Source organism: Paramormyrops kingsleyae, chromosome 10 (genome assembly GCF_048594095.1).
Source record: "Paramormyrops kingsleyae isolate MSU_618 chromosome 10, PKINGS_0.4, whole genome shotgun sequence".
Taxonomy (NCBI): domain Eukaryota; kingdom Metazoa; phylum Chordata; class Actinopteri; order Osteoglossiformes; family Mormyridae; genus Paramormyrops; species Paramormyrops kingsleyae.
Window position 1 is genome coordinate 4,672,541 of NC_132806.1, and position 72,089 is coordinate 4,744,629.

The following is a 72,089-nucleotide window of genomic DNA, read 5'->3' on the forward strand; positions in this document are numbered from 1 at the left end:
GGTTCTCCCTCTGGAGTCCTCCAATTGGCTCGAACCTGGTCCCAGGCTGCACCCATCGCTTGGCGCAAACCTGTAAGATAAGCCAGCAAATCCCCATCCACAGTCTCCAGTGTAACATATCGCGAGGGAGACAAAACACGCATTGGCCTCCCAGTCAACACTTCAAATGGAGCCAACCCTGTTTGGCGGTGTGTCCTGACTCGCATGAATAACAAAGCCAGGGGCAGGGCATCAACCCAGGGCAGGGCAGGCTCTCCACCATGCCCCCACAGATGGCAAGAGATGCAGGTCAACACCCAGGAATGTTTGACTGGTGGTATAAAATGTGGGGCAGTTGCTCTGTTACTAATTTTTTGTTGTGTAGTCTTTTTTGTTGCTCTCTCCCTAGTGGGGAGAGCACTGTCCCGGCAGGTGACTATAGCTGCAATATCTAGGGTGGTGGGAGGACCGTTTGGAGCAGCATCCTCCTGGACCAACACGGGAACGGATGGTGACACAGACACCTTGGATGCGGTCCTGCCCAGAGCTGAAGTTCGGCCGTACTGCCCATGAATACTCCAAAGGGGAGACCTGCAGCATGCCTGCCCCCACGACATCTGGGATTCTTCTGCTCACGACGGAATCTCTGTTATAGTAGTGTGCCATGTTATTAGTTAATCTTTGTTATACTAGTCTGCAATGTCATTAGTTAATCTTTTAGTTATTGTTGTAGTACATATATCTGTTTTCATATTGAGTTTGTAGTACATTTTGTAGTCCTGCTGTACCCCCTGAGCTGCTGTTGGTTGATTCTCAGTGTTAGTAGTTTGTGAGCCATGCCAGCCATGGACCCCGAAGGGGGGCCAAGCCTGTGGCAGGCTGGGAGTGGAATTTCCCTGAAGCTCAGGGTTTTTGCCCTGCTTCCAAGGCAGGATGGACAGAATTGTGTGTGGAACTCTTTGGAGTCCTAAAGGGGGGAGTGTGCGCTATGTTCAGGGAAGTATGCTGAACTTGCATTCCTAATAACACAGCACCAGACGGCTCAGTGACCTGGGCACTCGAGGGTCTCCGGACCCTCTCCAAAACAATGCATGCGCACTCCGGGATCAATAACATCTGGGATGCTTGGCTGACCTCTGTGTTCGGACAGTAATAAAAGGTTAGGTGGCAGTTTGGCCGGAGCTTAAAGCTCTCCCCCATCTGTGACGTCATAAGCGGATGTGGGCGTGTCCTTTGATCTGATTGGGAGGGGGGAGGGGGTTTTGGCCAAATGGTATCATGCTTATGCCACGTGTTGTCGATAGGGGGCCATATGGTTTGGGGAGATAAGGGTTGTCGTTAAACTTTAATAGAATAAAAATACATTACATGTTCTTTTTAATTAGGTTTTTAAGGAATAATAAAACATATAGCAGGATGAACATAAGCTAGGGCAAAACTTTAGTGTTACATTTAAAAGAAAGAAAAGCAGGCGGAATTTAAACAAGTACAAACATGCCCGAGCGAAACACCGTATTTTAAACAAACGACACAAGTCCCAAACTTTAACTTTTTAAAAGAAAGAAAAGCCAGAGCAGACGGAATTTAAGCAAGTAGAGACATGCCCGAGCAAAACACAGTCAAGATAAAACACCGTATTTTAAGCACAAACGACACAAGTCCCAAACTGTAACTTTTAGCCTAAAGACATACCCGAGCGAAACAAGCACAAAAGAGCAAATGCGAAACAAGCACTAACATTTTAGCACAAGTTTTTAAAAACGAGAAAAGCCGTAATCAGTTTAACAGTTTATTTCAATGTAAAAGAGAAAAAGCATTTTCACCAAACGCGAAGATCCATCGATAGCGGCTCAGGCTTCCGTCAGTGTAGCAAGGCGGCCATTATCCGTAATTTCAATTGGAAAAGAATCATTCTTTTTCACAATGTTAATCTGGCGTGGAACTACTTTCATCATAACTTCAGTTACTTTATAAACAAACATGCCCCTCTCCGTAAATTTAGAATTAAAGGGCGCGAGAACCCTTGGTTTTCTATTGACCTAGCAGATCTATTGCGTAAACGTAATGCCTCCTGGGCCAAGGCTCGTGAGTCAAATTTAGAGACTGATTGGCTTAAATTTAGACAACTCAGAAATAAATTTACCCTTTTGCTTAGAAAAACTAAAGCCGACTATTACCTGTCCTCCACCCTCGGAAATCTCAATAACCCAAAGAAATTTTGGAAAACTATCAAATCATTGTCCACTAACAATGACACAACTAATCTCCCTCCCAATATACTTGTCGATGACACCAGAATAACTGATAAGACAGCAATATTAAATCACTTTAACAGACATTTTATTTCATCTGGCAACTTGGTTCAGTATAATAACTTATCCACAGAATCACCGGTCTCATACTGTACAAATGATAACATGCAAGTCTTTAATCTTATTCCTTTTACCTCAGCAGATGTAGAAAGGGCTCTAAAAGAATTAAATCCCAGAAAATGGGGACCGGATAACCTAGAACCCGTCTTTTTAAAATTAGCAGCTGAAATTATAGCTGAACCACTATGTAATATCTTTAACCTATCATTAACTAACGAAATCCCCAATGACTGGAAATCAGCCTTTGTCTTCCCCCTACTAAAAGGGGGTGGCCCAACAAATCTAAATAATTATAGGCCTATCTCAAAACTCTCTGTTGTCGCAAAAGTGCTTGAATCCTTGATCAATATGCAATTAAAAGATTATTTATATAAAAACTCTGTCCTCTCACCCTATCAATCAGGTTTTCGTAAAAATCATAGCACTACCACTGCAGTGATGAAGGTCACAAACGACATCATAAAAGCCCTTGATGACAAACAATGTTGCCTATCTTTGTTTTTAGATTTATCCAAAGCCTTTGACACTGTTGATCATAAAATTTTGATTAATCGCCTTATAGATATCGGTTTCTCTAAACAAACAGTTGAATGGTTTGCAAACTACCTCACAGGAAGAACCCAGGCAATTCAAGCAGAAGGCTATACCTCAGAGTTACTCCATACCCATAAAGGGGTCCCACAAGGTTCAATTCTAGCCCCATTATTGTTCAGCATATATATAAATAACCTGGGTCGGAATATTCCAAATTCAACTTTTCACCTTTACGCTGATGATACCGTGATCTACTGCTCTGCACCTACTCCTGCAAAGGCTTTTGAATACCTTCAAGTTGCTTTTGACAAAGTACAAGAACAACTTTGTCACTTACAACTCAGTTTAAATGCGGACAAAACAAAACTTATTTTCTTCACCACCTCAAAAATACACAGACTAACATTATCTGGAAAAATTTTAACAAGGGATGGTCACCAAATACAATTGGTGTCAAATTTCAAATACCTAGGACTTCTAATTGACGACCATCTGTCTTACAAGGAACATATAAAATTTTTAACAAAAAAGCTGAAATCCCTTTTAGGATTCTATTTCAGAAACAAATCATGCTTTTCTTCCCATGTAAAACTAAAACTAGTTCAATCAACATTTTTACAAGGGATGGTCACCAAATACAATTGGTGTCAAATTTCAAATACCTAGGACTTCTAATTGTATGGAGCTAATATTATGACAATGTTATGTCGGGCATTGCTACGACAATGCCGTGTTCAGATCCTTTTTATGTTTTACGGAAGTGACGGAAAAGTTCGTGGTTTTTTGGAGATTAAACGGATTCACTCCGACAACCGTCTCGTCTAGTTTTGTCCGCTGCCAGAACATAACATTGGCGACGAGGATGGCTGACTGTTCGCTGCCCCCACCCTTCCCCTTTCTTGCTTTACCTGGTGAACCGCCTGTGCCGTGGAATCGCTGGATATCCTCGTTTGAAACGTACCTCCTTGCTGCCGGCTTGGACGGCGTGTCAGACGGGAGGAAGCGCGCACTGCTGCTGCACTGCCTCGGGGCAGAGGGACAGCGCGTGTTCGGAACTTTTGCTACAACTACCAGGTATGACGAGGCGGTGACACTACTGGGGGACCATTTCGCTGCCCCGCAGAGCGCTCTTCTCCGTCGTGTTTTATTCAGGCGCCGACGCCAACGAGCGGGGGAGTCGGTTTCTCAATACGTGGCCGATTTACGAGGCTTAGCGAGCGTATGCAAATTCGGAGCGCTACAAGATGAAATGGTTCGGGACCAACTCATTTTACACACGAACTGTGATCAGATTAGGGACAAGCTGTTGCTTGAAAATGACAACCTGACACTAGCTCAGGCTCTCAGGATAGCGCTGCAGGTCGAGTCTGCATTGGAATGCGCAGCCAATCTGTCTTCTCCCACATCGCTGTTGCCGAGTGATCAGCCACCGGATGCAACCCAGTCTCATTCAGTGACTTCCCCCGCCAGTGCTGTTAGCAGCTCAGATAGTGTCCAAGTAGCCTCACAACCTTATAATCGCTTACAGCAACCATGTGGGAACTGTGGCTCTCCCACACACAATTCACGAGCACAACTCTGTCCTGCCCGTGGGAAACTTTGCTCAAACTGTGGGAAGCTTAACCACTTCCGTAAAGTCTGTAGGTCTGCCCCAGCCAGAGCCCGGCAACATCCAGCTGCACCTACTCCTGCAACGGTAATTCATAATGTCCACTCAGGACGAGCGTCACTCAAAACATGTTCATTAACAGTAGACGACATCACCTTACCCCTCCTCCTCGACACAGGAGCAACGGTTTCACTGCTGAATTTTGCAACTTGGAAACGCTTCTTCTCCCACAGGCCATTGCAACCAGCCTCCACGACCCTGCGCGGCTATGGTAATGCTGAAATTGATATTCTGGGCTCTCTTCAGCTGCCTGTGAGGTATGGAGACAAAACCCTGCCGACATTCACATTCCACGTGTCACGCCATGGGGCCAATCTCCTTGGCCTTGACCTCTTCAACGGTCTAGGTTTCACCCTGTTAGACATGACGGGTTCAGAGATCCATGCGGTCACTAACCCCCGGCTGCAACAGTGGCCTTCTCTATTCAGTGGGCTGGGCTGCCTTACCGCCTTCACCCACCAACCCCTGGTGGACCCAACAGTAACGCCTATTATGCAGCCTCTCCGTCGCTCTCCTCTGGCCCTGCGTGACGACATCTCTGCTGAGTTACAGCGTATGCTTGACGATGGCATAATTGAGCAGGTGAACGCTTCCCCTTGGATTTCCAACTTGGTTATGGCTAGGAAGAAGACTGGGGGGTTACGCATCTGCGTAGACCTCAGAGCAGTCAACAAAGCCATAATACCGGACAGATACCCATTGCCAACCACAGAGGAGCTCACCGCCCAGTTTCATGGGTCCACCGTTTTTTCTAAACTGGACCTCCGCCAGGGCTACCTCCAGGTGCCCCTACACCCTGACAGCCGCAACCTCACCGCCTTCGTTTCCCATAAAGGGGTCTTCCGCTACAAGCGCATGGCTTTTGGCTTGAGTTCGGCTCCAAGTTGTTTCCAGAAGATTATGGGCTCCATCTTGGCTGGGATCCGACATTGTTGTCCATGGCGCCACCACCTCAATTCATGACAAACGCCTCGACAGCGTCTTTGCCGCATTAGCTGAGCATCACCTCACGCTAAATGGGGAAAAGTGTGTTTTTGGGGCCTCAGCCATTGAGTATGTGGGGTTCCACCTCTCTGCTGAAGGCATACGCCCACTCCACTCCAACACGGAAGCCATCCTTCGGGTCCCAGAGCCCACTTCGCCTGCCCAGGTTGCCTCCTTCTTGGGCATGACGGCATATTACCTCAGATTCCTACCGCAGTATTCTGACACCACAGCGCCGCTGCGCAAACTGTTGAGAACTAATGAGCCCTGGATCTGGACGCCCGCCTGCTCTGACGCAGTGCACCGTCTGAAGTCGCAGCTCACCTCGCCACCTGTCTTGGCTCACTTTGACTCAGCCAGCCCTACCTTCGTCACCTGTGACGCCTCCATCTTTGCCGTCGGTGCCGTGATGTCCCAGCTCCAGGGGGGAGTGGAAAGACCAATTGCTTTTGCTTCCCGAGCGCTAAGTCCAACGGAACAGAAGTATTCTGTAGGGGAGCGAGAGGCCTTGGGATGCCTCTGGGCCTGTGAACGCTGGCACATATACCTCTATGGACGTAAATTTACGTTGAGGACGGACCACCAAGCACTCACCACCCTCCTGGGTGCATCAGGCACTGGCCATAAACCACTCCGCCTTCATCGCTGGGCCAACCGCTTACAACAGTACAACTATCACCTGCAATTTACACCAGGCCGGGACAACGTAGTGGCTGACCTGCTATCTCGTTCACTTCCCAAGCCACCCTCACCTCAGGTCTCAGCCCCTGCGCATGACCAAGAAGAGCATGACCTCGTCCAACTTCTCCACACTCCCCTTCAGGAGACAGTGTCACTGACGGAGCTCCGGGATGCCTCCGCAGCTGACCCTGTCCTCTCCTCTGTTTCACTGTTCGTCAAACAAGGCTGGCCCACGAAGGTGTCAGATGAGCTGTTCCCCTACTTCAGGATCCGTGAGGAGCTGGCATGCTGGAACGGCACGTGTGTCGCCAGAGGGCTCTGCACTGTGATCCCGAGTGTTCTCCGTGAGCGTGTCCTCACTATGGCACACGAGGGCCACTTGGGCATAGTCAGGCTCAAACAACGATGCCGGGACCTTGTGTGGTGGCCAGGGATCGACAGGGACATCGAAACCCTGGTCAAGGATTGCACTGCCTGTCTTCTCAGTGGGAAGACCCGGACTCCAGCCTCGCCCCCGCCCATGCAGCCCCTGGACTGGCCGTCTAGACCCTGGGAGCACCTCCAACTCGACATCTGCGGCGAGCTGCATGGGGTACCACACCACCAGCGGTTTCTTGTCGTGGTCTACGACCTCCACTCTAAGTGGCCGGAGGTGACACCTGTGGGCTCTGTCACAGCCAAGGTGTTAATTGATATTTTAGACTCCCTGTTCTCACGATGGGGGCTGCCTGCGAAAATCACTACCGATAATGGGCCTCAAATGGTCTCGCACGAATTGTCCTCCTACCTGGGGGGGAAAGGGATCCGCCATATCCGCACAGCTTTTTACAACCCAGCTGCCAATGGGGGGGTCGAACGACTGAACCAGTTTCTAAAGAATGGAATCAGGGCACACCTCGCTCAAGGGTGCACATTCAATACCAGCCTCCTCCAGACGCTGCTACACTATCGTGCCACTCCACACACCACCACCGGAGTCTCCCCAGCATCCCTGATGTTGGGACGGGAGCTTCAGCTACCTTTGGATAGGCTTCGCCCTGCCCTGGCTCATGCTCCAGCTCACCCAGTTCACGCCACAGTCACTGCGCGCCAGAGCCAGATGAAGGACCGGTTCGACCGAACACGACGAGCTAGGCCCCCTGCTGTTGCCGCTTATGACTGGGTCAGGGTCCGACGGCCCCACCGTGACAATAAACTACAGTCGTTCTGGTCAGATCCTGTCCAGGTCAGCCGACAGCTCGGTCCAGCCACGTTCAAGCTCATGGATGGCACGCGCTGGCACGCTAGCCGCCTGCACAAGGTACGGGCCCCCCCTGGGCCAGGGCTGTGTGCAGCCCAACCGGCCTCACGGGCTGACACCTCAGCCTCCTCAGCTCCTCGGCAGCTTGACACCCCGGTCCCTCCGGTCCAGTTGGGAAACAGGGAGCCAGACCTGGAGGCTAGCCCTGCATCTGTGCCCCGCCCAGTCCGTTCCCATCGCCGACCTGTACGCCTACATGACTTTGTGACTGAGTATCACACTTAGGCTTGTGTGTGGGGGGGGGGGAAATGTTATGTCGGGCATTGCTACGACAATGCCGTGTTCAGATCCTTTTTATGTTTTACGGAAGTGACGGAAAAGTTCGTGGTTTTTTGGAGATTAAACGGATTCACTCCGACAACCGTCTCGTCTAGTTTTGTCCGCTGCCAGAACATAACAGACAAAACTATTTGAATGTGAATTGTGTAAATTTGAATTATTTACAAGTGTTATTTATCAAAACTGAATATTATATGGGATTTAAAATAGCTTTGAATTTGGTTTTGATTTTATTGTGGATTTGAATTTGAAATTATTTTACTTGAATATTAAACATTTGAAAATTAACACAACTGATTTTTTTTAAGGCAGAGTTTTATAGACATGTATTTTCAAACAAGGAATGTTTTGTTCTGACTGTAGATATCCAGTTTTTTTTTTAAATACAACTTAAAGTTTTCAAGATGAAGAAGAAATTCGGAACATCAAATTCAATTTTCTAAAATTCAAACACAGAAATTCAGATCGTACAGAAAGTAGGTCAGAGGTCATCCACAGGGAGGCGTAGATGATCTCCGAAAAGTCGAACGAAGCATTTTGGCTGAGGGGGTTCAGTCTTGAAAAGGCAGCTGGCAGGAGGAAGTGACGTCACAGGCACCCGCCAAGGCAGGTAGTGGCAGCTGCCACTTCTTAGCGGAAGCTGCCACTAAGGAGCTTGGCAGCTGCCAGTTCTTAGTGGCAGCTGCCAGTTCTTAGCGGAAGCTGCCACTAAGGAGCTTGGCAGCTGCCAGTTCTTAGTGGCAGCTGCCACTTCTGTCCGTCGCTAGTGGCGCTTAACAGTGGCAGGTCCCGTTCGAATACAGTGCCTGCCGGGGTACAGAGACAGCCACCGCCGCTCGTGGAAGTAAACCCGAGATGCTGTGCACGGCTACGATAAACTGGAATACGGAAATAAATTGAGGACTTGTTTAATCTTTGTATGACTACGAATTATATTATTGTTGCTGACTGTACATCTCTTTAAGATAGTATTTGAGAAAACAATGATTGTACTGTCGCTAGTGGCGCTAAACAGTGACAGGAGCCATTCGGGAACAGTGCCTGCCGGTAGTGGCAGCTCTAGTGGCAGGTGCCGTTCAGATACAGTAGAGAGGCACCTACCCGCCACTCCTGGAAGTAAACCAGAGATTCTGTGAATCGGCTAGGATAAACTGGGATAGAGATGTATGACCATGATAACATCAAAGCAACATCTTTGTGTTTTTATTTAATTTTTTTATTTGTTTTATTGTTAAACAAATATATTATACCATGATGAGACTGTAGAGTTGTGTAGTGATTTTGGTGGAACTACAGTGTATAGTACGAACGTTATTGAATTTTATTGGCAATAAAAATTGTTTGAAAATAGACACAGGTACATTTCCCCAAACTAAGTCTTGTAGTATGACCAGAATGATACTGTAGATATGTGTAGTGATTTTGGTGGTAGTACAGTTGATAGGAGCAAAGATATTGAATGTTATTCCTAATATAAATCCTTTAGAAATAGACTTAGGTACATTTCACCAATCTAAGGGGTGTAGTATGACCATGATAACATTCCAAAAGCCTTTAGTGATTTTGGTGGCTCTTCACTCTTTGGAAGCGAAGTTATTGACATTATCCGTTGTCGATTTGTACTTTGTAGACGGTCCCTAAGCTCTCCTCAGACAGCGGACTGCTCATAGGGAGCAATGTTATCCGTATTTCTGTAAATACATATTGTTTGGACGAAAATCCGGTTGTAGCTCATTGTCTACCTTACCACTGTTAAATAGACCCGTATATTGTGTTGTAAGAACGTTTTGTTCAAATCTGCCAATATCTTTCCAACTTTACCGAACTATTGCAGTTGATCATTTAGCCGATGTACAGAATCTCTGGTTTAGGCTACTTCCAGGAGTGGCGGGTAGGTGCCTCTCTACTGTATCTGAACGGCAGCTGCCACTAGACCTGCCACTACCGGCAGGCACTGTTCCCGAACGGCTCCTGTCACTGTTTAGCGCCACTAGCGACAGTACAATCATTGTTTTCTCAAATATTATCTTAAAGAGATGTACAGTCAGCAACAATAATGTAATTCGTAGTCATACAAAGATTAAACAAGTCCTCAATTTATTTCCGTATTCCAGTTTATCGTAGCCGTGCACAGCATCTCGGGTTTACTTCCACGAGCGGCGGTGGCTGTCTCTGTACCCCGGCAGGCACTGTATTCGAACGGGACCTGCCACTGTTAAGCGCCACTAGCGACGGACAGAAGTGGCAGCTGCCAAGCTCCTTAGTGGCAGCTTCCGCTAAGAAGTGGCAGCTGCCACCATAGATATATATATATAGAATGACTAGATGTATTATGACGAGGTCTAGAGCGTCCGCACAGGTCGGCCATCTTACCACAGGCTGGCTTTCTGGTGGGATCATTCGAACCCGAGGTAAACGGAGGTAAGGTAAGTGACCTGCACAAACGTTAATACTCTTATCTCGCTGAAATCTTGATGGATTTACAAACTGTGTGTTTTCTTACAAACAGTATTAACGTGGTTATAGTTCTGGATGCTTGAACATGTTGAAATCGCAGCTTTTCTCCTCGAAAAAAAAAACTGACTTAATCGTGCAGTTTAGTTGTGTATCACGCCTAGCTAGGCTACTAGCTATCCAGTAATTTGGGGCGAGGCAGAATTACGCTTTCTTTTCAATATAATACACACATTATAAACATGATTTAACTGAATTTACACATGATTTACTGTCTGGTTGGTTTGTTAAAACGTCTTACATTATGATTTCTACAGGAAATTGCTGACAAGATGCCAGACTTTTGTGCCGCCTATGGCTGCTGTAACCGCCGTTGTCTCGAAACGAGAACCCGAGGGATCACCTTTCACCTGTAGGATGTTACAATATTATGAATTATTTTTAGGATAATCGTTAGTTACTTAGTGGAAGTATGTACATATTACATAATAGTATTGCTAGATTGTTGTTGACACAAGGTTTAGAATATTTTGTTTAACGTACACCCATTTTAAAATCACATTCCCTCTCTCTGTCTCTCTCTCTCTCACTTTCTCACAAACACACATACAGACACGGGGAGAGAATGTTAACTTTTATCTATTATTTTGTCCGAATGCACCAGAATGCTCCGTTTGTACGTGAAAATGACACATTCACCAGCCGCCACTGATCATGAGTTATAGTAATGCTAACCCACTCTTATCAGGCCCAGCTGGATGAAGACCAAAACCAGCACCACTGGGACACCTTTGTTACTTCGCTAAATTTTTAATGAAAATGTAAAAAAAAAATAAAATAAAATCCATCAAATGTCTCTAACACCTCTGTCTAAACATTGATTTTAATAAATCTTCAAAAATCTTTGAAAAGTGCCTTTAATGTCTAAACAAACTGTTTACTACCATTTTATGTGTAAAAATATTTTTATTAACAATTTGGAAATATGGACTTTAGTTCTTTGTGCTGTGTTATAGTCATCACTGTACAGGGTGGGGATTTTAACATGCAGCTTTTCTTGATGTATATTTGTTAAGGGAAATCTTGTAAGCTTAGTCTACCTATTCTAGAACATTATTCTATTTTTTAGAACATAAGAATTATTCAAAAGTATTCAGTGTCATAACTACATATTTGACGTTTATAATAAATCAAACCGTTTGAAAATCGGTTAAAAATTGAGCAGGTTATGGCTATTTAAAAATTACATGTTTTACTATCAACACAATATTTTGGGTGAGCGAGCAGCCTGTGGTAAGATGGCCGCCATATGCGGACGTTCGACTCCGTTGGCCAGCAACGCAGACGAGACATCTAGTCATTCTATAGATATCTATGGCTGCCACTACCTGCCTTGGCGGGTGCCTGTGACGTCACTTCCTCCTGCCAGCTACCTTTTCAAGACTGAACCCCCTCAGCCAAAATGCTTCGTTCGACTTTTCGGAGATCATCTACGCCTCCCTGTGGATGACCTCTGACCTACTTTCTGTACGATCTGAATTTCTGTGTTTGAATTTTAGAAAATTGAATTTGATGTTCCGAATTTCTTCTTCATCTTGAAAACTTTAAGTTGTATTTAAAAAAAAAAACTGGATATCTACAGTCTTAGAATTCAGAACAAAACATTCCTTGTTTGAAAATACATGTCTATAAAACTCTGACTTAAAAAAAATCAGTTGTGTTAATTTTCAAATGTTTAATGTTCAAGTAAAATAATTTCAAATTCAAATCCAAAATAAAATCAAAACCAAATTCAAAGCTATTTTAAATCCCATATAATATTCAGTTTTGATAAATAACACTTGTAAATAATTCAAATTTACACAATTCACATTCAAATAGTTTTGTCATAATATTAGCTCCATATTATGGACGACCATCTGTCTTACAAGGAACATATTAAATTTTTAACAAAAAAGCTGAAATCCCTTTTAGGATTCTATTTCAGAAACAAATCATGCTTTTCTTCCCATGTAAAACTAAAACTAGTTCAATCAACATTTTTACCTATCATCGATTACGGTGATGTAATATACATGCATGCATCTGCTCATTGTCTTCACATGTTAGATAGCGTTTATCATGGAGCACTGAGGTTTATTTCAAACAGCGGTTCTCTAACTCATAAGAACATAAGAACTATACAAACGAGAGGAGGCCATTCGGCCCATCGAGCTCGCTCGGGGAGAACTTAACTAATAGCTCAGAGTTGTTAACATCACTGTGTGCTTTATGCCAAAGTAAATTGGTCTTCTTTACAAGCTCGTCGCCTCACTCACTGGCACATGTTCATCTATAAAACCATCAGGGGTAAATTTCCTTCTTACTTATCCTCACTCCTATCCTGGAAGCAAGGACGTCATAACCTTCGCTCGATGGACTTCTTAAATCTGGTTGTTCCTAAAGTAAGAACTGAACTAGGAAAGAAAGCCTTCAGGTTCTCAGCACCTTATTCATGGAACAGACTTCAAGTTGAACTCCGTTTGCACAATTTAATACCCCTCAAGGAATTTAAAACTCTTCTAAAGACTCTGGAATCTAGGTTATCTATATGTAATTGTAAATTCTAACTATGTTTTTCTTTTCTTTCTTGGATTACTTTGTAAGACTCTGCATTGTAAGTGCCTGTAATCACAAGGTCGCCGGTTCAAGCCCAGCCTCAGCACGTCTGCGGGTCCTTGAGCAAGACCCTCAACCCCCAGCTCCCTGGGCGCCGCTACAGGTGGCTGCCCTTCGCGGACAATTTGCTCTACAAAAAGAGCAAGTTGAGGGAGGCGTAAAAACAATTTCCCCACGGGGATTAATAAAGTGTTCATTATTATTATTAACTGTGTTGCTGCCACCTTGGCCAGGTCTCCCTTGCAAAAGAGATCTGTGATCTCAATGGGATAAACCTGGTTAATTAAAGGTTAAATAAAATATAATAAAATCCCGCAACGAAGCGAAGCCGGTATGCGGCCGGCCTGCTCAAAACTTGCGTGTCGAATGGTTGCCCCGTGCGGGCAGCACGCGTGACGCAGGCGCACTCACGCAGACACAAGTTCAATTGGCGACCTAGATGCATTTACTTGTATTTTGTATATTATTTATTTTAAACAAGATGCCCCGATTTTATTTAAATACATTTATTAGCTGTAGGAACTAGTGAGCGGTATTTAGCAACATACCATGTTAGAATAATGCCATGGGAATATTATTTTTAAGGGCTAAAAACATCAAACGTGTTTGTCAAGCATAGCACAGCGCCAATGCACGGAAGCTCGCACCTGCCGTAGGAAACATGGGGGTAGAATCAAACAGGCCACTGTCTTTGAGCTAGACTGATCATCCGTTCACAAGTTATTAAACAAGGGGTAGAATCATCAGCTCCCAGGCCACTTTGGACATATGGTGTAGTCATAAACCGTCGCGGATGTTTACACGAAACCATGCATCAAACAAAGAATAATGATTCGTAAGACAACCATTTTTCAAAATGGTCGTAACAAACGTGACCCCGTGGGGGGCAGCACGCATGGCGCCGTTTGGTTAATTATTTTATACTATTTACAAATAAGTCAGATTAACAAATAGAGTTAATGCGCATTCTGTCAGGATTGCGGCGTACTTTCACAATTAAGGGCCATGTCTAGCCTCAGGCGGACAATTTCCACCGATCGCCTAAATTCCGTCTGCTCTGGCTTTTCTTTCTTGTGTCTGTTGGCGATCGGCGGAAATTGTTCATTAGAAATGTGGCAGTGTTCGTTCGCGAAAGCGAAAAAGCAAACGGTAATGCAAATTTTTTAAATGCATTTGAATTATTTCACACTTTATGCGTCCACATATGGAAAACGCAATTGCAAATGCAATTTGCAATTCCTTTTGAAAAATGTCCGGGATTTCCCTCCATATAATACAACGGCTGCATGAGGAAAAACACAAACTTGAAACAAGTTTGAAAAAAAAAACCTTACAGTACCACACACGGCCAAACTGCTGCTGCAGAGGGCGTCAGCTTTCACAGACACAGGCAGACCCGAAACTGCTGCTAAGCGTTTATTGGAGGACGATAGCGTCACCCATTTTCCCAAACCCACCTCCTCTCATTCTTAGTTCCAACTTTCTCATTCTCCCAGAGTTTCTTTCAGTCTCGCGCAGCACAGCTCACAGCTCTCCAGAAGGGACGTGCACAGACATTTTGAGGGGCAGGGGCTCAAGTGAAATAAAGGGCACTCTCATAATTACGTATTTTTTTTCTTTTTTTAAACAAAAAAGTATATATATTAACGCAACACTGACTTCCTTTTAAAAAAAATAATTTAAAAAGTTAATTTTATCTTCCTCAAACTCATGCAATTGTTTAATTTTCAAAAGATGTCTACAAAATAATCAGTTCACACAGAAACCATGGTCTCCTTAGTATTCACTAGGTTTATAGAGCAGCAAAGGAAACCATTCCACAATGTGCATGTTTTGAAAACATTTTCTATGCTACTAGTTTCAAGTATATATTTAGATTAGAATAACCAAAATAACTGCATCAAGCAGAGGGGTGTGTTTTACTAATAATTTGTTTATTTTTTGCACAAGGCACTACATCATTTTAATTATTTTGGTGTTATCAGAACACATAACACTTTTAAATCAACACAAATATTCACGCTAAACTACTCAGTTTTATTGATTAATGTACCAGATGCAGTTACTCAGATTTACTACATTTTTTAGAGTGTATCTATCCTCCATCTGTTTGCATCTGTAGATTTCTTCTAAATTCACCAATTTATGCTATGATATATGCTTATTAGTAACTTTATTAAGCTTATTTAGTAAGCTTATTACTAACTTATTTTATTACATGATGGCTTGGTTGAATTCCAATGTAGAATGCGGTCTGTTATTTCTTGATAAAAGACCGCTGTGCGGAGTATAACAGAACATGAAAAACAGAGCGTTGCTATGGACTCACAGGATTCTAACCGTAGAGACGGAGTGTACTATTTTCTTTAGCGGAAGCAATACAATCGGGCTTAAATCAATAAACTCCCTTTTAACCCTTACACATTAGCTAGTCTAGTAGCTCATGAGGCATGCATGCTAGCAAAACACAGGTTAACTATAGTATATATTTGTCTTTGGCTAATCAGCAGTACATTCGAGCCTTATTCGAGGCACTGGTAGTTTAATCTTTTGTTCATCACCAGCTCCACTCACCTCAGCACAAGCCAAGAAAAACACTGCTGGGAGGGGCTGCTGCTGCCTGCAGGTGTGTGTGTATATGATGTGCGCCGATGTGCGCCGATGTGCGGGGGTGGGGGGGGGGGGGATGTTCGCTTCAGAACTCCTGACCTGATATTTAGATATACTATTCTTCAATAAATATATTTGTTTGACAGGGAAGCTGTGCGCAAACAGGAATATATATTATTTTTCAAAAAAAAAAAAAAAGCACGCCAGAAAAAAGGGCACTTTCTCTCCAGGAATAAAAAGGGCAGGTGCTCAAGCCCCCTTTGATCTCTATGTGTGCACGTGCCTGCTCTCCGTCATCGCTCTATCCGATTCCTTTGCGCTATGCCCAAGTACACGCTCTGCCGGACCGACCGGGACCAACTTTGGCTGAGTCAGACCCTGCCTCTCACAGCTTGCTGCCATTTCCTACATCAATGCCTTCATCTACAGCTTTTTCTCATGGGCATCAGCTCCAGGTCCCTCAACAAACTTCAACTGGTCCTGGACTCACTTTCTCATAAGCAGCCAAACCCTCCATCACATTCCTTCTGTTCTCCATGGCTTACATTGGCTAACTGTGAAATGCTGGATCCGTTTCAAGATTCTACACCTCACTTATAATCAGACTGTCAGGGTCAGCCCCCCACTGTGGTCCTTCCGTGCCCCTTCCCCGTTTGACCAGCAGGTGGTGCTGGTCATTCCGTCCTTCACGTCAGTCCTTGTTCTCCCCTGTCTCCTGTCTGGTCTCGTGGCTCAATGTATTTAGCATGTGCTGTCTGTTTGCCCCTCGGTCCTGAGTTCCCTCTTGTCTTATGTTTGAATCCTGCCTCCTGTTTTTGTATTTTGCTCCCTAGTGTTTCAGTTGAGTTTGTCTAGTTATTGTATTTGGTGATTTTGTATATGGTTCTTGGTTTTGTTCCTTGTGCCCTCTGCTTGTGTCTTTACCTGTTTAGATTCCCCAGTGTTAGTTTCTGTTTCCTTGGTTAGTTATTAGTTTCCCTGTTTTCAGTTCCTTTTGAGTTCATTGGTTTCACCTGTGCCCTGTTTCCTTGGTTTTGTTAATTAGCCTCACCTGTCCTGTGTTAGTCTCGTTACCCATTAGTATTTTAGTTCCTGCCTGTGTTCAGTTCCCCAGTGGTTCATTGTCTATGTCTAGGTTGTTCGTGATGGTGTGTTAGTTCATTTGTATTGCTTGTGTTTCATGGTTTGTTTCTGCGATTCCCCGTATTAGTTGTGTAGTTAGGTTTTGTTATTTAATTTTGCTAATTAATCCCTTTTTGGTTTTTGACCCCTCGTGGTCCTTTTGGTTTCTTTGTGTTTGTGTTTTGTTGTCTTTGTTTAATAAACCCTGTTTTGTTTTCCTGGAGCCGCAAGTGGGTCGTCCGCCCTTTTTTCGTGCACCATGCCTCGTTCCCGTTCCCGTGCCGCCCGCAAACCTGACACAGACACGTAGCCACACATCAACAGCCTTGCTCTCCCACTATCTGTCTGATTTACATTTCCGCTACCAGCCCCTTATACATTCTTCCTTCGGTCTCCTCACTATCCCTCCGTTTAAACTTCCAGGTTTGGTTACTGAACTGTTCTCTAGAGTAACTCCCCATCTCTGCAATCCCCTTCCCCCAGATGTCTGTAACTCCCAGTCTGCAAATATCCCCTGAAATCTTGTTTGTCCAAAACTTTCAGGCTCCCCTCACTCTACATTGTTCCCTTTGATTGATGCCCTCTGTGTTGTTAGATCAGATCGCCTGTCCTCCTCGCTGTTTTCATCATTCCGTGGGGGAACCAGTGTATTGGGGAGGCGTATGTGTAGAGTGGTGGAGGAATGTTTAAACTAGGGACTGGGGGGGGCAGGGAGGTTAGTTAAGAATATAGGTGAGGGGAGACGGAAAGCCCCAAATAATATTAAAAATTATCTGGGATACAGTGGGACACAGTCTGTGGCTCTTCTGTAAACGAACTTGAGATGGTGGAATTGGTACAGGATTGTTTTTTTACTCAGCTTGTTAATACACCTACCAGGGGAGAAGCCCTTCTTGATCTTGTTTTCTCTAATAACCAGGATAGGATTGGAAAACTAGCGGTTTTAGAACCACTGGACAGTAGTGATCATAACATGGTTAAATTTTAGGTTAATTTTAGTGTCCAAAGAGCAAAGTCCAAAACAAAAATATACAATGTTAGGAAGGCTAAATTTAATGGTATGAAACTGAAACTAGAAACTGTAAACTGGACGGAGTTAAGTAGCAAAACCGTTGAAGAGGCATGGGAAAAGCACATTGTTGCAAGTGCAAGAGGATTTCATACTTGTTTCCAGTAAAACTATATCCAGGAAACTGCAACCAAGGTAGTTTACCACGGAAATTAAGAATAAAGTCAGGAGGAAAAGGGCTCTGTTCCACAAATTAAAAATAACTAATGATTTCAAAATAAAGCAGGAGAATCTAAGTCTACAGGTTGAGTTAAAAAATAACATTAGACTCACTAAGAGGAATGTAGAAAGGAAGATTACATTGGATAAGATGGCATTGTTGCATAAGCAACAATTTAAGTTCTCAACTTCACAGTGAAACAAGGAAACACATTCATAACAATCTGAGAAGTGGGACTGGAGAAATTGGTGGCCCCAAGAGACTTAAAGCTTTTTGGACAATGAATGGTCCAGTACTCAGGGTGGGTGGAAAGAAGTGATAAAATGTACAGGAAAACATCCTCTCCACATGGAATGAATTAGGTGAAGGCTCTCCTCAACTTGAAAATGAAACTGAAACACTTATCAATAACAAACCCGAGAAATGGCACTTTCTGGAAAGAAATCCCGAGACACTTAAAGCATTGTTTGGCAATAAATTGTCTTGTAATCATGATACAAGTCCACAGCAGCTGTTGCTGTAAAATTTTTCGCTGACTCCACCCACTCCATTCTAGGGGCAGGAAGAGGGAAGGTCCTCTTGGTGCTTAAATATCAGTTTGGTGTCCTGTTGCTATTAGTAGAGAGAGACTAAGTTCTTCCAACAAGAATGTCAAAGAACAAAACAGAACCCAAGATGGCATTGCTTAATAGTAAAGGTATTTGATTATTTAAAATTTTTCAGAAATTGTATTTTCATTTTTATTTTGAATGTGACTGAAAGTGTCCTGTCTTCACAGTTGATTTCTCAGCAGATGGAGTTCTAGACATGATCAATTACTATGACAGAGAAGGGGCTGCCTCTGCTGAGGGTACCTACACTGAGGCATTGACATACGAGACCCCTGGATTTATCGACAAAGCAGGCGAGCGTCTTCCCAAGGCTGGAGCGTATGCAGCTGCTGGAGTGGGGCGTGCCAAGGCTGAGTACAGTGTGTTTGAGGCTGAAGCGAAGGGGCCAAATGCCTCTGCTGGGGCTTCAGCCTCTCTAGCAGGAGTTTCAGCAATGGCAAGTGCAGAGATCGCAAGTGCCTCAGCTTCTGCTGGTCCTATCAAGGCAAAGATAGGACTGGGTGTTGATACTGGAGTGAAAATAGGAGTAGAGGGAGTGGGGGTGAAGGTACTGGGAACTGGGATTAAATTAGGACAAAAACCTTCAGTCGCTTTATTTGGAAGTGAGGTGGAATGCTCTGTTATGTGACAACCAGAGTCCACCATTTTTGCATCAAAGTCTTGTCTTTAACAAATGCATGGTAACCACTGTTGAAGCTTAAAGTGTGTCCTTCAGCTACTGTTTACTATTGGAGTTGCTCCAACAGTAAAAGATTGTACACCGTTGTCAAAATGTAACATTAAATTCAATCATTAAACATTTTTTACAAACATGAGATCAGTATTTCACTTGTGTTATTCATTACTTTTCCATCCGTAGTTCCTTAGTAGTCCCCGATGCCAACATGACAATCATGGGGGGATCAATTGTATGGTCAAGATTATATGGTAATTCAGTCCTGTTGGGTACCTCTGACATAGTGTATGTATAAAACAATGTGTCTAAAAATTTAATTGGATATCTGGTATACTGGGTATTTCCCGTTTCTGCTCCACATATTGAATGCAGGCATGCATACACACACACACACACAAGCAGGCATGCATACACACACACACACACAAGCAGGCATGCATACACACACACACACACACAAGCAGGCATGCATACACACACACAGGCAGGCATGCATACACACACACAGGCAGGCATGCATACACACGCACACACACAAGCAGGCATGCATACACACACACAGGCAGGCATGCATACACACGCACACACACAAGCAGGCATGCATACACACACACACACAAACAGGCATGCATACAGACACCTAAGCTACGTACACAAGCGCATGCACACACACATACACACAGGTTTGTAATTATATCTTTGTGGGGACTCTCCATTAATTTCTATGAGGAAAGCTCTAATGCAAACATGACAACTATAACCCCTACCCAGCCCTAACCTGGTCCCCACAATGTTATATAAACCTAATCCACACACACAAAACCATGCATGCATACAAGCACATGTTCGCACAACCACATTCATACACATCACATCCACACACTGGCCCACACATAGGCTACAAAGTGTTAGGATAGATGTCAGAAAACGACAGGGTGTAAATGACTGGAAGTTTGGAACCCCATGGAATACTTAGCTGTCATAGGACTGTCTTCTGAATATATTTGCCCCCACCCCAAAAAAAAAAAAAGTCTTCCTGTTCCACCTCATTACTGAGAACTGGAGCCAGGGTTGATTTTGACACATATCTGTTACTGCTATTTTAGCCGCAGTTTGAAAAAATCCACTGACACCCAAAGCAACAAGTAATGATCTGTAATCTGTCATGAAAACATGGTTCCTGCTTCTGACTGCAAAGGCAGCAAAAAATGGCCAGAAAAAAACCGACCCCTAAGTTCTCTATTGTTCACTCTCAAAAATCTACCCAAATAAATTCAGATTCAGTTTTGTAATGCGGATAACTGCAGATTCAAATATACAAAATTCATATTCAGTTTCTAGTGGAACAAATATCAGCCCATAGGATGACTGCAATACCCTAATTATTGCGCTAGTGTGGCAGTTTAGAGATGAGGAAGCATCTGGCAGACCAGCGACAGGGCACCGGTGAAAGTCTGGGGGCGTTCGCAACTGAGCTGGAGGCCCGGCAGAGCTGCCCTCACTTCCCCGGGCAGCGCAGGATGAGCTGGCCCTCCATGCTTTCCTCTGGGCGCTCTCCCTAGAACGACTGCACCAGCTGTTGAGCTGGCAGAGGAGGCAGAAGAAGTTCTGGGCACAGTGCCCCGCCCACCTCGGTTTTGATACCCACCAACAGACAGATCCCTGTAATTGCAGAGACCTCTGTGTGAGGAATGTTAGATACGCACAGCCCTGGGACAATTAGCCAGCCTCAGGAAAGGCTCTCAGGCAGTGTTAATGAAAGAATGCGATTGTTATCATGTCTGCAGTAACATTTAAATCCTTCACTGTTCTAGTTCAGTGCTGGGAAAGTGAAATGCAGGGAGGATTGCTGAATTGGTTGGCATACTGTACGATTTGCTCTGGACTTTTGACTATTGTCGCGCGCATGTGTACCCGGTCTGATCCTCGTGTTTATTTAACGTGTGTAAATCTTCCACTGTGTGTGCATCTTGCAGTTCGGCATCTGACAACCTTGTGTTTCCCGTCTGTGTATTTGGGTTCGGTGCTCGTTGGTTGCCTGCTGTGGTCCTTTTATTTACAATCGCACTCAGGGCATGCTGGGACATGCACCCTGCAGGTGCTACACTGGTATAAAAATAGGAATCTAATCAAGGAATCTGTTCGTCGACCAAATTTTGTATGCAAACCAATGCATTTTTTTCCACAAAATTTTGCTCGCAAACCAAATTCTTTGTAGACCACAACGTGAACTGCAGGTACCACTGTATTTAAACCTCAGAACTGTTTTCTTGTACTTAGTTTTAAATTTCATACATGATTTCAGATTATTGATTTTATTCCAGTTTTGTGATATTGATGACATATTAAATGCTGTGAATGTCACTGACAGATTGTCACGTCAGCCTCCAGTTGTCTCTTGTCACTCAGGATGTGGATTGATATGGAAGATTATAAGCACAAAAATTCAAATGGCAATTCATTTTGCAATTGGCAATTCAATATTCAATCAGAGCATGCATTTGTCATTTCAATATTTAATCTGAGCATGTAATTTGAAAATATATCTTGCAATCGGCAATTCAATATGCAAAGTGCTTATGCAATCCTTAATTCATTTCAAAATATTTTGAATAATAAATAGAATAACAATTCACTGAATTGCATTTCGTATTGCCATGGGTTTTTTGCCAATTTATTCAAATGGCAATTCATTTTGCAATTGGCAATTCAATATTCAATCAGAGCATGCATTTGTCATTTCAATATTTAATCTGAACGTGTAATTTTTAAATACATTTTGCAATCGGCAATTCAATGTGCAAAGTGCTTATGCAATCCTTAATTAATTTCAAAATATTTTGAATAATAAATAGAATAACAAGGCACTGAATTGCATTGCGTATTGCCATGGCTTTTTTGCCACTTTATTCAAATGCAATGGCGTCCCCAGCAATTGCATTGCATGTTGGGGAAGAAAACTCAATTTGCAATTCCCAACTGTCAGACCGCTCATCAAGGCGGACCTTCATTAACGACGTCACTTCCTTGTTTAGGGCCTCACCAGCATTCAATGGACTTGTTCGTTTAGACTTTAGAGAGTAATAGCGACAGAAGAGCCTGTAGCAAGTATTTGTGCCTTAGCAGATGACATGGAAAACAATCGGGTATCAGCAATAGATGTGTTTGATAGGTTGCTTTTGCTCTCACAGAGGGTAGAGGAACTTTCCATCTTAACTGGACTTGACACGGGAAGGATGCAAACTAATCTACGAGTGGGGAGACCCGCCATCGAGATACCTGTGGTGGCCATTGAGGGCTACCTCTATGGGCTGATATTTGTGCTACTAGAAACTGAATATGAATTGTGTATACTTGAATATGCAGTTGTCGCATTAAAAAAACTCAATCTGAGTTTATTAGTTTAATCTGAATTCAGTTCGCAAATTCAATTTCAACTTATTGAGGAAAAGTAATCGACCACAGGTTCACAACGCAACTCATTTCCACGTTTAGGACAGTTCTGCAGGTCGGGGTAAAGTGGAGGCGTGTGCCGGGATGTCGCAAGAGCAAATACGGGATCGTATACGCATCATCATATACGTAATGAGAATTAAGCGGTACCCGCACCAGGGGCGCCGCTAGCAATTTTGGGCCCTATGACAAAATATGAGGTTGGGCCCCCCTACGGTAACTTATTATTAATAAAGCAGATCTCTGGGGGGCCCTAAAGGGCGTGGGCCCTTAGAATTGTCCCAACTTTCCCCCCCTTAGCGGCGCCCCTGACCCGCACTGCTATATTTTAATCTTTATCGTACCACCACGTACTTCTCACAAGTTGCCAAGACTCTGCTACTCAGAGACAAGCGTCACACGCGAGTGGCGGGGCACCGCGCGCAGTACCGACAGTGTTGTTGAGGCGCTTCTGTTGTTCCCAACACCCCCGCCGCCGTTCTCACGGTCAATACAGTAGCGACACTTTTATTTCTTCACTTAGAGCACTGCCTATACAGATCACCATATTAAACGCCAGTTCGACTGATGCTTAAGGTTATTAGCACAATATACAGAGAGCGCTGTAGACATGCGGCAGACCAGACGCATAACACCTTTATAACTTTACATTTAGATCAATACAGGGGTACGTATATCGATGCACTCGTGTTGTGTTTTTTCTTCCCCGCCAATCAGGAGCCGCTTGTGTAGATCCAGCCTTTATTGCCACAGTGAGGTTACAGCCAAGGCTGGACACCCTGCAGGAGTATGTCCAATACAGTTTTACACTCATTTTATACGTTTTCTTATCGTGTAACAATATCACGTCACTTAAGCATCATCATTTCTTCAACCATGTTCATCATCGTTGTTTTCTCCCTTGATCCACACCCCTAGGTGATAAGTTTGTCAATCGTCTGTTTTACTGTTTGGTCCCTCGGCTGAAAATAATGGTGGCGCGACCATCTCCACTTGGTTTTTTAAAATACCCATCAGTGAACTTTTGATGAACTCAGGCGAATCCCTTCCTTCAGTAGCAAACCTTGGCAGCTTCAGATTGTTCCACATTGTCTGGTTAGAGGGTTAATAATATATTTGTCCTTCAACATAGCGATAAGCTGCAGCACTAATAAAATACATATTCATCCATCAAAGGCTAACAAAATGGCTAACAGATGCAGAAACTTAGCCAACACAAGGTTCATACTTGTTTTCCATCACATTGTGCACATCAGTAACTGGTCTGCATTCTCTGAAGGTTACAAAGTCACTCGCTACAGTTTACATCAGCTTCTTATAGAGTCCTAATCATTACATTCCCTATGCATTATGAAGGGCTAAATAATATTCCATAGTCGCATATTAGAAATTAATACTGACTTCCGCCTCATATCGGCGAGATGAATATTTTATAAGATATTTAGCATAAACACTGCTAGAAAGCCAGATGAGATGAACAGGTAACCCATAATTTAAACTAAACTAGAAGTAAAATTCATATCCCTAGCTAGTTTTGCGTTAGTCTACTAATATTAACATAAACTAGCAGTGCCAGAAATCGTTCATTTAACCACATATACTACCATACTAACCAAACCTACGGTTAATGTTTATGCTGTCGCTTGTGTATATAAAGCTTATTCTCATATATATCATAAGATATATCATCCCGGCACACGCCTCCACTTTACCCCGACCTGCAGAACTGTCCTAAACGTGGAAATGAGTTGCTTTGTGAACCTGTGGTCGATTACTTTTCCTCAATAAGTTGAAATTGAATTTGCGAACTGAATTCAGATTAAACTAATAAACTCAGATTGAGTTTTTTTAATGCGACAACTGCATATTCAAGTATACACAATTCATATTCAGTTTCTAGTAGCACAAATATCAGCCCATAGAGGTAGCCCTCAATGGCCACCACAGGTATCTCGATGGCGGGTCTCCCCACTCGTAGATTAGTTTGCATCCTTCCCGTGTCAAGTCCAGTTAAGATGGAAAGTTCCTCTACCCTCTGTGAGAGCAAAAGCAACCTATCAAACACATCTATTGCTGATACCCGATTGTTTTCCATGTCATCTGCTAAGGCACAAATACTTGCTACAGGCTCTTCTGTCGCTATTACTCTCTAAAGTCTAAACGAACAAGTCCATTGAATGCTGGTGAGGCCCTAAACAAGGAAGTGACGTCGTTAATGAAGGTCCGCCTTGATGAGCGGTCTGACAGTTGGGAATTGCAAATTGAGTTTTCTTCCCCAACATGCAATGCAATTGCCGGGGACGCCATTGCATTTGAATAAAGTGGCAAAAAAGCCATGGCAATACGCAATGCAATTCAGTGCCTTGTTATTCTATTTATTATTCAAAATATTTTGAAATTAATTAAGGATTGCATAAGCACTTTGCACATTGAATTGCCGATTGCAAAATGTATTTAAAAATTACACGTTCAGATTAAATATTGAAATGACAAATGCATGCTCTGATTGAATATTGAATTGCCAATTGCAAAATGAATTGCCATTTGAATAAATTGGCAAAAAACCCATGGCAATACGAAATGCAATTCAGTGAATTGTTATTCTATTTATTATTCAAAATATTTTGAAATGAATTAAGGATTGCATAAGCACTTTGCATATTGAATTGCCGATTGCAAGATATATTTTCAAATTACATGCTCAGATTAAATATTGAAATGACAAATGCATGCTCTGATTGAATATTGAATTGCCAATTGCAAAATGAATTGCCATTTGAATTTTTGTGCTTATAATCTTCCATAGATTGAGAGTTTGGTATATTTCTAACTGACCCCCCACCCGAATCTGCCAGGGTACTCATGCCCCTACTGTGCCCCTGCAGAGACATACAGTAAATGAAAAAGTGAGGAGAGTATATTGGGAGTATATGTTTCTAAATGTATGGATCAAACTGTAATCTGATTGGAAATGCAGTAGCAGTTAGGGATATTTACACAGTTAAATTGATATGTTCTGCGATCATCTGACATCATTTATAATAAGGTGAATAACATAGTGAAAACAGAGACAGATGCATTAAAAGCAGTTGTGGTCACACTTTGGACTGGTAGTGTAAGTGCAAAGGAAAGTGAATCCATTATGTTCTGTCCTGTAATGTTTCATTAAACAACACATGACACATACACAAGTCCTGTTTTAGCTTTCAGGGCTGAAGGTCTGCAGCCTGGCTTGTGATCTACAGTGCAGCGCAGGTGCAGTCACTGTGCTGAGCCCAGCATTATGGTAATGACGCAGCCTTTCACACTGACCAATGAGAAATAACCTTGAAAATGTCTGTGCTCTTTGTGTTTCACCTCTTGGAAACATCTCACCACCAAGCAAAAGACTAAACATATTTTCCACTTATCAGATATCGGAAATTTGATGCAGTAATCACAGGTTAGACATCAAGAATGACTTTTGTATTTTTATCTCTCCCAGGAAGCACAGAGCACAGGCAGAGACCAACCTGCATGGGATGCCATTCCACACAAACAAACACAATTCAGATCCTCAGATTTGCCTGACTGTGTGATTTTGGCTGAAAGATGAATTAAGCACAGTTTTAACTGTATAAAAATGCATAGATTCATTTAACCTTAACAATGACATTCAGCAACATGACCATATAATGTCAATGACCAGTAACTTGCAGATATAAACTGAATTATGCAAAATTCTACCTTATTGTACATTATTGCACCCAAACTGTTGATATTGACTAATTGTTATTACTGACATCCTGGACATTCTGCTTTTTTAGCTTTGAATCTGAAATGTTAGTAGATGAATTCATGCTGTCAATAACATCTCACTTGCTCACCCCCTTTTAGATAAAAAAAAATACCCTTTGTGGTTTTTCTAGTGAAGCAGAGGGACTTAGCTGAGGACCTGATGGTTGTGTGGTTTTCGCTCACTGAGACGTGTGACACGAACACCCTGCTCTCAGTTGGCCAGTCTTCCTGTAAAATGCAGAGGTGAGACTGCTAGTGGAAAATAACTGACTGCAGCGTCAACAACACATTTAAACAGCAGAACAAAGAAAATGTTCCACAAATGCAAGAAATCTGTATGCTTACAGCACACATCAGACACACTGACCCTCAGCACTGAGCTCCTCCAGGTTGTGTGCTCTCTCCCTTCTCTTCAGTCTCTACACAAATCGCTGCTGCTCCAGAGATCAGTCTGTGAAGATCCTGAATTTTGCAGGTGACACTACTGTGTTCAGGGACGTGCACAGACATTTTGAGGGGCAGGGGCTCAAGTGAAATAAAGGGCACTCTCATAATTACGTATTTTTTTTCTTTTTTTAAACAAAAAAGTATATATATTAACGCAACACTGACTTCCTTTTTAAAAAAATAATTAAAAAAGTTAATTTTATCTTCCTCAAACTCATGCAATTGTTTAATTTTCAAAAGATGTCTACAAAATAATCAGTTCACACAGAAACCATGGTCTCCTTAGTATTCACTGGGTTTATAGAGCAGCAAAGGAAACCATTCCACAATGTGCATGTTTTGAAAACATTTTCTATGCTACTAGTTTCAAGTATATATTTAGATTAGAATAACCAAAATAACTGCATCAAGCAGAGGGGTGTCTTTTACTAATAATTTGTTTATTTTTTGCACAAGGCACTACATCATTTTAATTATTTTGGTGTTATCAGAACACATAACACTTTTAAATCAACACAAATATTCACGCTAAACTACTCAGTTTTATTGATTAATGTACCAGATACAGTTACTCAGATTTACTACATTAATTAGAGTGTATCTATCCTCCATCTGTTTGCATCTGTAGATTTCTTCTAAATTCACCAATTTATGCTATGATATATGCTTATTAGTAACTTTATTAAGCTTATTTAGTAAGCTTATTACTAACTTATTTTATTACATGATGGCTTGGTTGAATTCCAATGTAGAATGCGGTCTGTTATTTCTTGATAAAAGACCGCTGTGCGGAGTATAACAGAATATGAAAAACAGAGCGTTGCTATGGACTCACAGGATTCTAACCGTAGAGACGGAGTGTACTATTTTCTTTAGCGGAAGCAATACAATCGGGCTTAAATCAATAAACTCCCTTTTAATATTTTGTGTCAAAATAATTATTTATTTGGTAGGTAGCCATGTAATAAGCGGGATAATATATAGCGATTATCCCTTACACATTAGCTAGTCTAGTAGCTCATGAGGCATGCATGCTAGCAAAACACAGGTTAACTATATATTTGTCTTTGGCTAATCAGCAGTAAATTCGAGCCTTATTCGAGGCACTGGTAGTTTAATCTTTTGTTCATCACCAGCACCACAAGCCAAGAAAAACACTGCTGGGAGGGGCTGCTGCCTGCAGGTGTGTGTGTATATGATGTGCGCCGCTGCGCGGGGGTGGGGGGGATCAGGCACGTGCACACATAGAGATCAAAGGGGGCTTGAAAACCTGCCCTTTTTATTCATGGACAGAAAGTGCCCTTTTTTCTGGGGTGCTTTTTTTTTTTTTTTTTGAAAAATAATATATATTCCTGTTTGCGCACAGCTTCCCTGTCAAACAAATATATTTATTGAAGAATAGTATATCTAAATATCAGGTCAGGAGTTCTGAAGCGAACATCCCCCCCCACCCCCGCACAGCGGCGCACATCAGCGGTGCACGTCCCTGCCTGTAATACCCATTTTGTCAGGGCTAGAGAAAATGGCCCAATCCCAAACCGGTCCCTACACACTCCGCCTCACCACTCCGCCTTCGTTTGCGCGTTCCCGAGACCCGTCGCCATGTTGAAGTGTGTCTCAAAGCAGCAAGGGCTAAGGGGGAGTGGTCGATTATGCCCTCCTTTAGCGAGTCGGCAACGATGGTGGCTCGCGCGATTTCACTACCACTTCCATATCCCATAATTCCTAGCGCACAGGAAACAGAACAGCGCGATAATTTAATAATTGGATTTTAACAGCACAGTGAAATACACATAGAAAGTCTATGTTACATGTTATAATTCATCGCTGCAGAAAAAAAATTAGGAAAGCAGTTATTTATAGCTGGTCAGTACAGATAGATTTTATCGTGATCCGATTACGAGAGATTTTGTGCACTTTTCAAACTAGAAACCACGCGAAGAAACATTCGTACGCAAACTCGATCAACATCACACCAGCAATAACAATTTATGTTTCATATTTGCCTGTTTTTTCCTGTACATATCTGGATCTGGTATTTGGTACAGAAGTAATGCGTAATGTTTTATGCGTGTAAACTAAGTTAGCTATGGTAGAAATTGTACAATCGTCAATATGACACATGTACATACTTAAAATTGCTCAGTGCAATAAGACGACGTAGCCGTCGTCTTCTCGCATTAGATAAACTGTGCTTTTTTATATTTGCCTATATGTCTTATGAGGAGAGGTTAGCGGAACTGAATCTGTTTAGCCTTGAGCAAAGGAGACTAAGGGGGGATATGATTCAGGTCTATAAGATTCTAACGGGTCTGGATGCTGTTCAGCCAAATGACTATTTCAATATTAGTCTAAATACTAGAACTCGTGGCCATAAGTGGGAATTAGCGGGAGAACATTTTAAAACAAATTTGAGGAAGCACTTCTTTACACAGCGTGTAGTTAGAGTATGGAATAGTCTTCCTGCTAGTGTAGTGGAAGCTAAAACCCTGGGTTCCTTTAAATCAGAGCTAGATAAGATTTTAACAACTCTGAGCTATTAGTTAAGTTCTCCCCAAACGAGCTTGATGGGCCGAATGGCCTCCTCTCGTTTGTAAATTTCTTATGTTCTTATGTACAATACAGCTTCTTGATGGATCCATTTCGTCAAATCACTACGTAATGCATTTCCTCTTTCCGGTAAAGAAGACTGTAAAAAGTAGGGTGACCACATAATCCATGTCATCCCGGACACTTTGAGCTAGGACAGGATTTGCAACCTACCATTTCAATTAAAAGGACCTGGATTTCACTTAAGTACCGAGTTCTTGCTGTGTGCTGATTGGTCAGTCTCCTATAATCATGCACGTGTCACTAATGTTAATGTGAACAGCTGGATGAGTCTTTCAGTCAAAGAAACAAACCTGTCAAAGCACGAGAAGAACTGAACTATTTAACCAAGCACAGGAGCCTTTCGGTTTTAAGGTAGTTTGTAAAACCTGAAGTAGCTCAAGGTGTCCGGGATGACATGGATTATCTGGTCACCCTAGTAAAAAGGCGCTGCGAGGGCAAGTCTGTCTCAAATCTTTCTTGTGACAATTTCCTTCAGTTTAAGTTTATAGGGCGTGTTGTGAGGGTGACTCGGCGGGAGTGTGACTCGAAATGAAGGCGGAGTGTCGAGTGTATAGTTTGGGATTGGGCCAATTACAACTGTTTCGCCGGTGCTACCCTTGAGTGCGTGCTTGTGCGTGTACCCGAGACTTTGCGGCGCTTGTGGGGTGTTCGCCTTAACTAATTTAACAAATACAGCTAAAGTTTTTTATACCTTTAAACATTAACAAAAACAGTTAATGTCTTCAGTAGCTGATCCCCTGTGACAAGTTATCTTCATCTTCTACCAAAGCAAATAGCCAATCGTAGTCAATATTTTAAAAAACCAATCAAAGGAGCGGAGATATTAGCCACTGATCCCGCCTCCAAAGTGTCAAAATTCATCCTGTCGAGCGAGCGAGTGCTGTGCAGATGCGAGCGCATAGCTAGGGTCCAGCGAAGGCGAGCGCGTAGAGAGGATGGGTCTTCAGCCCGCGAGCGCACACGCGCGCGTGGTTCGACTTTTGGCACTAATGTAACGCCGATCGAGCGAGCGAGTGCTGTGCAAACGCCAGCGTGTAGAGCAGGGGTGTCAAACTCATTTTAGTTCAGGGGCCGCATACAACCTAATTTGATGCCAAGTGGGCCGGACCATCAAAATCATAGCACAGCACATCATAGCTATAAATAACAAAAAATTAATGTTTTCCCCTTTGTTTTAGTGGAAAGAAGTATAATTACATTAGGATATTTTTTAATTTAATGAACTATCCTTTTACAAAACATGTTATGAATAACTTCAGATTTCTCAAGAAAATTTTCTTCAGTTTATGATTTACATGTGTGCATTACAAGTGATCACAGTGTTTGTACAAAGGCACAAAACTTTAAGTCACAGGTATTTAGAACTGAAAAATATGGTAGCCTATTGCACTTTAAGATTAAATAAACTAATCAAGATATAGGAATTATTTTTACTCCAATTTCCACGTGTAATAATTCTCAAAACTTAAATTGACTCACCACATCTTACAAACCAAAATGGTGGCCATTTTAAATATATAAGACAGAAAGTAATCACCCGGCCTGTAAATATAAGATTTATACATGAAACATACATAACAAATGCATACATAAAATGTATGACCAAACTCTTTTGTAGTGAAGCTGGTGACTAACAAATTGAACAATTTTTAGCTATTATTACAGCAAGGATTCATTTTCACAGAACTATATTTTTTGAGTGCAAAATGTTTCTGATGCAGCATTTTACAAGAATTAGTCTAGTTTAGACTACTTTGTTTTTGCTCCTGAAACTTGGCATCTTTTAGCCCGCACAAGTGCATCAGTGTCAGGCGTCAGGTCCTGAGTAGCAGCCAGTTTCAGAATGTCATTTAAGTGCTGGTGTGTGAGCCTTGAGCGCAGTTTTCATTTATTGATGTGCATTACAGAGAAAACCTGTTCACAAAGGTAGGTAGTCCCAAACATGCACAAAATGTTTGCAGCTAGGGCTGTTAATTTGGGGTACCCTGGCAGGAGATACTGATAAAATGTGTCCAAGTCCACTGAGGCAAATGTGTTCTTCAAATTTGTATCACATTGCAAATCAATTATTTCTAATTGGATGTCGACGGGCACATCAGAAGCTTTGACTGTGAAGGGTGAGCGAAAAACTGCAAATTCTGCCTCGAGTTCACCAAAGACCTGAAACCGTTTCTCAAACTCCCACAGCAATCCAAAACGACAATCGCACTTACATCTCTTAGACAGGGGAAATGAGCAGGGTCACCACATGCCAGCTGTGTCTCCCACAAAGTCAGCTTCAACTTGAACGCATGTATGCTGTCATAATACTGTGTGACAACCTTTTTACAGCCTTGCAACATTTTGTTCAAATTATTGAGGTGCTCTGTAATATCCACCATAAATGCAAGGTCCTGCAGCCATTCCAGAGATTGTAATTCCATCACTGGCTTTCCTTTTGTCTCCATAAACTGTCCAATTTCCTCTCGTAGCTCAAAGAAACGCTTCAGCACAGCGCCTCGGCTTAACCATCTTACTTCAGTGTGGTATGGCAGGCCATGGGTAATTTTATTGTCACTGAGAAGGCAGTCAAACTGACGATGATTCAGACCTCTGGCTTGGATAAAATTAACAGTTCGGACAACCACCTCTATGACGTGATCCATTTTTAATGACTTGCAACACAATGCCTCCTGGTGTAAAATACAGTGAAATGTCCAAAAAGCATCTCCTCCATTTGCGGCTTGTACTTTCTCTCTGAATTTTGTCACAACGCCTGCTTTTTTCCCGATCATTGATGGCGCGCCATCTGTAGCCAAGCTGACAGCACGCGACCAGTCTACTCCGACTCTGTCCAACGCACAAACGAGAGAGCTGAAAATGTCCTCTGCTGTTGTGGTGTCCATCATAGGCACCAACTCAAGGAACTCCTCTGTGACGGCCAATGTATCATCAACTCCGCGAATAAATATAGTCAGTTGAGCAACGTCTGTAATGTCAGTGCTCTCATCAATTGCAACAGAAAATGCAAGAAATGACTTGACTTTGTGTTTCAATTTGCTGTCTAAATCTGTGGATAGTTCCGAAATCCTCTCTGCAATAGTATTCCTCGTCAGGCTGATGTTGGCAAAAGCTTGTCGCTTCTCGGGACATACGAGTTCTGCAGCCTTCAGCATGCATGTTTTGATGAACTCCCCTTCGTAATACGGCTTTGATGCTAATGCTATTTCGTTAGCAATTATGTAGCTGGATTTTACTGCTGCATCACTGACCTCTCGGCTCCGAGTGAAAACAGACTGCTGTTTCTTCAGAACCAACAGCAACTCATTTATCTGCTCTCGTCTCAGTTGTCCTTGCAGGCTGTCGTATTTTTCACCATGCTGAGTCTCATAGTGGCGCCGAATATTATAGTCCTTAAATATCGACACGTGTTGCATACACACCAAGCATACAGGTTTCCCATTCACCTCTGTGAATAAATAGGAAGCTGTCCATTTTTCTTGGAAAACTCTACACTCAGTATCCACTTTTCTCCTTTTTGACAAAGACATGTTGGCTAATAAGGGTGTAAAGGCGAGCATTGTTTTGTCTTTTTCTTCATCTTAATTTCAGCTGCTCCATGTCTAAAACAGTGCGCCCCTAGCGGACAATTTAGGAACAGCAGTTTATTTAAAAAAGTCTAGTTCATTTCTCATTTAAATTTTTCACTTTCAAATTTATCCTGCGGGCCGGATTGAATCCCTTGGGGGGCCGGTTCAGGCCCGCGGGCCGTACGTTTGACACCCCTGGTGTAGAGGATGGATTTGCTGCTCGCGAGTGCATACGCGCGCGAGTTTTGGCACTAATTTAACGCCATATTTTACTGACATAAAATAATGCATTTGCTTAAAATAACAAAACACAGCTATTGTTTTTACCATTTAAAAACGCAATACCCTCTTTCATCTCTAGCTAGAAAAGATTGACGAGCCCCAGAGCACGGTTAAAATTACGCTGCTAAAAGTTTTATTATCCTTAAAACGCATTTAATCCAGTACATTAATAAACCTCTGTAATGTATTTTATTCCTTTAAAGACTAATGGCCCCCATTTTGCTGCCGTGTACTGTACCGTAAATGCTATGGCTACAGGGCTGAAATGTTGCTTCATCACATGGCCCCACGAAAACATCACTCACGACATAATAGAAGGCTTGCAGCCATTCGTTGCCTGACATGTCTAAACATGTTGGCTGTGTTTTTACTGACATAAAATAGCACATTTGCTTAAAATGACACATTAACAAACAACTAACCAGTACATTAATAAACACCTGCAATGTATTTTATTATTTTAAAGACTATTGACCCCTTTGGTGCCATATGGTTTTACCTTGTAGGTCGTCGGACAGGCTATCAGTATGGTATATCAGCCTAGCGAATAATTCTAAATGCAGCTTACTAGTTCCTATTAAATGTAATTAAATAATAATGTCCACCTTCTTTTAAATAATAAAAAACAATATCCTAAATTCCTGGCCGTTGGTGACCTGGGCTATAAGAAAAACACACTTCTGTTGCTATAGTCCGCGCGCGTGTGGGATAATATACTTGAATTCTTTATTAATTATCATTGGTCAAATGCTTTATAACACATTTTATAGTTATTTTAAAATAAGAATTCTAGCAAAGTCTTAAAAATGCTTTTGATGTATGTTGATGCTTGCCGTTCAGTAGCTTCTACAGCAATTAAATACAACAGTGTTTGTCCGGGCGACCACCCACACACCAACCGACCGACCAAGACAGTGGGACGAGGCCTGTACACTCTGCCTTAATCATGTTGCGAGAATGTTACCCCGAGTCCAATGCTTACCCTGTCTCGCCAGCTGGCACTGTGCCCATGTCATCACCGTTAGAAAAAATGCCAGCAGTTTGTTCAAAAACATATTTTTTTTTCCTGATAGACTGGAGATGCAGGGGGTCGGTTACCCATAGTGCACTGCTTCTGCTGTCTCGCTTTTGAGGTGTCCCATCGCTGATTCGAACACACTTCTTGTGGTGTCTTGTTTTATGAAATCTGCAAAACTTTGTCTGTTAACTTCCATATCAAATCTTGAAGCAAAAGTTTTTACACAGTGTCTCTCATGCATGCTGGGACATATACAAATAGGCCAGACACGCTTGGATCATCGACACCACCTAATGTTAAGACACATGATGTCACGCCCTGCTCCATACGATCCTCGTGTGTGTCACGCCCACCTCGTTACCTCATGTTATTTCCTAATTGTTATCACCTGTTTCTTATTTGATTTTGACTTGTCTTGTGTATTTAGTCCACGTCTGTGTTAGTATCCCCAGTCCGGTCATTGATGTTGTGTTGTAGCGTGCTTAGTGCTCAGATTAAACCCTGTGTTCCTGATCCCTGGCTTCCTGCCTATTTGTCTACGCTCCGGGCGCTTACGCGATCGTAACAGAATGACCGGACTCCCTAAAAACGGACCAGGCACTTCACCGGTGCACCGGCTGTGGGCAGATCTACCTGGGGTTCCGAGGATGATCCCAGAGAATTATTCACTCTGCAACCCCGGCCTGTATTGGCTGGAAGCTGAACGGCGACCGAAGCCGGCACCCGAGGTGCCTGGATTGGCAGCGCCAGCGCGCAGAAGGAGAAGGAGGCGAGGGAACAGACAGGAGGACGCAGCAGACGAGCTCTTCGTCAGGTCCGTCTCTCTTTCTGTCCGAGTCTCCCCCCGGTGGTGTTTGCGGGTGACATCACTGCCGCTTCGCTGCCCAAGCCTGAGCCAGCCGCCTGCCCCTTCCACGGGATGCGCCTGGCCCTTAAAGGGGCCAGGTCCATTAGGGACGCTATTCCTCGGGTCCCTAGAGCCCTTAAAGGGGCAGCACCAGCTTGCTCGGCGTTCCTCCTGGCGCCCGTTCCGGTCCTGCCTGACCCGCCTGCAGCGCCCCCTGTTGGCCCAGAGTCGGCGGCGCCTGCAGTGCCCCCCGAGGTTTCTGTGGTGCCGGCAGCGCCCCCTGAGGTTCCTGTGCCTCCTGCTCCAGCTGCACTACCCCCTGCTGGCCTGGAGTGGGTGCCCCCTGCCCAGTCCCCTGTGCGGCCGCCTCAGCTCCCCGTGACTCCAGTGTTCCCCGTGACTCCAGTGTTCCCCATGACTCCAGTGCCTGAGCTCCTAGCTCCGTCCCCTGCTGCTGCTGCTGCTACGGTGCCTGCGGACCCTGCTCCTGCTGCTCTACCTCCTCCTGGCCCGCCACCCGAGGCCATTCCTGCGCCGCCTGGCCAGACTCCAGTGCTCCCCGTGACTACAGTGCTCCCCGTGACTCCAGGGCCCGTATCCCTAAAGATTCTGAGAATCCTCTCAGAGAGCTCCTAACTTAACCTAAAAATTCCTTGCCAGGAGTTTTAGCTTAGAAGTGATTCCAGAACATTTTCAGTGAACTCTGAGCAAGGAATGGATGGAAAATCCTATCTTAGTGAGGAGATGTGGTTGACCCCGTTGCTAGGTATGAGTCATCATTTCAAAAGCCGTGATTGGTTGATCCTACAAGTTTGATGGAAATGAGCTTTTGGTGATAATGAGCAAAGGATGTACCCTCAAATCAATAACAGAATTATACACTCTAATCTTATGCAGACTGTAATTGTAAATAATATTTCACATTCAAGAAAATATCTGGAAAATGAATAGTAAGCTGTAGGGGTTATAGCCTAACATTAGAATCTAAAATATGTGAAAACTTAAGCTCATTACACCCTGTTCAAATAATGATTAGTGTCTTATTTGCTCATATTAATATCTTAGCTGTACTGTCTGTTCCTCGTCCCTTTTGTACTTTCACTCCCATATGGACCCCATTGAAAACAAGATGGCCTATCTCAAGGGGCTGTCCTTAATGAAGTAGAAATTACAACGTTACAAGTCCAGTGTGGTCTTAACGAGGGTAACACGGCTCAGCTTTTATCAATGTCTATGATTGCTGGCTGGTCTATTCATAAAGGCTTGTTAACAAATATCCTACAAACACAGAAAATGGAGAAAAAAAGGACTCGCAAGCCGAACTGGACTGAGGAGCAAGGTTTGTTGCTGGCCCAGTTGGTGAACGAACATAAAGGTATGTTACGAGGAAAATTTGGCCCAACTGTCACTAGCCAAGGCAAGAGGCGCGCCTGGGACACAATATCCCAAACAATCAATGGCTCGTTTCCACTGGTGGTGCGGACAGGCAACGATTGTGAGAAAAGGTGGTATGTGCTGCAGTCCAAGGCAAAAGATGAGATTGCAGCACACAAGCGGGAATCCTCACTCACAGGTGAGCAAAATAGTATAGCCTACCACATAATCTGGCAACTTGCTCCTGCTGGCAAAGTTAATTTACATGCCTAAGTACTGTGTTCATTGACTGTTTCTTTCTAGGGGGTGGACCACCTGCAAAGCGGCTGTCCCAGGTGGCCGACACTGTCTTTCAAGTCCTGGGACACTCTGAGGTCAGTGTCACCGGGCTGCCAACAGGCATTGACACATCAATGATGCAGGCCCTTGAAGTGCAGCAAAGGTAGGACACAGGGTTATTCATATCTACAGTGTTTATTCATTGCAGAAGCCATTTCATGTGTTATCCATGCTCATTGTATTAAATTAATTTAATCAAAACAATAATTAAACTAGGCCTATGTATTTCTGTAGCATGGAGCCATCACAAGAACCGGGCCCATCAAGTTTGCCGATAAGATTGCCGCCTGAACCATCTGCAGCTGCTACTCAGGATAGCCCGGCGGATCAAACACCATTCCCATCCGCAGCACCTGCTCCGTCAGCATCCCTGCAGGAGAGAAGATTGCAACTCACAATTGATGTGTTTGAACAACAAAAAAAAGTCCTTTCCCTTCAGGAGGAGTACTACCGCCTTAAAATTGAACACCTAAAAAATAAACCATTTACAGATTGTGTTCTGTGTCTTGCCTTTAACAATTGCAGGTGATGTGCAGTAAAACTGTGGTAGTTCTTAATACCATCACAAGTTCTCAAAAGACATGGGGCTACAGCTTGCCTGAAATGTAAATTTGTGAAGTTTGCCCTGTAAGGCAGTCCACTCTGGGCTAGGTTCCCCTGTGGAATGTAAATATCTTCTTCACCACCATCCTCATCATTGTCTTCATCCTCATCCTCATCGCCATCCTCCAGAGGTTCTGCAATCTGTCTAACCTTGCAAATATTGTGTAATATTGCACAGGCTATGATGACTTTGCTGACTTTTTCAGGCCTCAGCCGCACCTCTCCGTGGAGAACATGAAAGCGCCTCTTAAGCTGGCCTATGCCACGCTCCACCACCGCTCTTGCTGTCTTGTGGGCCCTACAATAGAATACAGAGACCTTTAATTATTTAATGGAAATATTGCACTACTTGGATGCTCTAACATATTGCTTGCATTTAATTTCCATGATTTTTGTATTGTTTGGCTTACCTGTTATAGTTTAGTTGGGGCCCTTGGCGTGGCTGGAGGTAAGGTGTAAGGAGCCATGGTTTGCATGGGTAGCCACTGTCCCCTAACAAGTGGCAATTAGCTGGCACATAGCGTCTCTCAAAAAGCTGTCTGATGCCACTCTCGGAGAGCATTCTCGCATCATGTGTGGAGCCTGGCCATTTAGCCACAATGTCCAAAATCTTACAGGCCGCATTGAACACTATCTGCACATTGATGCTGTGGAAATTCCTCCTGTTAACAAAGACAGCCTCGTCCTCTGATGGCGCAATTATTCTCACATGTGTTCCATCAATTACACCCACAACGCCAGGGAATCCTGCAATGTCCATAAATGCCCTTTTATGTGTGTGTAAAGTGCGGGCATCCAGCGGGAATGAAACAAATTGTGTCACAATATTAGGTTGTGACAAAGCTGTCAGTGTTTGGGTGATGACTCTGCTGACGGAGGATTGGGACAGACCCAAGTCATCACTGCTGCATTGTTGCATTTTCCCGGTTGCCAAATACCTCAGGGTTGTGATTACTTTCATCTCCGGTGTAATAGCGTTGTGGCGTCGAGTTGGTGAAGTAATTGCATCTCTAAGGAGATCCACCACAAACATGATTCCTGCACGATCCAATCTGTAGCGTCTCAATAATTCCCTGTCATCCAGTGTTTGCAGGACATCTCTCCTGCCTCTTCTGTTGGCCATTTTGTGCAGCTGCTTAGGGGAACTCCTAAGCCACTAAAAGTCCTCTTCCCTGCTCTTAGCAGATCTCGCCTTAGGAGCCCTTTTAAGCGCTAGGAATCTTGAGGAATAGCTTTCATATTAACTGGGATTGTCGTGTCACTTTTAGGGGAAATTCTAAGAAAACGTCATGACTCTGAGAATTTTCTTAGAATTTGGCCGCTAGGAGCCACTTTTTGCACAAAGATTCTTTAGGGATATGGGCCCAGATCTCCCCGTGACTCCAGTGCCTGAGCTCCCAGCTCAACCCCCTGTGGCGCCCCCTGCTGGCCACGTGTCGGCGGTGCCCGAGGTGCCCGCTGTGGCACCCCCTGCTGGCCACGTGTCGGCAACACCCGAGGTGCCCGCTGCGGCGCCCCCTGCTGGCCGCACGCCCGCGGACCTACCTGATGCCGCTGCTCTGCCCGCAGCCCAGCCTGATGCCGCCGCTCAGCCCGGCTCGCCCGTCCTGCCTGTCCAGCCTGGCTCGCCCGCGGCCTCACAGGCTACCTCACCTGAGGCCGTGACTCCTGTCCCCCCCGCACTAACCCCTGTGCAGGCTCCTGAGCTCCCCGTGGCTCCTGAACTCCCCGCGGCTCCTGAGGCTGCTGTCCCCGAGGAGGTCCCTGACTGCTGCTCTGACGCTCCTCCCTCCATAGTGGAGTCGGAGGGGGAGCTTGAGTGGGACCCCTCGGGGATTGCCTTGGCTTCCCCTGTGACTGCCCCCGTGACTTCCCCTGGGACTCCTCCACCGTCACCCCAGTGTGACAGACCCCGGCCGGGTCCCCACCTCTCAGTCTCCCGGAAAGGGCGGGGACACCGGGGCCGGGTCCCGCCCGCCCTGCCCCCTGGCTCGCCCGTTCGGCCCCTGGCTGTGGCTCGGTGGCTGCCTGCGGGTCCTCCGGCTATGGTCGGCGGTCCCCTCCGGGTCCCCCCCCCGGTGCCTCGGTGCCGGTCCTCGGCGTCGCCTCCGGCTCCATGTCGGTCGCCTCCAGGCCCCCCTGCTTCGGCGAGGCGTCGGACGGCGCCTTCGCCGGCTCCGGCTGCACCATCGCCTGCCGCGGCTTCCCCCTCCTGCCTGCCTTTGCCACTGTTCCCTCCTGCTCCCTCCGTGTCCCCTCCGTCTCTCCCTCGTCCCGTTCCCTCGGCCCCTGTGTGGTTCCCTCCTGCTCCCTTCTTCCTCTCGCCTGTGGCCCCTCCGGCCGTTGCCCTTCGCCCACCTGGGCTCCTTCGGGCTCCCCTTTACCCTCCGTCCCTGCCTGTCTGGTCCCCCCTGTCTGTTCCTCGTCCCTCTGTCTCTCCTGTGTTTGTCCCTGGTCCCTCTGTGCCTTTCGGTCCCTCTGTGTCCCCTGTTTCTGCTCCTCGTCCTCCTGTTTCTCCTTCGTTTGCCCCTGGCCCCTTTGTTCCTCCCGTTGGTGTTCCCCCTGTGTCTCTTGTGTTGTTGCCCCTGTGCTTGTTGGCTTTCCCCGTGGTTTGTCGGTGGTTGTCTGAGTTGCTGTCCCTGTGTCTGTTCTGCGTGTCTGTCTTGTTCCCTGTGCCCCGTTGAGTTTTTTTTGCTTTTGTCTCTCCAGGTCCCGTGTCCCTCGTCTCGTCCGTCGCCTCCCCTGGGGCGCGCCCGGTGTACGCGCCTTTGGGGGGGGGGGGTTCTGTCACGCCCTGCTCTGTACGACCCTCGTGTGTGCCATGCCCACCTCGTTACCTCATGTTATTTCCTAATTGTTATCACCTGTTTCTTATTTGATTTTGACTTGTCTTGTGTATTTAGTCCACGTCTGTGTTAGTATCCCCAGTCCGGTCATTGATGTTGTGTTGTAGCGTGCTTAGTGCTCAGATTAAACCCTGTGTTCCTGATCCCTGTCTTCCTACCTATTTGTCTACGCTCCGGGCGCTTACGCGATCGTAACACATGAATTCAACCCTAAGACTTATTGTCTAGGTAGCTCACATACATTATATCAAACAGTATATTAAAACAGTACATTTATGTTAAAGATAATTATTTCTAGTTTACAATGTTAGTAGACAGTGACTATTTTCAGTACGACAGTGCGGCATGCTGGGACATATGCAAATAGGCCAGACAGCACTTGGCTCTTCGATGCCACCTTATGTCAAAACACATCAATTCAGCCCTAAAATTTATTGTCTAGGCTGTTCACATACATTGTATTAAACATTGTATTAAAACAGCACATTCATGTTAAAGAGAATTATTTCTAGTTTAAAACATTAGTAGACTGCGCCATTTTCAGTACGACAGTGCGGCATGCTGGGGCATATGTAAATAGCCACCCCGCTTTATGGGTTAATGCCGTACGCTCATTTTAACAAGGATTACCCGCGTTATTCCTTGATTCTTGTTGTCGAAATGCTTAGGGCGCTTTACTTTATTATTCACATGGGCAGAAAAGTGCTTCATTACTTAAAAAACATTATGGTTAAAGGGTTTATTTGAAATAAGAGGCACCCCGTCGGTACTGCCATTTTGAAATGGGATGTCTGTGTGAGTGCATAAGTGCCAAGTGCTGCCCCCCACAGACAATCATTTGACACGCAACTTTTGAACAGGCCGGCAACATGTCGGGTTTGCTCCATTGCGGAATAATGGCCGCCTTGACCCCGCTGTTTGTGCAACATCGTGGGAACCCAGATCTTCGACCTATCGATGGATCTTCGCGTTTGATGAAATACTTTTTATATTTTACATTGAAATAAAACTGTTAAACTGATTACGGATTTTTCTCGTTTTTTAAAACTTGGGCTAAAATATTTCTGCTTGTTTCACATTTGTTCTTTTGACAGTGTTTCGCTCGGGCATGCCTCTACTTGTTTAAATTCCACCTGCTTTTCTTTTTTAAAAAAAATAACACTAAAGTTTTTCTTGTTTAAACATTTTGGTGCTTTCTTCTTTTAAAATACGCCAGGCGCTTGTGTCTACTGCGGAAGGAACTAGAGCCCGACGTGTATGCGCTAGCTTACATTCATCCTGCTATATGTTTTATTATTCCTTAAAACGTAACTAAAAATAACACATTAATAAATACATGTAATGTATTTTTATTCTATTAAAGTTTAACGGTAACCATTATCTCCCCAAACCATACTGCCCCTCAATCGGCAACACGCGGCATAAGCATGTATGATAATATATATGGACAAAACCCTTGACCACTCAGAACACGGGATACGCCTCCTCCCGCTTATGACGTCATAGACAGAGCTCCGCCCAAAGTGCCAACTAATATTTTATTTTATAAATCTTCATAAAGTGTATTGCACATGGTATTCCACAGAGACTGCCACCACAGCAGATGCTTTTCTTGTTATGACGATAGCTCAGGAAGTGGTTGATGGATCTTTTGCAATGTTTACAAAGGTTTGTACAAACTAAAACTGATTAAATTTTGAAACAGATCCCTGCCACACCCTGCCCGCCTGAACCTCTTGTTTCCTTTCTAGTGTACAGTAGCATAACGAACAACGCCTGTTCCGTGTTTGTCTTACCTCTTCTTCCTGTGTTACTCCAGCTGCCTCTCATTTGCTCCCTTGTTATCCTTGTATAAACGTGCTTCTCTGTCCTGTCATTAATGTTGCTGCTCTTGTTTGCCTGTGTGTTCTTCACTTCTTATGATTCCCCCGTGATCCAGTTATTTTCTAGTCTGTTACGTTTTTTGTAATAAAACCCGTTTTGTTTGCCTTCATTATACTGTAACAGTCGCCCTTTGCTATAACATAAAATGCCAGACACTTGTGTTCGATATCTCTTTGGGAGCCAGTAATTACAATTCCAATTAATAGCAGAATGGCAAAAACACACCTGAATGAGTCAGTCAAACAAAATATGACACTTAATAAAAAGAAAATGTGTGCGCAGATATGTTAAGCATTACTTGTCAATGGACTTTTGATATGAAACCAATAACTTTGCAAGCGTCCCAAGACTTTTTGTGAGCATTACAGGGAGAATTCTCCAATGTCACGCCTCCCTCCCGGGAAACCCCACATCGCATTAGCCACGCCCGCCTGGGAATTCCAGCCAGTCTAGAAAGTCCCGTTCAGTCCTCATCAATAGTTTGCCAGTGTTTTGTATTTTTACTCCCACTTTTTTTTCCAGCTGTTGCCCATTAGTTAGTTACTTCTCCTTCTATTTTAGTCCCCGGGGTACTTTTCCAGCGCAATCTTCTTCATTTGAGAGTTAGTGAGGTTCAGTTTCTATATGCTTTACCTGTTTTCTGTGTTCTGGTGAATCTTGAGTTTCACCAGTGGAGGGGAATGTTTGAAATGTTAAATCAACCAATGACCAACCGGTTATATATTATAGCTCATAGTTCATGAGATGAACTTTAATTTGTCAAGCATGTATTGACAGGACACAACACTTTCTGACAATAGAGTGATCCCTACTCCCCATTCCTCAACCCGATTGAGGGGCTCTACTCAGCATGGAGGTGGAAGGCTTACAATCGCCAGCCACATACTCAGATTAACCTGCTGGCTGACATTGATGTAGCATGTGAGGACATCACAGCAGATGCCTGCAGAGGCAGATAAGACATTACAAAACATTCTTTCTGTGCTGCTTTGCAAGAGGAGATATCCATTGTGATGTGGATGAAATTCTGTGGCCTGATGGATGGGAACGTCAGTACGTGTAAAAAGACTGCACTGTAATTCTCTATACAGCACCTAATGTATAGTTCTGCTTTAGTGCTGTTTCCTCAATTTGCATTTCTAGTTTTTAAATGTTTTCCCTTTATGCTATGCAGTGCTGTAAACCAGTCTTGTCTTTTATTTTCTGTATCGCAATGACATGGTCTGTCAATAACTTACAGTACATACAGTAATATGTAACTTTGTACTGTTGAAATTGATATATGCACTAGGACTGGTTTGAGAAACACTGGTCTCAGATTGATAACAAGAGACTGAGACTGTGCTGAGCTTGTCTGAGGGAGATGATTAGCAAATGCTCTCACAGTGTCTCAGCACTCTATACAAATAACTATATTGCTCAGAATCTGTTCCTATTTATCTAATTATTCTATTTATCTAATTTGGTATGTAATTGTTATCATTTTAACTGGCTGTAAAGGAGTAAATTAATAAATATCATGTAAGTGCAGGTTATAATTACTTTTCGCTATTACTTAAATTCCTGTGTGAACAGCCAATCAGATCAGCCTGATATGTATCTTGTACCTCTCTGTTTCCTGCCCTTTCATCCCAACCACAACCATGACCTCTCACTTAGCAGTAGAGCAGTTTATTCTAAACAAGTGGAACCACAAAGATGTTTAGACTCTTTGGTCTTCTCATTTTCATTAGTAGGGTCCTAAAATATTAAATAGTAATTTTGGGGGATTTTAATATTTTCATATATCCTGTATAATGTAATTAGTGTAATAAGCATTTGGCCATTTATTCTTCATCATACATAATAGTTATTCTGATTACTATTATGATATTTGTCTTATTTGTTTGTTTATTCATTTGTGTTTCTCTGTTTTTCCAGACACTGCACTGGCTGTGGATGTTGTTCAGCCCAGTCTCTTGATGAGGGTTCAGCTTGGAGACAGTGTGACCCTGACATGCTTCTGTCCAGAATATGTTTCTTTTGCTGTTTGGTTTAAGCAAGCTGTTGGTCAGAAGCCCCAGCTCATGGCGAAAGCACTTCGCTACTCATCTGCTGAATTTTACAAGGAATATAAAAACATAGAACGTTACTCCTTACAGATTGCAGAGGAGAGTTTTAACCTCACTATTTCCAACGTGGAGCCGTCAGATTCTGCAGTGTATTACTGTGTTGCTGTATCCTATAATGAAATTGCATTTGGAAACGGAACCTTTGTCATAATCACAGGTAAATGAGACTCCAACTATTTTCATATTAAAGTGTCAATAAGATTGTCCCCTGACAAACATTTCTGACAGGTGAGCTGTGTGCCAATATAAAATTAAGAAAGATAGTTGATGTGGATTGTGTGCTTTGGTCCATCAATGTTTTTCTAAACAACATAAACGAAAATATTTTTTAAAGTTTTGCAATTAGAATTACAATGTTTTTTATCATTGTTACGCACAGAAATAGCTGAAATATGTAAAAATAAATATACAGGATACAAATTAATAGGAGGCAAGTGTCATCTTACTTATGTGGATTTTAGTTATGAGTGTAATGTTAAATATAATAATTATTAAACATAAATATATGATATACATACATATACAAAACCTAGAGAAGACTGCGGCATAATGTGACATGTGCCTTTATTTATGAAAACACTGCACAGTAACTGTACTGATGAAACAGCGGGATCCTGGGGTTATGTCAGTGTCTGGCTCAGTGTGGTAACGGCCCGGGGAGAGAAGCTGTTCCCGCCATAAATATGCTCATAGGAAAAGCTGAGTGTCTCTCCTCAAAAGTTAGTGTTGGCTGCAGTGACTGCAGTTTCTAACCTAAGAAATATCCCAAACTCTTTTACTGCATCAAAAGTCAAACTAGTCCCTATTCCTGTCATGAAAGCTTCACATAATGTCAGTGTTACCTGAGCCAACCATGTTTATCAGAGGATGCCAACCCTTTGGCTGCAGCTTCCTCTGCACATGCTGAGAGAGTCTTCAGTGTAGCAGGAAAAGATTTCAGGACAGAATATTGCAAATTAAACAGTAAATACTTTGCAAATTTTATGCTGACTAAATAAAATATTAATGAAATATTAGACATGTTTATTGGAATAAAGCATAATTGCATTTGCCATGACATTTTGCTTTTTGCCGTAGTGCTGTGGTTGAACAGAATAACGTACTTTTCTACGCATAAGAAAATAAATAGGAGCAACTACATGAAACCAAGTAATTCCTTTTAAATTCCTTTTGCTATGTATACTTCTTATTTAGTGTTAAAAAAGAGACAAACTATTAATCAGCAAACAGTCAATATATTTGGCTCTTGAGTCAAACCATGCAGGTACTACAGCAGAATCCTCAAAAATACTAACACACATCAACAGCTAAATACGCAAAAACAATAAATACCATCCATCCATCCATCATCTTCCGCTTGTCCGGGGTTCGGGTCGCGGGGGTAGCAGCTTCAGTAGAGGCACCCAGGCCTCCCTCTCCCCAGCTAACCCCACCAGCTCCTCGGGGGGGACACCGAGGCGTTCCCAGGCCAGCCAAGAGATATAATCCCTCCAGCGAGTCCTGGGCCTGCCTCGGGGCCTCCTCCCTGTAGGACAGGCATGGAAAACCTCCCTGGGTACCCGCCCAGGAGGCATCCGCACCAGATGTCCAAACCACCTCAACTGGCTCCTTTCGACGTGAAGAAGCAGCGGTTCTACTCCGAGGCCCTCCCGGATATCCGAACTTCTCACCCTATCCCTAAGGGAGAGCCCAGACACCCTGCGGAGAAACCTCATTTCGGCCGCTTGTATTCGCGATCTCGTTCTTTCGGTCATTACCCATAGCTCATGACCATAGGTGAGGGTAGGGACAAAGATGGACCAATAGATCGAGAGTTTGGCTTTTCGGCTCAGTTCTTTCTTAGCCACGACGGACCGGTTAAGCGCCTGCAGAACTGCAGACGCCGCTCCGATCCGTCTATCCAACTCCCGATCCCGCCTACCCTCACTCGTGAACAAGACCCCGAGATACTTAAACTCCTCCACTTGAGGCAGTACGTCTTCCCCAACCCGAAGAGGGCAAACCACCCGTTTCCGGCTGAGAACCATGGTCTCGGACTTGGAGGTGCTAATCCTCATCCCTGCCGCTTCGCACTCGGCTGCGAACCGCCCCAGTGCCTGCTGGAGATCCCCAGCAGATGAAGCCAACAGGACGACATCGTCTGCAAAAAGCAGCGAGGCAATCCTGAGGTCACCAAACTGGACACCCTCAACGCCTTGGCTGCGCCTAGAAATCCTGTCCATAAATATGATAAACAGGACCGATGACAAAGGGCAGCCCTGGCGGAGCCCAACACGCACCTGGAACACGTCCGACTTATTTCCGGCAATGCGGACCAAGCTTCTGCTCCGTTCGTACAGGGACCGGATCGCCCACAACAGTGGACCCCGGACCCCATACTCTCGAAGCACCCCCCACAGAGCACCTCGGGGAACCCGGTCGTAAGCCTTTTCCAAATCTACAAAACACATGTAGACTGGATAGGCAAACTCCCAGGCCCCCTCCAGTACCCCTGCAAGGGTATAAAGCTGGTCCAGTGTTCCACGACCAGGACGAAAACCGCATTGTTCCTCCTGAATCCGAGATTCGACTATCGATCTCACCCTCCTCTCCAGTACCCTGGAATAGACCTTCCCAGGGAGGCTGAGAAGTGTGATCCCCCTGTAGTTGGAACACACCCTCCGGTCCCCTTTCTTAAATAAGGGGACCACCACCCCAGTCTGCCAATCCAGCGGCACTGTCCCTGACCTCCACGCACTGTTGAGAAGGCGTGTCAGCCACGACAGCCCCACAACATCTAGAGCCTTCAGGTACTCCGGGCGGATCTCGTCCACCCCCGGGGCCCGGCCACCACGGAGTTGTTTAACCGCCGCGGCCACCTCAGCCTCAGTGATGGGCAAGCCCCCCCCAGCACCCTCGGGCTCTGCGCCCTCAGATGTCTCAAAGGCAGTATGCGTAGATGTATCGGAGGCAGGGTTGAGGAGGTCCTCAAAGTATTCCTTCCACCTCCGGATGATGTCCCCAGGTGAGGTCAACAGCCCCCCCCCCCCACTATAAATAGTAGGAACCAGGAGCTGCTTCCCCCTCCTGATACTCCGTATGGTTTGCCAGAACCTTTTTGAGGCCGACCGAAAGTCACTTTCCATGGCCTCACCGAACTCCTCCCACGCCCGGGTTTTTGCTTCTGCGACCGCCCGAGCCGCGTTCCGCCTGGCCCGCCGGTACCCGTCAGCTGCGTCCGGAGACCCCCGGGCTAATAATTCCCGGTAAGCCTCCTTCTTCAGCTTCACGGCCCCCCTCACCTCTGGTGTCCACCATCGGGTACGGGGGTTACCGCCACGACAGGCACCGACCACCCTGCAGCCACAGCTCCGTACGGCCGCTTCCACAATGGAGGTCCGGAACAGTGTCCATTCGGACTCAATGTCCCCTACCTCCCCCGGCATGCAGTCCGAATTCTGCCGGAGGCACGAGTTAAAGCTCCAGCGAACAGGAGCCTCTGCCAGACGTTCCCAGCAGACCCTCACTATACGCTTGGGCCTACCAGGTCTGACTGGCTTCCTCCCCCGCCACCTGAGCCAACTCATCACCAGGTGGTGATCAGTTGACAGCTCTGCCCCTCTCTTTACCCGAGTGTCCAAGACAGAGGGCCGCAGATCAGATGATACGATTATAAAATCGATCATCGACCTGTAGCCCCGGGCATGTTCGTACCATGTCCACTTATGGACACCCTTATGCTCGAACATGGTGTTCGTTATGGACAAACCATAATACAACAATAAATACCTTAATACAAATACATAATACAACAATAAATACCTTCCTGTGAAAAAGGGGCAACTTATATCAAATGGAAATTGATAGAATCATGAAAATTATGCAAATATAATGTACACTTCACAAACAATTTTTTTGAAGTGAAAAGGATTAAATTATTCTTCTTCCAAGTCATGAATGGAATGAGGCACAGTTCATAATTTCTGAATATTGCACAATCCTGATAAGAATATACACTAATAAAGGGTAATACAATAAAAAGACAAGAATTAATTTTTTTCTCCAAGAAATTGGTGATTTTTTGGATGACTACAGGAACACCACTTTGGGTGCCAAACCTCTCCAAAATCAATAAAAATAATCTTTGAGGATCTGTATTTTCCATTTTTTCTCTCAAATGGCTGTCATGCACATTTTGCTTTTCAGGTAAAGACTCCAACAGCAGGACTGTGGTACAGCAGCCTGTGTCTGACACAGTGCAGCCAGGAGACTCTGTGAGCCTGCAGTGTACAGTAGAGGCTGGGAGCTGTGCAGGAGAACACAGTGTTTACTGGTTCAGACATGGATCAGGAGAATCCCTTCCAGGAGTCATTTACAGCCACGGAAACAGGAGTGATGAGTGTGAGAAGAGTCCTGAGGCTGGATCTCCTACACGGAGCTGTGTCTACAGCCTCCCCAAGAGGCACCTCAGCCTCTCTGATGCTGGGACTTACTACTGCACTGTGGCCATGTGTGGGGAGATGCTGTTTGGGAACGGCACACAGCTGGATATGGTTGGTAAGACCTAGAGTGGGGAGAGTATCTGCTTCTGTACAAATTTTTATTTTACTTATTTTGCTATTAAGACAATTATTTCTTATTTTAATGTAATGATTTTTGTAATTTAAGTGCATAAATTGAATTACACAAATGTTTAATAAGTATTGAAAATATTACTTAATACAAATAGTTAAAATGCAAAATACCAAAAGTTCATGTTAAAAATGGACTACTTACAAAACAACTGCTGTAATTTCTTTTAGATTTTATCTTTAACGAATGTAACGTAAGCAAATGGGAAATGTGTCTCTATATGATTATGCTGAAATCTATTTCTTTGTTATAGGCTATCAAAAGCTGCTGGATCCTCTTCACTCTGGCTTGCTGATAGTTTTATCTTGCAGCATTATTCTTGTCACGCCCCGCTCCGTCCACTCCCAATGTGTGCCACGCCCACCTCGTTACCTCGTGTTCAGCCCTGATTGTGATCGCCTGTGTCCTATTAAGTCTAGCTTGTCTTTTGTATTTAGTCCTCGTCTGAGTCAGTCTTCCCCAGACTTGTCATTGTAGTGTCACGTTGGATGTCCGTGCCTGTCCGTCCCTCCCTAAATAAACCCCGTTACCTGAACTCCTGGCTGCAACTCACCTGATTTCTGGTTCGTCGGATCCCGATGCTGACAATTCTGAACGTTGCCCTCATTTGTATAAGATGTAAAATGACCTGTACACACTGCGCAGGTACGCTGCCCGGCTTTATGCTCTCAGAAGGACGACAAAAAATATTTTTAACAAAGACTGATGTGCTTATAACAGAATAGAATTGTCTAATACTAGATAAAAATCTTTGCATTAAAACCACTCTCGTGGGAAACCCAATATCCCTTATTAAAATCTTACCTAATTTATTTACATATCTTTAGTATTTTGCAAAATATACTGAGATATACAACACATGTTGCAGTAAGTTGCATATCAATAACATTTATTAGTCTGCCTGGCCCTCCTGTCCCCTCCCCAGTGTGGCCCAAATGAGCCACTCCTGTTGCTCGTTGTCCCCTCGTTAGTCGTTGTATATGTCTGTCACTGTGTCTGTCACTGTGCTCATCTTCCCGGATCTCGGTCCGACCCTGAGCCTTTCCCCTGCTTGTTCCCTGTTCTCCTGTTTTGATCCCTCGTGGTCACGTTTTGTTTTCCCCATAACTGTTAACAGGGACGTGCACAGACATTTTGAGGGGCAGGGGCTCAAGTGAAATAAAGGGCACTCTCATAATTACGTATTTTTTTTCTTTTTTTAAACAAAAAAGTATATATATTAACGCAACACTGACTTCCTTTTTAAAAAAATAATTAAAAAAGTTAATTTTATCTTCCTCAAACTCATGCAATTGTTTAATTTTCAAAAGGTGTCTACAAAATAATCAGTTCACACAGAAACCATGGTCTCCTTAGTATTCACTAGGTTTATAGAGCAGCAAAGGAAACCATTCCACAATGTGCATGTTTTGAAAACATTTTCTATGCTACTAGTTTCAAGTATGTATTTAGATTAGAATAACCAAAATAACTGCATCAAGCAGAGGGGTGTGTTTTACTAATAATTTGTTTATTTTTTGCATTTTAATTATTTTGGTGTGATCAGAACACATAACACTTTTAAATCAACACAAATATTCACGCTAAACTACTCAGTTTTATTGATTAATGTACCAGATGCAGTTACTCAGATTTACTACATTTTTAGAGTGTATCTATCCTCCATCTGTTTGCATCTGTAGATTTCTTCTAAATTCACCAATTTATGCTATGATATATGCTTATTAGTAACTTTATTAAGCTTATTTAGTAAGCTTATTACTAACTTATTTTATTACATGATGGCTTGGTTGAATTCCAATGTAGAATGCGGTCTGTTATTTCTTGATAAAAGACCGCTGTGCGGAGTATAACAGAACATGAAAAACAGAGCGTTGCTATGGACTCACAGGATTCTAACCGTAGAGACGGAGTGTACTATTTTCTTTAGCGGAAGCAATACAATCGGGCTTAAATCAATAAACTCCCTTTTAACCCTTACACATTAGCTAGTCTAGTAGCTCATGAGGCATGCATGCTAGCAAAACACAGGTTAACTACAGTATATATTTGTCTTTGGCTAATCAGCAGTAAATTCGAGCCTTATTCGAGGCACTGGTAGTTTAATCTTTTGTTCATCACCAGCTCCACTCACCTCAGCACAAGCCAAGAAAAACACTGCTGGGAGGGGCTGCTGCTGCCTGCAGGTGTGTGTGTATATGATGTGCGCCGATGTGCGGGGGTGGGGGGGGATGTTCGCTTCAGAACTCCTGACCTGATATTTAGATATACTATTCTTCAATAAATATATTTGTTTGACAGGGAAGCTGTGCGCAAACAGGAATATATATTATTTTTCAAAAAAAAAAAAAAAAAGCACCCCAGAAAAAAGGGCACTTTCTCTCCAGGAATAAAAAGGGCAGGTGCTCAAGCCCCCTTTGATCTCTATGTGTGCACGTGCCTGCTCTCCAGCATCGCTCTCTCCGATTCCTTTGCGCTATGCCCAAGTACACGCTCTGCCGGACCGACCGGGACCAACTTTGGCTGAGTCAGACCCTGCCTCTCACAGCTTGCTGCCATTTCCTACATCAATGCCTTCATCTACAGCTTTTTCTCATGGGCATCAGCTCCAGGTCCCTCAACAAACTTCAACTGGTCCAGGACTCACTTTCTCATAAGCAGCCAAACCCTCCATCACATTCCTTCTGTTCTCCATGGCTTACATTGGCTAACTGTGAAATGCTGGATCCGTTTCAAGATTCTACACCTCACTTATAATCAGACACGTAGCCACACATCAACAGCCTTGCTCTCCCACTATCTGTCTGATTTACATTTCCGCTACCAGCCCCTTATACATTCTTCCTTCGGTCTCCTCACTATCCCTCCGTTTAAACTTCCAGGTTTGGTTACTGAACTGTTCTCTAGAGTAACTCCCCATCTCTGCAATCCCCTTCCCCCAGATGTCTGTAACTCCCAGTCTGCAAATCTCCCCTGAAATCTTGTTTGTCCAAATCTTTCAGGCTCCCCTCACTCTACATTGTTCCCTTTGATTGATGCCCTCTGTGTTGTTAGATCAGATCGCCTGTCCTCCTCGCTGTTTTCATCATTCCGTGGGGGAACCAGTGTATTGGGGAGGCGTATGTGTAGAGTGGTGGAGGAATGTTTAAACTAGGGACTGGGGGGGGCAGGGAGGTTAGTTAAGAATATAGGTGAGGGGAGATGGAAAGCCCCAAATAATATTAAAAATTATCTGGGATACAGTGGGACACAGTCTGTGGCTCTTCTGTAAACGAACTTGAGATGGTGGAATTGGTACAGGATTGTTTTTTTACTCAGCTTGTTAATACACCTACCAGGGGAGAAGCCCTTCTTGATCTTGTTTTCTCTAATAACCAGGATAGGATTGGAAAACTAGCGGTTTTAGAACCACTGGACAGTAGTGATCATAACATGGTTACATTTTAGGTTAATTTTAGTGTCCAAAGAGCAAAGTCCAAAACAAAAATATACAATGTTAGGAAGGCTAAATTTAATGGTATGAAACTGAAACTAGAAACTGTAAACTGGACGGAGTTAAGTAGCAAAACCGTTGAAGAGGCATGGGAAAAGCACATTGTTGCAAGTGCAAGAGGATTTCATACCTGTTTCCAGTAAAACTATATCCAGGAAACTGCAACCAAGGTAGTTTACCACGGAAATTAAGAATAAAGTCAGGAGGAAAAGGGCTCTGTTCCACAAATTAAAAATAACTAATGATTTCAAAATAAAGCAGGAGAATCTAAGTCTACAGGTTGAGTTAAAAAATAACATTAGACTCACTAAGAGGAATGTAGAAAGGAAGATTACATTGGATAAGATGGCATTGTTGCATAAGCAACAATTTAAGTTCTCAACTTCACAGTGAAACAAGGAAACACATTCATAACAATCTGAGAAGTGGGACTGGAGAAATTGGTGGCCCCAAGAGACTTAAAGCTTTTTGGACAATGAATGGTCCAGTACTCAGGGTGGGTGGAAAGAAGTGATAAAATGTACAGGAAAACATCCTCTCCACATGGAATGAATTAGGTGAAGGCTCTCCTCAACTTGAAAATGAAACTGAAACACTTATCAATAACAAACCCGAGAAATGGCACTTTCTGGAAAGAAATCCCGAGACACTTAAAGCATTGTTTGGCAATAAATTGTCTTGTAATCATGATACAAGTCCACAGCAGCTGTTGCTGTAAAATTTTTCGCTGACTCCACCCACTCCATTCTAGGGGCAGGAAGAGGAAGGTCCTCTTGGTGCTTAAATATCAGTTTGGTGTCCTGTTGCTATTAGTAGAGAGAGACTAAGTTCTTCCAACAAGAATGTCAAAGAACAAAACAGAACCCAAGATGGCATTGCTTAATAGTAAAGGTATTTGATTATTTAAAATTTTTCAGAAATTGTATTTTCATTTTTATTTTGAATGTGACTGAAAGTGTCCTGTCTTCACAGTTGATTTCTCAGCAGATGGAGTTCTAGACATGATCAATTACTATGACAGAGAAGGGGCTGCCTCTGCTGAGGGTACCTACACTGAGGCATTGACATACGAGACCCCTGGATTTATCGACAAAGCAGGCGAGCGTCTTCCCAAGGCTGGAGCGTATGCAGCTGCTGGAGTGGGGCGTGCCAAGGCTGAGTACAGTGTGTTTGAGGCTGAAGCGAAGGGGCCAAATGCCTCTGCTGGGGCTTCAGCCTCTCTAGCAGGAGTTTCAGCAATGGCAAGTGCAGAGATCGCAAGTGCCTCAGCTTCTGCTGGTCCTATCAAGGCAAAGATAGGACTGGGTGTTGATACTGGAGTGAAAATAGGAGTAGAGGGAGTGGAGGTGAAGGTACTGGGAACTGGGATTAAATTAGGACAAAAACCTTCAGTCGCTTTATTTGGAAGTGAGGTGGAATGCTCTGTTATGTGACAACCAGAGTCCACCATTTTTGCATCAAAGTCTTGTCTTTAACAAATGCATGGTAACCACTGTTGAAGCTTAAAGTGTGTCCTTCAGCTACTGTTTACTATTGGAGTTGCTCCAACAGTAAAAGATTGTACACCGTTGTCAAAATGTAACATTAAATTCAATCATTAAACATTTTTTACAAACATGAGATCAGTATTTCACTTGTGTTATTCATTACTTTTCCATCCGTAGTTCCTTAGTAGTCCCCGATGCCAACATGACAATCATGGGGGGATCAATTGTATGGTCAAGATTATATGGTAATTCAGTCCTGTTGGGTACCTCTGACATAGTGTATGTATAAAACAATGTGTCTAAAAATTTAATTGGATATCTGGTATACTGGGTATTTCCCGTTTCTGCTCCACATATTGAATGCAGGCATGCATACACACACACACACACAAGCAGGCATGCATACACACACACACACACAAGCAGGCATGCATACACACACACACAAGCAGGCATGCATACACACACACAAGCAGGCATGCATACACACACACACACACACAAGCAGGCATGCATACACACACACAGGCAGGCATGCATACACACACACAGGCAGGCATGCATACACACGCACACACACAAGCAGGCATGCATACACACACACACACAAACAGGCATGCATACAGACACCTAAGCTACGTACACAAGCGCATGCACACACACATACACACAGGTTTGTAATTATATCTTTGTGGGGACTCTCCATTAATTTCTATGAGGAAAGCTCTAATGCAAACATGACAACTATAACCCCTACCCAGCCCTAACCTGGTCCCCACAATGTTATATAAACCTAATCCACACACACAAAACCATGCATGCATACAAGCACATGTTCGCACAACCACATTCATACACATCACATCCACACACTGGCCCACACATAGGCTACAAAGTGTTAGGATAGATGTCAGAAAACGACAGGGTGTAAATGACTGGAAGTTTGGAACCCCATGGAATACTTAGCTGTCATAGGACTGTCTTCTGAATATATTTGCCCCCACCCCAAAAAAAAAAAAAGTCTTCCTATTCCACCTCATTACTGAGAACTGGAGCCAGGGTTGATTTTGACACATATCTGTTACTGCTATTTTAGCCGCAGTTTGAAAAAATCCACTGACACCCAAATCAACAAGTAATGATCTGGAATCTGTCATGAAAACATGGTTCCTGCTTCTGACTGCAAAGGCAGCAGAAAATGGCCAGAAAAAAAACGACCCCTAAGTTCTCTATTGTTCACTCTCAAAAATCTACCCAAATAAATTCAGATTCAGTTTTGTAATGCGGATAACTGCAGATTCAAATATACAAAATTCATATTCAGTTTCTAGTGGAACAAATATCAGCCCATAGGATGACTGCAATACCCTAATTATTGCGCTAGTGTGGCAGTTTAGAGATGAGGAAGCATCTGGCAGACCAGCGACAGGGCACCGGTGAAAGTCTGGGGGCATTCGCAACTGAGCTGGAGGCCCGGCAGAGCTGCCCTCACTTCCCCGGGCAGCGCAGGATGAGCTGGCCCTCCATGCTTTCCTCTGGGCGCTCTCCCTAGAACGACTGCACCAGCTGTTGAGCTGGCAGAGGAGGCAGAAGAAGTTCTGGGCACAGTGCCCCGCCCACCTCGGTTTTGATACCCACCAACAGACAGATCCCTGTAATTGCAGAGACCTCTGTGTGAGGAATGTTAGATACGCACAGCCCTGGGACAATTAGCCAGCCTCAGGGAAGGCTCTCAGGCAGTGTTAATGAAAGAATGCGATTGTTATCATGTCTGCAGTAACATTTAAATCCTTCACTGTTCTAGTTCAGTGCTGGGAAAGTGAAATGCAGGGAGGATTGCTGAATTGGTTGGCATACTGTATGATTTGCTCTGGACTTTTGACTATTGTCGCGCGCATGTGTACCCGGTCTGATCCTCGTGTTTATTTAACGTGTGTAAATCTTCCACTGTGTGTGCATCTTGCAGTTCGGCGTCTGACAACCTTGTGTTTCCCGTCTGTGTATTTGGGTTCGGTGCTCGTTGGTTGCCTGTTGTGGTCCTTTTATTTACAATCGCACTCAGGGCATGCTGGGACATGCACCCTGCAGGTGCTACACTAGTATAAAAATAGGAATCTAATCGAGGAATCTGTTCGTCGACCAAATTTTGTATGCAAACCAATGCATTTTTTTCCACAAAATTTTGCTCGCAAACCAAATTCTTTGTAGACCACAACGTGAACTGCAGGTACCACTGTATTTAAACCTCAGAATTGTTTTCTTGTACTTAGTTTTAAATTTCATACATGATTTCAGATTATTGATTTTATTCCAGTTTTGTGATATTGATGACATATTAAATGCTGTGAATGTCACTGACAGATTGTCACGTCAGCCTCCAGTTGTCTCTTGTCACTCAGGATGTGGATTGAGAGTTTGGTATATTTCTAACTGACCCCCCACCCTCCCCCCCCACCCGAATCTGCCAGGGTACTCATGCCCCTACTGTGCCCCTGCAGAGACATACAGTAAATGAAAAAGTGAGGAGAGTATATTGGGAGTATATGTTTCTAAATGTATGGATCAAACTGTAATCTGACTGGAAATGCAGTAGCAGTTAGGGATATTTACACAGTTAAATTGATATGTTCTGCGATCATCTGACATCATTTATAATAAGGTGAATAACATAGTGAAAACAGAGACAGATGCATTAAAATCCTCGATCAGATCTCTTGGAGGACGGAAGTGACGAGTGAACGCTGGCATGACTTACTGCCGCTGCTCGTTTCGGTAAATTTATGAACTGTTATCCGATTTTTATCCGATTTTTATCTAATTTTGTGCGGATTTCTTAAACCTAAGATGCTGCTACAACTGTTTTTATGGTTCGTTTGTGTCTGGTTTTTTTTGCTACCTGTTTTCTTGCCAGTGACGGGTTTATACCAGTACACAATTACTGACCTGATTCGGCTACGGAGTCATTTGCTCGTCCCCCCGCCAGCTGTACTCCATCTCCACCCGGATATCATTTACTATCCACGGCGGAGATACAACCATCGAGGCTCCCGTCGGAATTTCAACTCTTACAGCTCTACAGCCTTAAAGTCCATCTGGTCCAGCTCTCGACGTACACGCTCTGTCAGCCGTGCCGTCAACCACAGCGTGTTAGCCCGCCTAAGCCGGTCGGCTAACACTTCCAGCTTGGACAACACTCCACTCAAGTGCGCTCTTCTTAACGTTCGTTCTCTGTCAACCAAGGGACATATCATCCGGGACCTCATCATTGACCGTGAGTTAGATTTTATATTTTTAACAGAGACCTGGCAAAAACCTAATGACTTTTCACTGCTCAATGAAGCTGCACCACCGGGATTTGTTTACAAATCACAACCCCGTGGCACGGGTCGGGGAGGCGGTCTCGCGATGTTTTACCGTGAGAAATGGAAAGTCTTGCCAGTATCCACACCTATTTTTAGTTCGTTTGAGCATATGGTTTGTGTACTATCTGGTCAAATTCCAACCATCATCGCCACTGTTTACCGCCCACCCAAACTTAATTGTAACTTTTTAGATGATTTTGCTGGTTTTCTTGCTTATTTATCCATTTTATCATCAAATATAATATTGTTGGGCGATTTCAATATCCATGTGGACAATCCCAATCTGCTCCTCACTAAAGATTTCATTTCCTGCCTGGACAGTTTTGGGTTTCTTCAGTATACAACTTTCTCTACACACTCCAAAGGTCACATTTTAGATTTGATTTGCTGTTCTGGTGTCACTCCCATCAACATTACAGCTGATGAACTCCCTATAACGGATCATTTTCTCATCTCATTTACAGCTGAACTCACCCTCTCAATTATTAAGACACCACGTCATATCACCTTTCGCAATATAAAAAACATTAACTTAGCCACTTTAACTACAACCATTGACTCTTCTGCTATCTCTGATATCCACGATTTCTCTACCCCTGATGATTTGGTTTCTCATTATAATACTGGACTTTTAAACATTCTCAACTACCTTGCTCCGTTAAAAACTCGACCTGTTTCATTCACTGTTTCTGCCCCCTGGTTCACCACTGGTCTTCGACTTATGAAAGCAAAAGGACGACAACTTGAACGACTGTATAAGAAAACTGGTCTCACTATACATAAAGAACTATATAATAACCATATTTTGCATTACAAGGATTCCATTGCCACTACTAAATCTCAGTACTATTCCAGTTTAATCACTGCTAATCAAGGAAATTCAAAATCACTTTTCACTATTTTAAATAATATTACTCAGCCACAGGATTGTTTGCCTCCTCATTTGTTTACAAATTCTTTCTGTAATTCTATCATGTCATTCTTCAATGCTAAAATCTGCAATATTTATCAACATCTTGACTCCGTTCCTTACCAACCCCACACCTTTGTTGACCTTCATCCACCCATACACACACTCTCTTCTTTTTACCTGCCCTCTTTCTCAGAACTCACTGAACTCATCCAGAAATCTAAACCGTCTACATGTCAACTAGACCCTTTACCTACATATCTTGTCAAATCCTGTCTTCCCTCTTTGCTCCCTATCATCGCTTCCATTATTCACTCCTCTCTTACTACTGGAATTGTTCCAATATCCCTCAAAACTGCTGTCATTACACCTATTCTGAAAAAGCCTGGTGCTGACCCTTCAAATTTCAACAACTTTCGTCCTATTTCTAATTTACCTTTCATTTCCAAAATTCTCGAAAAAACAGTTGCCACTCAAATTCATTCTCACCTATCTCAAAATAATCTTTATGAACAGTTCCAGTCTGGTTTCCGCCCACTTCACAGTACTGAAACAGCACTTGTAAAAATCACTAATGACCTTCTTATGGCAGCGGATTCTGGACTACTCACCATTCTAATCCTTCTTGACCTGAGTGCGGCCTTTGACACCATTTGTCACACCACCCTCCTTAATAGATTATCATCCATTGGTATTATTCACACTCCCCTAAATTGGCTAAAATCCTATCTCTCTGGCCGCACTCAGTTCGTTCAGCTTAAATCATTTAAATCTACTCTCTCATCTGTCACTACAGGTGTGCCCCAGGGCTCTGTCCTGGGGCCCCTTCTTTTTATCATCTACCTACTTCCCCTCGGTAATATTTTACGTAAATTTAATGTTAATTTCCACTGCTATGCGGATGACACCCAACTCTACCTCACTACAAAGCCCTCAGCCACTTTACCACCCTCTACTCTCATTGATTGTATTGCTGAAATAAAATCCTGGTTTACTCTTAACTTTCTTAAACTTAACAGTGATAAAACTGAGGTTATCCTCATTGGTAGTAAATCCACATTATCCAAAACTAACAGTTTCTCTATCATAGTTGATAACTCCTCCATTTCACCATCCCCGCAGGTTAGGAGTCTGGGTGTCATCCTTGATAGCACACTATCATTTCAATCACACATTAATAACATTACCCGGTCAGCTTACTTTCATTTAAGAAATATTAATCGTCTCCGTCCATCTCTTACCCCCTATTCTGCAGCCATTCTTGTTCACAGTCTAGTGACTTCCCGTCTAGACTACTGCAATTCACTTCTCTTGGGTCTCCCTCACAAGTCCCTTCGTAAACTTCAACAAGTCCAGAATTCAGCTGCCCGAATTATCACCCGAACCCCATCTGTCCACCACATCACTCCTGTTCTTCAGCAGTTACACTGGCTCCCTATACAGTTCCGTATCCAGTTTAAAGTCCTCTTGCTGACATTCAAAGCCATCCACAACCTTTCTCCCCCCTATTTATCTGACCTCCTTCATGTTTCCATTCCATCTCGCTCTCTCAGATCCTCTTCCTCATTATATTTGTCTGTTCCACCTGCCCGTCTTACCACAATGGGGAGCAGAGCATTTAGCCGCTCTGCTCCCCGCCTCTGGAACTGCCTCCCATCTCATCTTAGAAATATGGACTCATTTCCTCATTTCAAATCTGGACTCAAAACCTATCTGTTCAAACAAGCCTATTCATTGTAAACTCCTTTTATTTGTCATTTATGTTCATTTTAATGTATTTCTTGCATTGTACCTTTTGTAGTGTGTATAAATTTTTATGTATGCCTGTACGGTGACCTTGAGTGTCAGAAAGGCGCCTTTTTAAATAAAATGTATTATTATTATTATTATTAAAAGCAGTTGTGGTCACACTTTGGACTGGTAGTGTAAGTGCAAAGGAAAGTGAATCCATTATGTTCTGTCCTGTAATGTTTCATTAAACAACACATGACACATACACAAGTCCTGTTTTAGCTTTCAGGGCTGAAGGTCTGCAGCCTGGCTTGTGATCTACAGTGCAGCGCAGGTGCAGTCACTGTGCTGAGCCCAGCGTTATGGTAATGGCGCAGCCTTTCACACTGACCAATGAGAAATAACCTTGAAAATGTCTGTGCTCTTTGTGTTTCACCTCTTGGAAACATCTCACCACCAAGCAACAGACTAAACATATTTTCCACTTATCAGATATCGGAAATTTGATGCAGTAATCACAGGTTAGACATCAAGAATGACTTTTGTATTTTTATCTCTCCCAGGAAGCACAGAGCACAGGCAGAGACCAACCTGCATGGGATGCCATTCCACACAAACAAACACAATTCAGATCCTCAGATTTGCCTGACTGTGTGATTTTGGCTGAAAGATGAATTAAGCACAGTTTTAACTGTATAAAAATGCATAGATTCATTTAACCTTAACAATGACATTCAGCAACATGACCTTCTAATGTTAATTACCAATATCTTGCAGATATTAACTGAATTATGCAAAATTCTACTTTATTGTACATTATTGCACCCAAACTGTTGATATTAACTAAGTGTTATTACTGACATCCTGGACATTCTGCTTTTTTAGCTTTGAATCTGAAATGTTAGTAGATGAATTCATGCTGTCAATAACATCTCACTTGCTCACCCCCTTTTAGATAAAAAAAATACCCTTTGTGGTTTTTCTAGTGAGGCAGAGGGACTTAGCTGAGGACCTGATGGTTGTGTGGTTTTCGCTCACTGAGACGTATGACACAAACACCCTGCTCTCAGTCGGCCAGTCTTCCTGTAAAATGCAGAGGTGAGACTGCTAGTGGAAAATAACTGACTGCAGCGTCAACAACACATTTAAACAGCAGAACAAAGAAAATGTTCCACAAATGCAAGAAATCTGTATGCTTACAGCACACATCAGACACACTGACCCTCAGCACTGAGCTCCTCCAGGCTGTGTGCTCTTCCCCTTCTCTTCAGTCTCTACACAAATCGCTGCTGCTCCAGAGATCAGTCTGTGAAGATCCTGAATTTTGCAGGTGACACTACTGTGTTCAGGGACGTGCACAGACATTTTGAGGGGCAGGGGCTCAAGTGAAATAAAGGGCACTCTCATAATTACGTATTTTTTTTCTTTTTTTAAACAAAAAAGTATATATATTAACGCAACACTGACTTCCTTTTTAAAAAAATAATTAAAAAAGTTAATTTTATCTTCCTCAAACTCATGCAATTGTTTAATTTTCAAAAGATGTCTACAAAATAATCAGTTCACACAGAAACCATGGTCTCCTTAGTATTCACTAGGTTTATAGAGCAGCAAAGGAAACCATTCCACAATGTGCATGTTTTGAAAACATTTTCTATGCTACTAGTTTCAAGTATATATTTAGATTAGAATAACCAAAATAACTGCATCAAGCAGAGGGGTGTGTTTTACTAATAATTTGTTTATTTTTTGCACAAGGCACTACATCATTTTAATTATTTTGGTGTTATCAGAACACATAACACTTTTAAATCAACACAAATATTCACGCTAAACTACTCAGTTTTATTGATTAATGTACCAGATACAGTTACTCAGATTTACTACATTTTTTAGAGTGTATCTATCCTCCATCTGTTTGCATCTGTAGATTTCTTCTAAATTCACCAATTTATGCTATGATATATGCTTATTAGTAACTTTATTAAGCTTATTTAGTAAGCTTATTACTAACTTATTTTATTACATGATGGCTTGGTTGAATTCCAATGTAGAATGCGGTCTGTTATTTCTTGATAAAAGACCGCTGTGCGGAGTATAACAGAACATGAAAAACAGAGCGTTGCTGTGGACTCACAGGATTCTAACCGTAGAGACGGAATGTACTATTTTCTTTAGCGGAAGCAATACAATCGGGCTTAAATCAATAAACTCCCTTTTAATATTTTGTGTCAAAATAATTATTTATTTGGTAGGTAGCCATGTAATAAGCGGGATAATATATAGCGATTATTCCTTACACATTAGCTAGTCTAGTAGCTCATGAGGCATGCATGCTAGCAAAACACAGGTTAACTATATATTTGTCTTTGGCTAATCAGCAGTAAATTCGAGCCTTATTCGAGGCACTGGTAGTTTAATCTTTTGTTCATCACCAGCTCCACTCACCTCAGCACAAGCCAAGAAAAACACTGCTGGGAGGGGCTGCTGCTGCCTGCAGGCGTGTGTGTATATGATGTGCGCCGCTGCGCGGGGGTGGGGGGGGATGTTCGCTTCAGAACTCCTGACCTGATATTTAGATATACTATTCTTTAATAAATATATTTGTTTGACAGGGAAGCAGTGCGCAAACAGGAATATATATTATTTTTCAAAAAAAAAAAAAAAAAAAAAGCACCCCAGAAAAAAGGGCACTTTCTCTCCAGGAATAAAAAGGGCAGGTGCTCAAGCCCCCTTTGATCTCTATGTGTGCACTAGTGATGAGCGGGTCGGGTATTTTTCCAACCCGCGGGTCCCGCTTTTATGAAATTATTTGGCCCGCCCCAGCCCGCCCCGCAAATAAAGTGACAATTTCTTTACCCGACCCGCGGGGTCCGCGGGTTACGAGACGACCCGCGCATCACTAATGCTTGGCGCTTTCGTGACTTGTCACGTGACGTAACCTTATCAAACTTAATAAAATATGAAAATAGATATTCCCAAATATTTAATAGGCTATAGGGAATTGCACGCAACATACATGGATTTTTTATTTAATTTTGTTTTTAATGACCCGCCCCAACCCGCCCCGCAAATAAAGTAACAATTTCTTTACCCGCCCCAACCCGACCCGCGGGTTACCCGCGGGGTCCGCGGGTTACGAGACGACCCGCGCATCACTAGTGTGCACGTGCCTGATTACAGGGTCCCTAACAGCCACAACCTCACGCGCCTTATAAAAAAAAAACACCAGACATATATAGTTCACGCTTTTCTTAAAATTGCATAAGGATTGTTTTGTAATAGCGAAATTTAAAATTAGGATGAGTATGAAATAAATCAATTAGGCAACAAGAATGGTAGGAACTATTGAGCGGTATATATCAACATACATCGAAACATTTTAAAACCTTTGGTAGAATAATGCCTTAGTTATCTTAATTTAAGGGATAAAAAAGCATTAGTTGTGCTTGTCAACTTGCTATTTTAAATAATGTGTTATTTTCTAATGGTAAAAACACTGCCATCATGTTTTACGGTGAAATTATATGGGCTAGTTTTGTTTTACAGCACATTACAGGATACCGATTCACACTATAGCCGTTACAAGGCACCCAGACATGCAGAAGTGTGAAGTTTTAGCACGAGCCAAGGATGGGTTGAGGGGGAGGTACGGGGAACAGTCAAGAATTTAGGATATATTTTTGTTATTTTACCCTTTTTTTTGTTAATGTGTTATTTTAAAATAAGTATTAAAACACGCTATGACACATTTTATTCAAAGTGCTTTAAGGGTAGCTTTGCTTTACAAAAGTTTAGTCAAGAGGCGACATGCCACTCTTTGAAAATGAGCAGGGCATAGCCACTGATGATTCAAACAAGGAATAAAACAGTTTAGCAGTAACTGTTATTTTGCTATTTAAAGAAGGTAGGCATGGTTATTTAATCACATTTAATAGTACCTAGTAAGCTACATTTAGAATCAAGCATCAAATACGCATGAAAAACTTTGGTAGAATAATGTCTAGTTGTCCTGACGGAAACGCCCAGCTGGAAGGGGGTTAGCCTACCCATTGCGAGCGAGTGGCGAGCACAAAATACAGATACATCTAAAAGCTTGAAACATGTGTTTGTGTGTGTATGTTGTTGGTCTTCTGGCTGGTTAAAGTCTGTGACTTTGCCGCCCAGCAGCATAATCTACTAAGGGAGAGGTTACTAGCACATCACCTTAGCGCGTCAGAGCTCAGGAAGATGCACCGGACGCCCTGTGATGATCTCAAATTGGCTCAAACCAGTCTTTTTGTTAGTCATCGCTCTAATGCTGCAGAGAACTATTGGCAGTGCCTGAGGCCATGTCACTCCTTCCTGATGATATTCGGACAGCCTGTTTTTGATTAGCTCCACCTAAAGTGTCAAATAATATTTTTTTTTATATGAATGAGAGTGTTCTTACAGTCGTACTATGGTATGGTGGAACCACATAACAGGAAGGCAATACATTATGAAGTCTGTTAAGAACATCATTCAGATTGAACTGCCCTCCATAAGGACAACTGAACCTTAACTGCCACAGTCATATCCACGGCACCTGCACTTTACAGCTCTGTTACTGCACTTTATCCACCACTGACCACGTATCATCCAGTTTTGTCCTGTTTTGTATCGCATTGTCTTGTACTCCCTTGTGTTGTTATGCACCATCTGTATTGTTCTGAGCAGTGCCATGTAAAAGTTAACTTTATTGTCATTTCCACTATATACAAGTATACAGAGAGACTAGATGACATCACTCCAGTTTTACAGAGTACACAGAACAAAGGGCACATAGAATTTGCATATATAAACATATAAAAACACTCCATAAAAGTATTAACTAAACCTAAGTGGTCATGGAAAATGTGTCTGTTAGAAGGATAGAAAGATGTGCAATTTTGTTGTGAGTGGTTCAATAATATGTGCAATTATGTAACAGAAAACAAAAAAGATATATGCAAAGGAGCGCTTGTTAGCCGCTGCAGCTCATGGCCTTACTGAAGATTCCACAGGCATTCGCAGGGAAAAAATAAAAGAACTGCCATTGACCTTTATCAAAATATAAACTCCCCTTTCTACCTCAGTGCATAGGATGGCTTAAGGCTTCTGTACTTCACAGTCTACTAATAGGAGAACATTTAGACAATATTAAAAAATAAAATAGCTCTGAAAAATTAAACAGGTAATTCGACTAAAATAATAAACCTTTCAGGTGGTTATTTACAATCCCACCAGAATATAGTGTTTTACAACATGAAGACTTTAAAAGATGTAATTTCCAGCGAAAAAATGGCCCTTTAAACATTCACGGTATACATTTCACAACTGCATTGTATTTAATTGGCTTCTAGAAACAAAACAAGTTTCTGAATTGTGCGCTCCACTAACGAAAGTTTGCTGGTGCGCTCTCCCTTGTCATTCAGTTCCCTTTCTCCAAGCAGGATTTTGGCTCTTCTCACTAGTCCGTCTGGGCCTTTGGTGATTTCTGAGACTCTCCCAAGTCTCCACTGGCTCCTGGGTAAAGTGTCCTCAGTGTCCATAACTACATCACCGACTTGCAGGCTCCTTTTAGTGCTATGTGAGCGTTGTCTCGCTGTGATATTGTGGAGGTACTTCCTTTTCCATCTACTCCAAAATTGTTCCGTCAGGTACTGCACCTGACGCCACCTCTTTCTTCCATAAAGGTCAGTTTTTTCAAAGGTGCCAGGAGGGGGCAAGGCGGCAGTGGACTTCGTTGTGATCAGGTGGTTGGGAGTAAGTGGCTCTAAACTATTAGGGCTGTTCAGAGTATCAACAGTGAGTGGACGGCTGTTTACTTTACAATGATGCATCATTAAGCCTACCAGGGGACAGTAGCAGAGTGGCATTCAGGACACTCCGCACGGTTCTAATTTGCTGGCATGACGTGCATTCATTACAAACTCACACTGTTTCTCTGTGAGAAATGCATTCAGTCTGTCCATGTATAATTCTTTTAGTGCGGCATTCAGTTCATTCTTTGCACCCATGAAATTAGTGCCTTGATCACATTTAATCTGTGTTACAGCACCTCTTAAAGCAATAAAGCATCTTAGTCCATTAATGAATGTATCTGTAGACATGTCCTCTAACATTTCGATGTGAATTGCTCTGGAGCAAAAACAAGTGAAAAGTAACCCATACCCATTCTGTTGTTTTCTAACTTGCCTTGTCCAAAAAGGACCAAAACAGTCCATGTCACAGTATGTGAATGGTGGCGAGGGTTCTGTTTGCTCTACTGGAAGGTCACTCATTCTTTGGCCTTCAACAGGCCTTCTCAACCGTCGACAAGTGAGACAGTGCCAGATGAAGGTTCAACTGCTCTGCTCAATCCACGGATCCAATAGCTGTTGGATCTAACCTCGTTGATGGTGAAGCCTTTACCACTAGGAACCCTGAGATTTTTATTTTCAAGTAAAATATGCCAGGTGTGAAGGAACCTAGGCCTTCAGCTCCATTGTCCTCCTGCTTTTGTTGTGCAAACACACCAATTACCTGTGAACCCTGGCACATTTGCATTTGTTCACTCAAACTAGCTCAAATCCAAGGCAGGCCAAACCTCTGTCTGTGACATGGAAACCTTCACAAACGCCTGCTATATCTATGCAGAATATCCCACACACTGACTGATCTACAAATATGAAAGACATACTGTACATTCACAAAATATATGGAAACACAAGTCTGTTTTATTTATAAAAAATAGAGTGGAAATAGAATGAAAAGTTGCTTATCGAATGAAATGAATAGAATGAAAACATGCTAACACTTCAGTCTCCAATGTATGTTTGTACACAAATGTCATAAGCTGAGTGAAGTCATGGTCCATGGTTTTTGACATGCTCGTACACATACAGAATAAAATGATGTCATTTCATTTTAATTGGCCATCACTGAATTACAACACCAAAAGTGAACTTTGTTTTAGTGTGATCTCTCCAGCTTTGCATGTTCTCTCCTCTGGCTGTTCATGTAAAAATAGCAAAAATTGTAAAAAAAATGTAAAAAAAAATGTTATCAGTCCCTCTTCATCATCTTTCTGCCTTTTGTCTCAGTAGTTACTCTTCCACACAGTCTGTCTGTTTCAAAGTCTGTGTTTGCAGACCCAGTGACCATCATTGCTGCATTCGGTAAAGGAGTTCCTTGGCTAGAAAAATCAGAAACAATCTTCTTTTGCTTTTCCACCCTGTGCACGCCTTGTACAGGCATTCACCGCCATTTACCTTCTGATGACAGGGGTTCTTTCCCAAGTAAGGGGACACGTTGCAGACGTTTTTGGTCTCCAAATCCGTCGCCATCCAGAACTTGATTCCAAATTTGTCCGGCTCGGATGCGATATACTGCGTGGACAATGAACCTTGGTCGGAAACAGCTGTTCGTCTATGCTCATGTGTTCTCCTGGAGTGAAACTCTCAGCACAGTTCTTAGTGAAGCGTGTCACAATAAATCTGTCTTTATCAGTCCCACAAGTGGAAAATTTTTCATGGTAGAAGAGTGGAAAGTGCTAGAGCAGCAAAATCAAAAACAATAGAATGAAAACTGTACCAACAGTACAGTATAAAAAGTACATTATACAAACAATCTGGAAATATAAATATGGATGAGTGTATTGGAAAAAAAAAATATATATATATACCCTCACCTAAAGGATTATTAGGAACACCTGTTAAATTTTTCATTAATGCAATTATCTAATCAACCAATCACATGGCAGTTGCTTCAATGCATTTAGGGGTGTGGTCCTGGTCAAGACAATCGCCTGAGCTCCAAACTGAATGTCAGAATGGGAAAGAAAGGTGATTTAAGCAATTTTGAGCGTGGCATGGTTGTTGGTGCCAGACGGGCCGGTCTGAGTATTTCACAATCTGCTCAGTTACTGGGATTTTCACGCACAACCATTTCTAGGGTTTACAAAGAATGGTGTGCAAAGGGAAAAACATCCAGTATGCGGCAGTCCTGTGGGCGAAAATGCCTTGTTGATGCTAGAGGTCAGAGGAGAATGGGCCGACTGATTCAAGCTGATAGAAGAGCAACTTTGACTGAAATAACCACTTGTTACAACCGAGGTATGCAGCAAAGCATTTGTGAAGCCACAACACGCACAACCTTGAGGCGGATGGGCTACAACAGCAGAAGACCCCACCGGGTACCACTCATCTCCACTACAAATAGGAAAAAGAGGCTACAATTTGCACGAGCTCACCAAAATTGGACAGTTGAAGACTGGAAAAATGTTGCCTGGTATAATGAGTCTCGATTTCTGTTGAGACATTCAACAACAACAACAACAACAAATTTATTTTTGTATAGCGCATTATCACAACATTACATTGTCCCAAAGCGCTTTACAGCATCCCCACCCAAAGCCCCCAGTGAGTAAGCCATAGGCGACAGTGGCAAGGAAAAACTCCCTAGAAGGAAGAAACCTTGGGAGGGACCAGACTCAAAGGGGGAGCCCATCCTCCAGGGGCAGGGAGAGTCAAATACAGTTAAATCTGAAACACAAACGGGGAGCAGGGGGGAGATGACAAGCCGGTGCCACCACTCCCTCCAATCGCCAGGCAGCCAGAAGGCAGGGAGCCGGTCAAACAAGGAAGATGACACAGGCAGAACGGCGAGCTGGATGCACGGTCGTCATTGGTAGTGGCGACGTCACATGTTGCAGGGTGTGCTGGACATCTTGATAGATTGAGGGCTCCAGGCAGCACCCCGCAGGAGAAGGTGGTGGAAATAAATGCAATTAGTCAAAGTAAGGGAGACTATAGGCAGTGCTAAAAGTTAGATGAGTGCAATATTCAATTCAATTCAATTCAATTTTATTTATATAGCGCATTATCACAACATTACATTGTCTCAATGCGCTTTACATTTCTGCCTCGTAAGGACCCCCCATTGAGTAAGCCAAAGGCAACGGTGGCAAGGAAAAACTCCCTAAGAGGAAGAAACCTTGGGAGGAACCAGACCCAAAGGGGGAGCCCATCCTCCAGGGGCCGGCAGATGAGTCAAACAAACAAGATGAAATGACTAAGCTAATAGACAAGATGAAATGACTAAGCTAATACAGGGGTTGAAATATATGTCTCAATGCAGCGGCCGACCGGTGCAGACACGTGGTGCTTGATGCACGATGGCAGGATTAATAGACACACAGCCGCAGGATGGATGGCGAGGCATCGTGTTGAGCCAAGGGCAGGCAGGTTGGAGGGTAGTTGCCGGAGGTGGAGGTAGTTGTCTTGCAGGCCGCAGAGGCATAAACTCTTCAACGACATTGTGCTCCAGGGAGCACACCCCAGAAGGGGTGAGGGAGGAAGTAAGAATAATTGTGTATTAGCCAGAGTTGAGGAAACCAGAGGCAGTGCAAGCAAAATGATCGAGTGCAATATTCGTCTAGGCTCCGGCAGATCTGACTATAGCAGCATGAGAAAGAGGAAGAGGAAGAGACAGGCGGGAACACAGGCATGGGGACTCCCTGAACATCAGCACTCTAGTGTAGAGCTAGAGTGACAGCACTGACGCATCAGTTTATCCAAAGCCAATGACACCGATCCCCACCCAGCTCATCACCTCATACTGTTAGTCTGACTCGGAGTGAGCGACTAGCTGGAACCAGAACTAGGTTTCCTATACGCTAAGCTATACAGTACAAGTGCATTTTTAATCTAGACTTGAAAATCGAGAGTGTGCCTGAATCCCGCACATCTGCCGGGAGACCATTCCACAGCTGCGGAGCTCTGTAAGAGAATGCTCTGCAGCCTGCCGTAGCCCTGTCTACTTTAGGAACAATTAGATATCCTGCTCCTTGTGAACGAAGCAGGCGAGAAGGTCAAGATCATTGAGATATTGTGGTGCAAGGCCATTCAGAGTTTTGTAAGTCTATAGTAATAATTTGTAGTCAATCCTAAACTTGACCGGTAGCCAGTGCAGGGAATATGAAGTGCAATGCTCCGGCAGATATGGCTATGGCAGCATAAGTAGGAGGGAGAGGCAGGTGGGAATGCAGGCATGGGGAGTCCCTGAAATGTCAGCACTCCAATCCCACAAGCAATTGTGAAGCTAGAGTGACAGCACTATCAATTCAGTTTATCCAAAGCCAATGGCACCGATCCCCACCCAGCTCTACACCTCACACTATAGGTTTAACTGGGAGTGAGAAGCTAGCTAGAGCTAGAACTAGTGTCCCTATAAGATAAACTAAACAGGTGTGTTTTTAGTCTAGACTTGAATATTGAAAGTGAGCCTGAAACCCGCACATCCGGGGGAAGACCATTCCACAGCTGAGGAGCTCTATAGGAGAAAGCTCTGCAGCCTGCCGTAGATCTTTCTACCCTAGGTACTAACAGATATCCCGCACCTTGCGATCGAAGCAAGCGTGGGGGATTGTATGTGGTCAGCAGATTATTATGGTAGTCTGGTGCAAGGCCAGTCAGTGCTTTATGGGTTAACAGCAGTATTTTATAGTCAATCCGAGACTTAACTGGTAACCAATGAAGGGAGGATAAGACAAATGGTAGAGTTAGAATTTGGCGTAAACAGAATGAGAACATGGATCCATCATGCTTTGTTGCCACTGTGCAGGCTGGTGGTGGTGGTGTAATGGTGTGGGGGATGTTTTCTTGGCACGCTTTAGGCCCCTTAGTGCCAATTGGGCATCGTTTAAATGCCACGGCCTACCTGAGCATTGTTTCTGACCATGTCCATCCCTTTATGACCACCATGTACCCATCCTCTGATGGCTACTTCCAGCAGGATAATGCACTATGTCACAAAGCTCGAATCATTTCACATTGGTTTCTTGAACATGACAATGAGTTCACTGTACCTAAAATGGCCCCCACAGTCACCAGATCTCAACCCAATAGAGCATCTTTGGGATGTGGTGGAATGGGAGCTTCGTGCCCTGGATGTGCATCCCACAAATCTCCATCAACTGCAAGATGCTATCCTATCAATATGGGCCAACATTTCTAAAGAATGCTTTCAGCACCTTGTTGAATCAATGCCACGTAGAATTAAGGCAGTTCTGAAGGCGAAAGGGGGTCAAACACCATATTAGTATGGTGTTCCTAATAATCCTTTAGGTGAGTGTATATTTATATATGTGTATGTAAACTTAGATAAATATATGTATGTGTAAATAGAGTGTATGTATATTATGTACAGAGTGGATATATATATTATATATATATATATATATATAATATATATATACACTCACCTAAAGGATTATTAGGAACACCATACAACATACAGGTGTTCCTAATAATCCTTTAGGTGAGTGTATATATATATATATATATATATATATATATATATATATATATAGGACAGGCACGCAATGGAGTGACAGGCATTGACAAGGGATGGCAGCTTAACCACCATTCTCCTGTCACTCACAACCTCCACCGGGTCCAGAGGGCATCCTAAGAACATAGCTGGCCCTCCGGATCAGCCTGTTCAGTCTCTTTCTGTCCTTAGCAGAGATTCTGCTGCCCCAACAGACGACACCGTAAAAGATGGCTGATGCCACTGCAGAGTCAAAAAAGTTCCTCAGGAGTGGCCCCTGCACTCCAAAAGACCTAAGCCTCCGCAGCAGGTACCATCTGCTCTGCCCTTTGCAGTGCATTTGTGTTATGAGTCCAGTCCAGGTTAATGTTCAGGTAAACGCCAAGGTACCATTAGCAGTGGCTAAAGGTGCTGGATGTGTGCTGGATGCCGTGGTTGGGGGGAGAGGAGCAGTGAGCAGAGAGTGTGGAAGCAGAGGAGGTGTGAAGTGTCTGAGCTGGAACAGAGGTGGGGTGGGGTTGTCTTCTCAGGCTTCACAGGTAAATGGTGTGTTTGCACAACAAAAGCAGGAGGACAATGGAGCTGAAGGGGTCCGCAGGGGTGTTAGTTTTAGGGATTTTATGCAAATTTGCGTAAGTTTAGGGTTCCTAGTGTTACCCTGATGCTTCACTCTTTCATGATAATGGGCAATGATGAGTCTTGTTATGTGTTGTCCTTGTGGTATCACTGTGGGGTGTTTGAATGGGGCAGGGAAAGATGAGCGGCTGAGCCTACCTCCCACCTTGAGTACACCCTCTGCATCCAGGAAAACATCGAGATGATACAGCTTGTTCCACCTTGGAAGCTGATGTCCGTTGCTCA

General features: G+C 43.4%; 1 protein-coding gene and 1 long non-coding RNA gene across 2 annotated transcripts; both read left to right on the forward strand.

Annotated features, from left to right (window-relative positions):
- Window positions 1-18,394: 18,394 nt before the first annotated feature.
- Window positions 18,395-19,297, forward strand: LOC140593140 (uncharacterized). The gene is made up of 2 exons (XR_011993405.1): window positions 18,395-18,568; window positions 18,650-19,297. It is a non-coding gene; the product is annotated as an uncharacterized lncRNA (long non-coding RNA).
- Window positions 19,298-36,457: 17,160 nt separating this feature from the next.
- LOC111832774 (uncharacterized) lies at window positions 36,458-48,868 on the forward strand. Its single transcript, XM_072717171.1, has 7 exons — window positions 36,458-36,737; window positions 36,842-36,912; window positions 37,529-37,611; window positions 37,687-37,771; window positions 43,011-43,131; window positions 44,131-44,478; window positions 48,507-48,868. The coding sequence occupies exons 1-7, from the start codon at window positions 36,458-36,460 to the stop codon at window positions 48,866-48,868; spliced, it is 1,350 nt and encodes a 449-aa protein (XP_072573272.1).
- Window positions 48,869-72,089: the final 23,221 nt, after the last annotated feature.

What these genes read in the sequence shown, in the direction of transcription:
- LOC111832774 (XM_072717171.1), top strand. Translation starts at nt 36,458, where the DNA reads ATGGAGAAAAAAAGGACTCGCAAGCCGAACTGGACTGAGGAGCAAGGT. An exon ending in AAGTCCTGGGACACTCTGAG is followed by an intron (nt 36,913 to 37,528) that starts GTCAGTGTCACC and finishes ACTCTGGGCTAG; the next exon opens with GTTCCCCTGTGGAATGTAAA. An exon ending in AACCTTTGTCATAATCACAG is followed by an intron (nt 44,479 to 48,506) that starts GTAAATGAGACT and finishes TTTGCTTTTCAG; the next exon opens with GTAAAGACTCCAACAGCAGG.